Here is a 72,089-nt window from a genome sequence, read left to right on the forward strand (position 1 = left end):
TCTTACAATAGATAGATAGATAGATATGTAGACAGAAAGTGTCCCCCAGAAGCAGTCCTTACAGCTGTCAGTGCTAATCATGATATACTGATATACTGACGGGATGAAGGTAAATGGAGTCACAATAATTCTTCTGCTGAGGATAAATTTTTGGGATTACACTTAGATGACGGGCTCTGAAACTAACATCATTACTGAACTTGGGCATATTTCTTCTATAGGCAGCCGTCGCAAATGCATCTTTCACGTTCTTAGTAAGGAAGTGGGGGGTAAGGCTATATCTCTTATCTCCGTCGTTTATTGCTCCTACAATATTATAAGCTAACAAAATCTAACGTAACCTAACCTGCCAGAGTAACTGGCTGGGTGAGACAGAATAATATAATTGTAAAGGTGAATAACAGCGCGAGAGCGTATGTCAGAGTTTGTGGGTTGTTATTTTCAATCCAGTGACTTGTTTTTCTGTTTAATAGGTTTTCACCAGGCAGTTTTATTCAGGTTAAGTGGTGTCTTGTAATGAAGGTGTTAATGAAGTTAAATCTTACCTCACCAGCTAAAAGAGTATCTCGTAGGCTAAATTATATAGTCTGGAGGTGGCAAAAATAAAGACATCGATGAAGTAATTGTATTAAAGACATTTGAGAACAGAAAAATGGAAGGAAACAATGTTCGTTCAGTCAAGTCCCAGTAACCTCTTTAAGACACGTTTTCATGTGTCATATACTCTGTTCGAAATCCTGGGGGGAGGGGATTGGGGTCCGACCCCCTCAAATACACTTAAGACATATGGAAATACAGTTATGTAGGATCCATCGTGGGTCTTGAAAAGATCCCCCCAAATTAGATTGGTTCATTATTACGAAGAATATATTTATCTTGCATATGGCCATTAAAAAAGTGAACGAAACAGTAACTTTATTTCCATTTTCAAGATAGTGACTGAGACAGCTAGTTGCCTGTAACCCGTAAACTATCACTGAAAACACTGGTCAACAAAGATTTTGTCCCATGGACAAACACGGCTGTTTTCGTTGTTTGAGAAGTGCAATAGCTTCTTTTTGAACGCACAAGCCTAGATAAATGAGTCACCAGTGGTTTTCAGATACACGACTGGACATGTTGGGACATTTAAACAGTCTTACTCTTGAGCAGCAGTTCTCTCAGTTGCAGTTCTCTGTCAATTAAGATTTTGTTGACCGGTGAAATCACCAAGCTATTATATTAGTAATACTGTTCCAGAATTTCTCACATGAATTTTAGCCACTCTAGTTTCAATATGTGGTGTTCCCTACCATTAACAAAATCCGTGAACCATGGCGGCTTTAACAGCGATTTTTTACAACCTCATTTGCAAGAAAATCTAGAAAATCTTCATCGCTAAGGCTTATGATTCAGGGGAGAGTTTGAAGGTGACATGAGTTGTATAATATATGGTTAAAACTATACCACTCATATGGTTAAAACTATACCACTCTCTCACTACTACTACTGCTGCTACGTATAATGATAATGATAATCATCATCATCATCATCATCATCCGGACCTCCTTTCCTCCTCCTCCTCCTCCTCCTCATTATCATCATCATCATCATCATCATCATCATCATCATCATCATCATCCGGACCTCCTTTCGCACACTAGGGTACTGTGAGGAGTTGCAACGTCCAGACAGCCCAAGTGTGCCCAGTTCAATGGGCCACGCGTCCATTCACTCATCATTCAAGCCCCCGGAATCCTGGCTCTATCTGATACGCCAAAAACATTAACCACATTGTGTACTTCACATGAACTTATCCAATAGAGTCAGTCTGAACGCTGCCACGTTGAAAAGGGGTGTCAAATCCCTGATCATGCACTTCTCCTCACAACATTCATCCAGCCAGCTCGATCTCTTGTCAGTCCCCTAGCCTTATTGACTTCCATACCTTTCTTCCTCACACACTCATCCACCATATCTCTCCACCTTCTCCTTGGCCACCCTCGCCTCCTCCCTCCTTCAAATTCGCTCAGATACAGTATACCTTTTTCACCACTCAATTGCTATCCATTCTCCCCATATGATCATACCATCTTAGTGCACGCTCTTCGATTCTGGTGACCACAGACTTCCTCACTCCGCATCTTTCACGAATCACATTACTTGGTATCCTATCCACTCTCTGTAATTCACATACATTCCTCAGCCAAATGGGTCCCTGTACCCAGGAAACCATTTACTACGCTGGGTGGTAACCATATAACCAGGGTTTTTGGCGGGGTTAAGAGTGTTCCAGATTTCCCTATCTAGAATCACTTAATCATGGCAAATGTTTCGAATAATAATAATAATAATGATAATAATAATAATAATAATAATAATAATAATAATAACAATAATAATAATAATGATAATAATAATAATAATAATAATAATAATAATAATAATAACAATAATAATAATAATGGTAACAATAATAATAAAATTTATCCATGATACTGTGAATACTGCATCCTGAACCTTGGAATATGTCCTGATATCAATTATCCAGTGCATCATCATCGTCATCATAGTCACCGCGAGTCAGTCCATTGCAGGACAAAAGCTTCTCCCAGTCTTTTCCCATGACTACTGACTGTTAGCTTGTTCCATCCGGTCCTAGTTCATCTCCTAATCTCATCTCACCATCTCGTCCTCTGTTTGCCTCTTCCTCTCTCTGCATCTCTGGGCTGCCACTCAGTTACCCTGGCTGTACATCTACGAAGGACGTGACCTGCCCAGATCCATTTTTTTTTTTTTTTTAATATTGTAGTGATTATATCCTCTACTTTCGTCTGTTCTCATCCTCAAAGCTCTTTTTTTTTTTTTCCCCTCTTTCCTTATGACCCTTAACATAATCCTTTCCACTCCTTTCTGAGCACTCCTAAGTTTACGTTTTAAGATTTTTTTTTTAGGCTTCACGTTTCCGATGTGTAAGTTAGCACAAGAAAGACACATTGATTATATAACATTCACTTTTGGCATAATTGTAATCTCTTGTCCTTCATGTAGTTACTTAGTTTGGCAAAAGCCCTCCGTCTCATTCCTATTCTTAGTTTGATTTCATTGTCAAGGACTGGGTCTGCCTGAACTGCCTACCCTTGGTATATGTATTCCTCGGCACATTCTAGTTCTTCACCTATTTTTACTGGACGGGTACAAACGTGTCTTAAATATACTCGTAACTTTCTTCTTCATATTTTCAACCCTACCTTCTCCCTCCCTGTTCAGGTCACCCACCGTATGTAGTTCCTCCCGTGATTCACTGAAAAGGACTATGTCATCTGCAAATGTAAGATTGTTCGGTCGTTCACCATTTATGTTAATTCTTTTTTCATCCCAATCTGAATTTCTGAAAACATTCACTAGGCACGCAGTGAGTAATTTCAGTGCAACTTTGCCGTCTTGTCTAACACCCTTCGTTATTGGTATTTTATGGCAGTCCTTGTGGAGTCTTATGTTGGCCGTGCTTGCTTATAAATATCCTCTAGTACTTTAACATGGCAAATCTTTGAATTGCTCTCATCACTGCAGCTGTTTCAGGTAACTCAAACGTTTCCTCATAATGAACAATATCGTGCACAAAGATTTTTTATGTTCTGAAGTTTTCTCGATCACGTGGTAGATAACTTTAATATGGTCTGTTGTCGAGTGACCACTACAGAATTCTACCTGTTCTGTTTGTCTGGTTTGCATCTAAGGTAGAACTAATGTGATTTGTTAGGCTTTTGTGAAAAGTTTGTACACAACGGGTACAACACTAACTGGACAGGAGTTCTTTAGGTTTTTGATGTCACCTTTGAAGTGAAGCAGAATATAAGACGAGTTTTTCCTAGATTTGGGAACAGCTCTGACTTCTAAAAAATTTGTAAATAGCTTTGTCAGTTCATTTTATGCAAAACCCCTTGTATCCCTAATAAGAACAGCAGAGACACCATCATCACCTGCTGCTTCACCCCTCTTTACTGCTCTCAAAACGTCCTTTACTTCATCTAATGTATCGCTGGGGATGACTGTGTCCGCTACTTCTTTATCATGAAATTACTCTTTGACCATGGTACTGCTGATGTAAAGTTTTGTTTAAAATTCTTCTGCTATTTTGACCGCTTAACCCTTTAACTCCGAGGGTTCCTGTGATAGAGATTTTGCTGGAATAGTACTAAGCGTATTGCCCTCCGCTCAGAGTCGCAAAGCTCATAGGTCCCAACCCCGGGGTTCCTGCCTTTATTAACTTCTGAAAATGCCCAGTTCCGTCCTATATTGAGGACGCTGGGCACAAGTGGATTAAGTTCTCTTGATCTCAACTATTCCATTAGTCAAAGAAAACGTAAGCCTCTGCTTCGTTGCCTTAAGGATTCTTCCATTCCATAAATTTTGTTCAGATCATCATGTTAATCTTTCGAATATCTTCATTTCTTTCCTTGTTGATAGTTTTCCTTGGTTCAGCTGCTTCAGTGTGGTCTTTTCTTGTTCTTACAATAACGTTTTTCTCTCGAGAAGTTCCTTGTACCCCCTGAGAATTTTCTTTTGTCTCGTGGTTATCTGCTACCTGTTTCCAAAGCTGCTTCGTTTGTGATTCCCGTGAAGTGTTTGTTAATTTGTTCTGTTTACGTCATCCATCAATTGCAAGTATGTATTATGAATATGCAAGCTAGACTGCCGCCTTCTCCCTCACTGCGGGTGCGTCGAAATACCGAATCGGCTGTCATTTGCCCAATCGGCATTTTCAATTGGAAAATATTATAATTTTCATCACCATATAGGTTTATACGCACCTAATTATCTGAAATTCGGTCAAAAATTGGTTTTTAATATAACTGCTGTATTAACAAAAAATCAGAATTCAGAGCCAAAATTCGCTGAAGTTAGCGGGTGTCTGCCACAGGCTCGACTCGAAACTCGTCTTAACAGACTTATGTTTTGTATAAATACTGATTTACAATTCCAGTACATTTATTTGTACATTAAATCAGTTCCAATACATTTATTTGTACTTTAAATCAATACTTATCCACATTAGAAGTCTGTAAGGCGTACTGACGTTGAAGGGGAAATACCTGTTAACTTTAGCACGTTTTAGCTCTGAAACCTGATTTTTTATTAATAGTCATATGAAGCACAATATGTTTAACGGATTTCAGATAATTAGGTGTGTATGAACATATTAGGTAATAAAGATTATAATATATTCAATTAAAAGTGAGGATTCGGTGCCGAACCTGTAAATGATGGCCGATTCGATAATTCGTCGCACCGCCTCACTGCAACAAGGCTTGGCTGTTTCCAGCAGATTAGGCTCTCTCTTTTTCTTTTGAGATCTAATACTATGTGGCTTCTAGCAGGGATGGCCCGACCGGGGGAGGGGGGGATTACCCCCAGTGTTTGTTTCTGAGTTGATCAAACAATTACGAGTTGATCAGAAGTGGAGAGTGGAAACTTTTTTTTTTTTTTTTTTTTTAACAAAATAAGAGGTCTCCGAGAGGATATTTTTTTAACATAAGTTTTTTGTGTATATATCTGAAGGACAAAATACAAAATACCCTAGTTTTCCTTCTGTCAGGAAAACAGTCTAAGCAAATATCAAGTACTTTAGTAATCAAGGACCTTCACCCATAGAACGGTGGCGAGGGGGGGGGGAGGGTCGGGGCAAATTCGTATGCACTCCTGCTACTGGTCTGTTCATAAATAACTCCAAATGTCATGACTTGGTCAGTTAGTTTAATCAGACTACTAATTTACATGGTATCTATTTTCTTGTCAGCAGTAATTCAGGCTTTGGCCTAAGTTCAGGTGGCTTTACTTTAGTACAAGTAACCATAAAACTCACTTTGTCATAAATTTGGTTTGTTCATGATACGTATTTAGTTGGTCAAACCGTAACGCCGAACGGATCATGGTCAAAATTGTCCTTCCCCCTCCCCCCATGACATATTCCTTGGGGCATCGTTGCCTTCTCATATTTTGTGATCGCCTCCTGCATTTACTCTGGGCCAAGACTGAGAGACCTACAGTTTAATTCGCGCGCATCCAGCTGGGGCTGTGATGATGTCACAGAGCCCCCTCGCCTCGGCCAGTCTGTTGAGTTTGTATGAATGACTCTTGATAAGAACTATTTCACTGTATGCGGTATGACTTTCGTGTTTTTTGCACTGTTCTACAAAGTCTCAATGATATAAAAACAAATCCGAAAATACAACTTGAAATGCTAGGTGAAAAAGGCCCGACTTCTCGGTCCTAGAACACCTAACGTGTCGCGGGGTCCTCTTTCGAGACCGGGGCTTAGTGCAATAAAGAGAGGCAGGACACAAAAACTCCAGGCAATAACCTTTACACGTACTGTATATTACCACAGTCAGACACAGGACAAAACAGAAGATATTACAGCACAGTATATGGTAGAGAAATAAAACCTTAACTAGGATATTATTATCTCGCAGGATACTGGCTTAACTGAAACTGATGCCAACACAGTAATTCTAGTGCACTGGTGTACAGGGAATACAGGTGCGCGTGGGAGCGCGGGGAGTGAGTCTCACACGGGGAGGACGGGGGAGTGACTAGCGGCGGGTCAGAACAGAGTTATAGTAATATTGGGAAAGAGTAAGAATTATTAATTCAAACTTAGTATTTTCTAATAGCAAAGGGGTTTTGACAATTGATCCTATTCCTCGTTTACGTTCACGCTAGCTGTAATATTATTGGCTTATATTTTACTTATAGTACCGGAAATACAATATTATTACTCTTAAATCTATTAGTAATATATTGTTATTTATTTAAAACACTTATACTTATGTTGCCAACTGAAAGCTCCTGTAACATTATTGGAACAAAATAGACTCTCTTGGAGACTGCCCACCAGCCGACTTTTATTGTGGCCTTTCTGTTATTTTCGTGTTCCTGCTGTATTTACGGACAATTATTGCACTAGCTGCTGGGAGGAGATTTTTAAAGTGAGAGTGGAGGACACTGGGAATTCACTGTGTTTACGGTGATACAAGCGGGAGAATATTATTAACACTTTCTCTACTGTTTTCTTGCAACAAAGGACATTGTTGTATTTTCCTACAGAGGATTTCTTGGGGGAGTAGTCTTACTGGTTTTCTGCAAGGGCATCACTCGTGAGTCTGATTCACCAGAACTTAGTTTCTGCACTCGTCCTTACTCATCCACCCGTGATTTCACTCGCCCCGATATTCAACATACATTAAGTCACTGTATCACTGTTACACTAATTCTGGGGCAACGTCACACTTAGCATAAGTCACTTAACTAATTCTGGGGTAACACCACACTTAACATGATTCACTCATATAGTGGGGGCGGCAGGGAGACACACCGGCGACAACTCTGCCGGGATAGGGGCACCGCCAAGGGAGGGCGTGCCGAGAGGGCACGGGACGACTCGCAGGGGCGTCCTCTCTCGTCCAGGGCTGCATGTAGCGAAGGGGCTCGTAGTCTCCAGGCTAGGTTCAGGAGTGTGGCCCTCAGGGCTGGGGCCGAACAGGTCCAGGAATCTCTGGTTCAGGTCTCGGCTGGAGGTGGAGGTCTTATGCCGCCTTGTGGGCGTGGAGAGATCATGCCTGGGCGTCCTGGGGAGGGTCTGGAGTGACTGAGGGCTGCGGTCCCCAGAGTCGAGGGGCGCCATCAGGGAAGGGCTGCGGCACCGACCTGAACTAGGGTCCATCAGGTGGGTCTTCTCCAGGGCCAGGCATAGGAAGCGGAGGCCAGGGGAAGCCATAAGGCCTCACTGGGGTTCTCCGATGCTGGAGGTCCGGGCTCTTGTCTCACGCTGAGGCGATGACACTGTCGACACCTCACTCTGGCCGTGGGGCCCGGCAATCAGCCGTGGCTGCCCAAGGGTGCAACTATGAGGCGCCAAGGCCTGGCTATTGGCCGTGGCCTGATTAGGGGAATCAACGGGCCTCTGGACACCTTCGGAACGGCAATCGGCCGTCTGACGAAGGCGGGAGCGGCAGTAGGCCGTCTCCTTCTGCCGGAGGGAGGAGCAGCAATGGGCCGACTCGGGGGCAGCACCTTCGGAGCGGCAATCGGCCGTCTGACGAAGGCAGGAGCAGCAGTAGGCCGTCTCCAGAGGGGTGCTGTCTGGAGCTGAATAAGCAGCTCCATCCTGATCTGATCTGGCAGTCCCACTCCCTGAAGGTAGTGTCATGTTCCTGCTAGGGCAACGGTGCGACGGCTGGGTGCTGTAGGGGCGCACGGCCCGGGCTAACTCATGCTGTTGTCGCACTGCATCCCGTGGTTTGGCTGAAGCTACTCCGTGGGATCCGGGCGGGGATGTCGGTGCATTTCCGGGTGCACTATGCTGTACACCACGCATTTCGTTTCCGGGGGCACTATGCTGTACACCACGCATTTCACCACTCTCCCCCTGGAAAAAGTCACGTCCCCATGGCTGGAGGTGGTATACGTGAGTGTTGTGTGTGGCGTACGCAGGCTGGAGGTGTTGTAGTAGGGCCTGCCAGGCAGCGGTGTAGGGTTTTTTTTCCTGCTCCGCGTCGCAGGTGAGTAAGAGCGTGGAGGTGGTGAGGGCGGAATGGAGGAGGGTCAGCAGGTGGTGTGGTCCACAGAGCCGGCGGTTTTTGCCGAGGGTAGGCGCTCATATGGCCCGTCGCACTTTCACCTTGCTCAGTGTTGCTGCTGGTGTGGTAGGGAGTTGTATGCTGGACACCGAGGGTCGGGGTCGGGTTTTGTGCTGGGGTAATGCGGCGTCGAGTCTCTGGGGAGTGTAAGTGGAGGGGATTTGGGCTTGGTGCATCATGACAGTTTGAAGTTGCAGGGAGGTGGGTGGCGTAGGAGTATGGGTGTATCAGGCGGGTGGGCGTGAGAGATGGCCTGAGCGGGTGGTGGTGGTTCTGAGGGTGGGAGTGGGTGGGGAAGTGGGTGTGCGGGGTGGGCAGGGTAGGGTAGTACGGGCTGCTGTGCATGTTGGGGGTGTGGTGGGGGGTGAGGCCATCAGAGTGGGCGTACGCAAGGGTGGTGGGCGGAGGGCAGTGGTAGTGAGGGTGTGGTGGCGTGGGCAGGACACGTGAGATTAGGCGGTGAGGGTGGGGCAGCGGAGGGAAGGGGTGAGAGAGAGTGAGGGGAGGTTGGTGTGGCGGGGGAGATGTCAGGTGTGGTGCGGGGAGTGGTGGCGGTCGGGGAGGCTGAGGCGGTAGGGGGGATGGAGGGGGAGGGCGAGGAGGAAATGTAGCACTTGTATGTGGAAGTGGAGGGCAGCGCGGGAGCAGGGGGAGGTTGGGGGTGTGGGGTCGGGGTGGCAGAGGTGGGCATGCAGAAAGGACGCACATGGCGGTTTCGGAGGGTGCGCGGGGTGCCATGATAATCTACGACAACCTGGTAGGGGTTGGGGACGTGGGTGATTGTGTGGGGCCCCGTGAAGCGGGGGGAGAGTTTGTGGGGGGTGGGAAGTTGGGCGATGATGACGGTGTCGCCCGGGCTGAAGGGGTTGGAGGCTGTGTTGGGGCCGAGGTCTAGAGTTTTTTGTAGGTGGTGCAGTCGGCCCTTCAGAAGGTGCAACGGGTCTGTAGTGGGAGCAGAGGCGGGTGGTTGCAGGTGTTGGGGCAGTGGTAGCAGAAGGGGTGCATCGCCGAATATCCTTTCATGTGGGGAAACCCCGTCCTCTCGGGGGCAGGAATTCATGCTCCACTGAACGATCTTCACATGAGCCGGCCAGTCGTCGTTTTTCATAGCCTTGATGCGTATATGTTATTGATTCATGAGAGTACGATGGCTACGTTCACATACTGCATTCCCCTGTGGCCAGTAAGGAGAGAAGTGGGAGATTTTATACCCAAAGGTTCTGGCGAGTTCCTCCCAGATTTTTCTGGAAAATTCAGGGGCATTGTCAGAATGGATGGCTTGAGGGATGCCAAAATAAGGGAACACGTGTCGGAGAAGGGCATCGGTGATGGCGACGGCATGATGCTCTTTCACCAGACAGGCTACTACAAATTTTGAATACATGGCCACAAAAGTGATCAAATATTTGTATCCAGATTTGGGAGGGAGGGGGCCTACTACATCTATCGCCAGGAGTTGCCAGGGCTTGTGGGCGGTGATATGGCCCTAGGGTCTGGTGGTCCGGGTGACATCTTTTCCCAATGCACAGGCGCGGCAAGTTTGAATGATTTCCTTAGCGAGGGTGGAGGGGTTTGGCACCCAGTAAGTGTCGTTGAACATTTGTAATAATTTCTTAGAGCCCAGGTGGATGCCGTTATGGGCATGCAGGTGGCGCAGGGTGTCACGCGCCGTATCGGGGGTAAGGAGGATATGCCTGGATGGGGTTAGGAAGTGGTCACCCTGTCGGTATAGATTGGTGAACAGGTGGGTGGGAATCCAGGGGGGCCGTTCTTTGCGGTGCCATAGTTGTAGGAGGTCCAGATCTGGCTGTACCATGTGGATGGGGAGGCGGGAGAGGGCATCTGCATTGGTGTGGAGCTTTCCGGGCCTGTAGGAGATTTCATACTGAAAATCCTCCAGGGTTTCGTGCCACCTGACAAGTTGGGCATTATGTGAGTCAGACTGGCATAACCACTGGAGTGACTGGTGGTCGGTGATGATCGTGACCTGGATCCCGGAAAGGTAAGCCCAAAAATGTTGGAGGGCCCAAATTATGCCGAGGCATTCTTGCTTGGTCGCGGCATAATTCTTCTCGGCTGGATTCAAGGTGCGACTGGCACAGGCAATGATGTGCTCCCAACCGGCTTGTACCTGGGCTAGTACGGCGCCTGTGGCAGTGAGGGAAACATCGGTGTAGAGGCAAAAAGGGAGGGCATAATCGGGAAAGGCCACCATGGGGGCAGAGATGAGCTTGTCTTTTAGCTGTTGGAAGGCAGTTTGCCTTTCTTCAGTCCAGATGAACGGCTCCCCCTTTCTGGTCAGATCATGAAGAGGCTTTGCAATTTGTGCGAACCCCTTCACGAAGCGACGATAGTAGGACGTGAGTCCTAGGAAGGCACTGACGCCATGGACGTCCTGTGGTGGTGGTATGTCCGCTATGGCACGGAGCTTGTCGGGGTCCGGGGAGATTCCTGCCTGGGAGATAATATGTCCCAGAAACGAGACAGTCCTGGCGGCCAGGACACACTTAGAGGGATGGAGCTTGAGGCCTGCCTGGCGAATCCTAGTGAAGACTCGGCAGAGGCACTGCAAGTGGTCAGCCCAGGTCTGGCTAAAAACGATGACATCATCCAAATAGGCCAGACATATCTCCCAAGTGAGGCCACTCAGGACAGATTCCATTAGCCTGGAGAAAGTGGCAGGGGCATTGCAGAGGCCGAACGGCAGGACATTGAATTCGTAATGTTTGCCGTTGCTCGTGGAAAAGGCTGTCTTGCCTCAGTGTTCTGGATGTACAGGAACCTGCCAGTACCTGGACTGGAGGTCGAGTGTGGAAAACCAAGACGCCCCGTAAAGATAATCTAAGGAATCGTCAATTCATGGGAGGGGAGTGGCATCTTTGATGGTGACGTCATTCAGACGGCGGTAATCGATGCAAAATCGCATCGTGCCCTCCTTCTTCTTTACTAAAACAACAGGGGAGGACCAAGGGCTGGTGGAGGGGGAAATGATGCCGGCCTCTATCATTTCATGTACCTGGTGGTCCTCTTCCTCCCTTTGTCGGGGGTTCTTCCGTCGGGAAGGCTGTCTAATGCGTGGGCCTGTCATGAGAATTTCATGGGACAGGTACGTGGTGTGCCCTATGTCTGCTGGTCCTGTTGCAAACAGGTCCTGGAAAACCAGGAGGAGGCGACGTAGGGTGTCTGACTGCTGGACGGAGAGATGGTCGGGAATGGGGGGTAGGGGGGGCAGGGAAATGGGAGGAGGATGGGGCACAGGGCTCATCTTCCTCCATCTCTCCGATAACGAGCCCTTTGGGGAGGGTAAGGGGGGAAGGGGCGAGGTTGGCTATGCGGACGGCGGTGTGGTGAGGAGGGAGAAAAGTGGGAGATAAAAGGCAGGCAGAAAGGGCTCCCAGCGGGAGGAGGGGGGAGAACAAAATAGAGGGACCGGAGGGCCGGTTAAGGGGTACCCAAGCCTCGTGGTGGGAGGGAATGGTAATAGCGGCAGAGACAGTGGCGGAGGGGGCACTGGAGGAGGAGGAGAGAGGGTGGAGGGAGGGGAGGAGGAGGGGGGGAGGGGGCGAATCTTCCGGCCAGGGCAATGGCGTACAGGTGCAAACGGCCTGGGTGGGGCGGGGTTGGGGACGGAACTGGAGCTGTTGGTAGCGGCAGTCAATTGTAGCTCCAAGTTTTTGGAGCAAGTCCAGTCCTAAATACCCGTCGTAGCTCTGGCAGGAGGAGTCGAAAATAATGAATTGATGTTGGCTGGACAGTGGCTGGTGGGTGTTGACCCGTAGGGCCCAAGTCTCCCCACGGATGGGCAGGTGGCCATCCCCCGCGTCCACAAGGTGGGTGACAGTGGGGCGGAGTGGGCCAAAATTCAATCTGTGGCGAAAGAAATAGTGGCTGTAAAGGCAGGACCTGGCTGCACCTGTATCGACTAGCAGTCTGGCCTTCACGCTGTTTAATTTCATCTTGTGGTACACTGGGGGGCGATACTTAGGGGTAATGGCCCCCGCTACTGTGGATTGGTGTGGGGGCAGGCCTAAAAATCCAGCTGTCTGGGGCTTTCATTCTCCTGTACCTGCTCCTGTTCTCCCGGATGGGGCTCGTCCATGGGTGCCAGTTCGTCCTCTGGGGCCTCATTTTCTAAAAAGGACACCGGGGCTGTGGTTCTGCGGCGGGCAGCTTTAAGCTGGTCCCGTATGTCATGTAGGGGACAGCGGGAGCTGCAGGCTGTGAATTCCCATGGATTCACTAGGATCAGATTCGGATTTTCCCACGGGGCGGGACGCCGGCGGGAGGGGTGTGCCCTAGGCGGACTGGGCGCAGGGGTAGGGCTGGTATGAGGCAAGGGCGGTCATGGCATGGTTGGAGGAGCCGGGGGTTGAGTGGGAAATTTCTTTACCAAAATAATTTGCTGGGGAGTAGGGCAGGCGGTCAGGAGGCACCGTATGAGCTGGACATCTCTATCCATGTCTCCAGTTGGGTCATGGATAGTGAAGTGTTGTCTGGCAACACTCGGAAGCACTCTGAGCAGAGTGTTAAATGTGTGCTGATCCCGGGTTTCCTCATCTGCCTCCGGGTAGGCAGCAGTAACTAGGCGTCTTGCCTGTATCAGGGTATTATCTAAATCCCCGTCAAATGAACAACTATCCAACTGGGATAGAGCCACCACTCTCCCTAATGCTGGGGTGATGGCTTGAACAGCGAACTTCGTAAAGTTCTGCCAGGTGAGCTCCGGGACGATTTTCGGTGCTATGTTCGCCGCCGCTTTGCCCAATAGTGGGAGTGTGACTGCAATTTTCTGCTGGTCATTATCAAAGCCAATATCCAGTAAGGGTTTGATTATTGCCAGATACGTGTGTATATCGTACTGGTCAGGGTCAAACTTTGGTAACTGTACGTGCGGTTTAGTTGCCATTTTGCCAAATATTTCCTCACTACCTCTCTTCTACGCCCGGGTCAAGAACCACCGCTGGTCACCAGTGTAATGCTAGGTGAAAAAGGCCCGACTTCTCGGTCCTAGAACACCTAACGTGTCGTGGGGTCCTCTTTCGAGACCGGGGCTTAGTGCAATAAAAAGAGGTAGGACAAAAACTCCAGGCAATAACCTTTACACGTATATTACCACAGTCAAACACAGGACAAAACAGCAGATATTACAACACAGTATATGGTAGAGAAATAAAACCTTAACTAGGATATTAGTATCTCGCAGGATACTGGCTTAACTGATACTGATGCCAACACAGTGATTCTAGTGCACAGGTGTACAGGGCTGCGTTTCAACAGCTGGAGCGCCACGGAACGTGACGGCGCTTTCGAGAGCGAAAGTGTGGGGGGTGAAGGGGGGGTTGTTGCGGCCTACGTCGCGGTTGGAACTATTTGGAGAGGTGGGTCTCTGTGGCGACATCTGACAGCTGTAAATTGTTTAGATCACAGTCGTGTAAAGGATAACAGAACTCTCAATGCCAGGGTATTAGTCTGTGTAATTTGGGAGAGTGAACGGATTTTGAATACTAACATGTCATAAATGAAAAGATTTGTTACAATACCCTCTTCATTTTCAATTAAGTATTGATTTTCGGCTTAATGAAAGTAAAGGCTATGCGGATCTAAAGAGTACGGACTGAGGGTTTGTTTTCATCATTCCCGCGAAAATCATACTTCCATGAAGTACCTCCTCACCTCTGTACAATGATCATATCTTCCAAAGTCATCTTGTTCCACTGTAGTCTTGCACTGCTGGGTTCATTTCGTCTTCAAAATCGGAGGAAATTACAAGAGGAAGCAGCTGTGGCGAAGGCAGGATTTGTTATGGTTCTTCATTACGGCTTAAATATTTCCAAAGTATTTCGGCAATATGCATTTACAATTATATTTTGCTGACAAATATTCATGTAACATTAATACTGTTGTTAGTAATGATCAAATATACATAACTGCTAAGTATTCTGAAAGAAGGATATCTAGAGCAAAAGCGAATTCGCGCTCCAAGTATTTGGTGGTTTCACTGCTACCCCCACTACCCCCGGACCGCTCTGGGGCGCTAAGGCCTGTTGAAGCGCAGCCCAGGGAATACAGGTGCGCGTGGGAGCGCAGGGAGTGAGTCTCACACGGGGGGGGGGGGCGAGGGGAGTGACTCTCGGCGGGTCAGAACAAGAGTTATAGTAATATTGGGAGAGAGTATTATTAATTCAAACTTAGTATTTTCTGATAGCAAAGGGGTTTTGACAATTGATTCTATTCCTCGTTTACGTTCACGCTAGCTGCTGGGAAGAGATTCTTAAAGAAAGAGTGGAGGACACTGGGAATTCACAGTGTTTACGGTGATACAAGCGGGAGAATATTATTAACACTTTCTCTACTGTTTTCTTGCAACAAAGGACATTGTTGTATTTTACTACAGAGGATTTCTCGGGGGAGTAGTCTTACTGGTTTTCTGCAAGGGCATCACTCGTGAGTCTGATTCACCAGAACTTAGTTTCTGCACTCGTCCTTACTCATCCACCCATGATTTCACTCGCCCCGATATTCAACATACATTAAGTCACTGTATCACTGTTACACTAATTCTGGTGCAACGTCACACTTAGCATAAGGCACTTAACTAATTCTGGGGCAACATCACACTTAACATTATTCACTCATATAGTGGGGGCGGCAGGGAGACACGCCGGCGACAACTCTGCCGGGATAGGGGCACCGCAAAGGGAGGGCGTGCCGAGAGGGCACGAGACGACTCGCAGGGGCGTCCTCTCTCGTCCAGGGCTGCAGGTGGCGAAGGGGCTCGTAGTCCTCGGGCTAGGTTCAGGAGTGTGGCGCTCAGGACTGGGGCTGAACAGGTCCAGGAATCTCTGGCTCAGGTCTCGGCCGGAGGTGGAGGTCTTACGCCACCTTGTGGGCGTGGAGAGATCACGCCCGGGCGTCCTGGGGAGGGTCTGGCGTGACTGAGGGCTGCGGTCCCCAGAGTCGATGGGCGCCATCAGGGAAGGGCTGCGGCACCGACCTGAACTAGGGTCCGTCAGGTGGGTCTTCTCCAGGGCCAGGCGTAGGGAGTGGAGGCCAGGGGAAGCCGTAAGGCCTCACCGGGGTTCTCCGATGCTGGAGGTCCGGGCTCTTGTCTCACACTGGGGCGATGACACTGTCGACACCTCTCTCTGGCCGTGGGGCCCGGCAATCGGCCGTGGCTGCCCAAGGGCGCAACTATGAGGCACCAAGGCCCGGCTATTGGCCGTGGCCTGATTGAGGGAATCAGCGTGCCTCTGGACACCTTCGGAGCGGCAATCGGCCGTCTGACGAAGGCGGGAGCGGCAGTAGGCCATCTCCTTCTGCTGGAGGGAGGAGCGGCAGTAGGCCGACTCAGGGGCAGCACCTTCGGAGCGGCAATCGGCCATCTGACGAAGGCGGGAGCGGCAGTAGGCCGTCTCCTTCTGCTGGAGGGAGGAGCGACAATAGGCCGACTCGGGAGAAGCACCTTTGGAGCGGCATCGGCCGTTTGACGAAGGCGGGAGCGGTAGTAGGCCATCTCCAGAGGGGCGCTGTCTGGAGCTGAATAAGCAGCTCCACCCCGATCTGATCTGGCAGTCCCTGCTAGGACGACGACGGTGCAACGGCTGGGTGCTGTAGGAGCGCACGGTCCGGGCTAACTTATGCCGTTGTCGCACGGCATCCCGTGGTTCGGCTGCAGCTACTCCGTGGGGTCCGGGTGGGGGTGCCGGTGCGTTTCCGGGGGCACTATGCTGTACACCACGCATTTCACAACTATTTCGTGATTGAAAGATGAAAATATAGGAGACAAATCGTGTGAGGATGGATTCTTAAGCCCTCTTTCAAATTATAATCGCCGAAACTCTTATTTTATGCAATATCAATTTCTCTTTTCGTTTATCATATTCTACAAAGTCTCCCCTTTATAATGGCATAGGAACAGCTCTGAAAAATACAAATATTTTATGGTGAAATATGATCAGGAAAGTACAAGACTCAAGTGCACTTATCTGCTCTTTCAATTCTTACTCGTCAGAATTATTTTATGGAATATCTCATTCAATTTTACTTTATGGGATATCAGTAAACAATCAATAGCATACATGACACCTAATACACATGACACCACATAAAATACTGATCAAGAAGATTGATCAGTATTTATGTGAAAATGCATACCTATGCAGTAATAACAGTTCTTATTCTAAAGACTTACTATACTGCATACAATGGGATTACACTAATGTCAAGAGTAAGCAATATACATTCTCATGAAATATGAACAGCAAATGTAAGGTTGTAGTATTATGCCATTTTTCATCACCTGTAGTTTCAGATTATTTTATATAAAATGTGCATTGGTTATCAGTTTACTCTAGCGACAGAGCAATGAAGTGTTCAGTAAATCAGCTTTAAAACTTTAAAGTTGAAAGCCAGAGACAATGAAGTTCTTGCAACGTGAAGTGTAATACTGTATATTTTCTGAAATAACTTGCCTTTACTAACAAAATGCATCTCATAGCAATCTGTTCTTTTTGCTAAACAGTAAACCAATTTCAGTAGGCTACAGGTACAGTATCAACATTCACTCAGCTCACCTCTCGCACTCATGAAGAATACATTGCTTCTCCTTTAACCCCTTCACCACAGTAGCATTATATTCTGTTGCATTTATGTAGTCGTTCATATGAGAGATTTTTCAGACTTGAAGGATTAGTTACAGTCTTCAGTAACCCCTTCATTAAGAGCAGAGCTTCCCCCAAGCTAAGGAGAACAATTGGTAGTACTCAGGTTAACGAAAAAAAAGAAAAAAAAAATAATGCCACTGCACTGCCCATCAACAGTACCTTACTTTAGTATTTTTCCCACCAATATTGTCTTCATACCACAATATATTCTTATGAATCTTGCACTGGTACTGTAGGCTAACTAATATAATGTTAGGCTACCTAAATGTAGACAAATACACCGGTAGGCTAACTAACAAAACAAAGTCAGGGACATCAAGCAGGCTTACCGTGATCTGACAGGCTAGCAGAAGGGTTGGAACTGCATCATCCTTTAACCTTACACGGCATTTTGGTAGTGGAAGGCCGAGCAGCTCATACTGAATATTTATCAGAAATTCAGAATATTTGAAGTGTAGACTGTATATCCGTGCCGTGCTTGGATCAGTTCTGTTGCCTCTCGCGGAGATTTTTTTTTTTTTTATGCGAGGAAGAAGGAACCAAAGGCCTTGTGCCCGCAATAACAGTTCCCTCCAAGAGAAAAACAAAATACAAGAGAGAACCAAATTCAAGATCCGATCATTTCGAGATGCCTGGACACACTGCGTTTGAAAGACTGGAGATCATAGGAAGCAGGAAATACAGACAGAGGGAGACAGTTCCAGAACTGACCTGTTGCATGAATCAAGGACTGGGAGTAACGGTTAACTCTTGCATTAGAGAGTTGGACAGAAAAGGGATGAGAGTTTGCTGCTAGACGGGTGCTACGCGCCCGTCGTGGAGGTGGAGGAATGCATGCAGACAGTTCAGAGGAGCAGTGACCATTGACGTATCGATAGAAAAGAGATAGAGATGCAACAGTGCGACGAAGAGACAGAGGTTGAAGGGAGTCAGTAAGAGGAGGAGAGTTATTGAGACAAAAAGCCTTTGACTCCACCTTATTGAGAAGAGCTGTATGTTGAGAGCCTCCCCACACATGAGAGTTGTACTCCACTCAGGGGCAGATAAATCCCCTGTATAGAGTCAACAATTGTGCAGGGGTAAAGAAGGATCGGAGTCGGCTTAACACAATCTCTTGAAAGCAGATTTTACAAGAGATGTAATATGATCTTTCCAAGATAAGTCCCGAGTAAATGAAACCCCAAGCATGTTCAAGGAAGAAGCAGGATTAAACTGAATATTATTAAACATTAGTGGGTATACCTGTGGAAGATTTTGTTGGGTTGATAGGTGTAAGACCTGAGTCTTAGATGAATTAAAAACAACCAGATTATTTTTACGTCAGTCAGAAATACGAGCCAAGTCAGACATTAGGTGTGTCATAGCCTCATCCCTTGTCTCTTGAAGTAACTGCTGAGATGGGCGTTGCGGGAACCGAATGGAAAGGTGAAGGGTGGAGTCATCAGCGTATGAGTGGACAGGGTTAGATGCACAGCTTAGAAGGTCATTGATGAATAAAAGGAAGAGAGTTGGTGATAGGACAGAGCCGTCAGGAACATCACTGTTGATAGATCTAGGAGAAGAACGATGGCCGTCTACATCAGTGGCTATAGAACGACCAGAAAGGAAGCTAGCGATGAAGGCACAGATAGAAGGATAGAAACCGTAAGGGGGAAGTTTGGAAATTAAAGATTTATGCCAGACTCGATCGAAAACCTTTGAGATGTCAAGTGCAATGGCAAAGCTTTTGCCAAAGTCCCGAAAGGAGGATGACCAGGAGTCTGAAAGGTAGGTGAGAAGATCGCCAATGGAGCATCCCTGATGGAACCCGTACTAACGATCAGAAAGAAGGTTGTAATAGGAAAGATGCCTTAAAATTTTTCTATTAAGAATTGACTCGAAAACTTTTGAAATACAGGATGTTAAAGCAACCAGACGATAGTTAGAGAGTTGGGAATGGTTACCCTTCTTTGGGACTGGCTGAATGAGAGCAAGCATCCAGCAAGGAAAGGTACAAGTTGATAGACAAAGGCAAAAGAGTTTACCTAGGCAGGGTGTAAACACTGAAGCACAGTTCTTGAGAACAACAGGAGGGACTCCATCACGCCCATATGCCTTGTTAGTATTCAGGCCAGTGATGGCAGAAAATGCATCAGCTGCAGAAATTTTAATGTCAGCCATGAGGAAATCAGAGGCGGGAAGTGATGGAGGAACAGCACCGGAATTGTCTAAGGTGGAATTAGAGGAGAAAGTCTGAGTGAAGAGATCTGCTTTATCAGTAGAAGAAATAGCTACAGAACCATCAGAGTAGAAAAGAGGAGGGAAGGATGATGAGATAAAGTTGTTAGAAAGGTTTTTGGCAAGGTGTCAGAAGGAGCAGGAAGAATTCGAGTTGGAGAGTTGAGAGCATTTGGCACGGATGAAATTATTTTTAGCAGTGCGAAGAACAGACTTAGCACGATTCCGGGCAGAAACGTAAAGATGATGTGATTCAGGGGTGGGTTGGCTCCGGTACCTTTTGTAGGCCCTCTCCTTGTTGCGGACAGCATTAGAACAAGCGTGATTAAACCAAGGCTTTTTTGTGTTAGACAAAGGATACGGGAAAGAAGTGTATGCTTCCATGCCTGAAAGAATAACCTCCATAATGCGTAAGGCATGCTCAGATGGCTCCCGGCCATGGAAGCAATAATCACTGCAGGGAACATTAAAGAACTGCCTGAGGGTCTCTCAATCTGCAGCTCCAAAGTGCCACAGACAACGTTTCTTTGGAGGGTCCACAGGCTGTACCAGAGTGATAGGAAAGGATAAGGTGATAAAGTTGTGATCGGAGGAGTCCAACGGAGAGAAAAGATTAACAGTGTAAGCAGAAGGATTAGTTGTAAGGAAGAGGTCAAGTATGTTGGAGCTCTCTCCAAGGCAGTCTGGGATATGGGTAGGGTGCTGTACAAGCTGCTCTAGGTCATTAAGGATAGAAAAGATGTAGGCTTGTTCACCAGGTGGATCAGTGAAAGAGAGGAGAGCCAAAGGTGGTGGTGAACATTAAAATCTCCTAAAATGGAAATTTCAGACGTAGAAGTAAGACAGTCAAAGAATTTTTGATAGTCAGCAGAATTAGGGAATAAATAAACAGCACAGATATATTTACTCAGAGAATGACAGGAAAGCCGAAACCAGAGTGTAGAGAATTCAGAGGAATCGAGTTCCGTAACACGAAAGCAAGATAAGTCATTGCGTATATACAGTATACTCTGTAATGCTAGGTGTTTTAAGGTCGGCCTCCCGTCCCTAGAGCACCTAGTGAGTAACTGGGTTCTCTTTCACGACCGGAGCTTAGACAAATAAGAGATAGGCAGGACACAAAAATTCAAGGCAACACCTTACATGTGTATTACTAAATCTTACACAGGAATGAGCAGATGTCACAAATACAAACAGGCTGGACAATTATAATCTTTGGGGTTCAGATGTGGAATAATAGTATCATGCAGGATACTGTACAGGACCAGATTGGTCAGGGGGAACAACACTTGAGCTAGACACTTACATTGGTGGGGGAGTTTAGTTTTCCTAGGCCAGTGGTGGTGGTTGTCTCGATTTCCCAGGGTAGCGTTCATATTTTACACTGGAACTAAGCATGACCTGATAAGACATGCCATCACTGTCGCATAGAATGTTCACTATACCTTGGCCTGTAGATCACTTTTACATTACTTTACTATGTACCCGGGTGGAGTTGGCGGTATTGGAACTTCAACTCAGGGGCCTGTGTATGATCTTCATTGTCTTACAGCAGCACTGTACACTATGGTAGGCCCGTCCTTCACTGTCTTACTATTGCACTATCTTTTCCACCACTTTCTTTTATACTCTAATCACCAGCCCACTTTACACTGTCACTCCTACACTGTCTGTATGCTGCGTGTGTTCACTTTCCCTCATTGTTAGGTCGGACGTGTCACAGTCAGGTGCAGGGGTGGCGGCAGAGTCTCAGCCTCCCTACTGACGGGGCTGGGATCCACCAGGGGTGGCTAGGTCCCCAGGGGCAGGGGACATCATGTAGGAGCGTCCTCTCTCGTCCGGGGCTGCTGGGGGTGTAGGGGCCCGGGGCTTCTGGGCTCAGGATGGGAGTCCGGCCCTCTGGGCTGGGGCCGAACAGTCGTCTGAACTTCTGAGTTAGGCGCCTGATGGAGGATAAGGATCTCCGGTGTCTGGGTGCAGGGAGGTCCCACCCGGGAGTCTGAGGGGTGGTTAAGAGGCTGTAGTCCTCACAGGTTGGGGATGCCATCAGAAGTGAGCTGCGGCGTCGGCCGGCATCGGGGTCCATCAGGGGTGTCTCCACTGGCTGTAGGGAGAAGAGCCCGGTGGTGGTCACAGGGCTTGTCCAACACTCCTCCAGGCTGGGGGCTCCTCCAAGTCGTGGGTAGGTGGACCGGGCTCAGCACCTGATGAAGGAGCAGCTTCAGGCCATCTCTGGCGGTAGGGCCCGGCTACTGGCCGTGGCTGTCTCGGGACACCTTCGGAGCGGCTACCGGCCGCCTCCTGCAGGAAGGTAGAGCAGCTACAGGCCGACTCTCCGGGGGCACCTTCAGAGCGGCTTCTGGCCGTCTCTTGATTGACCTCTGGAGTAGGCTTGAGGCCGTCTCCTGTAGGAGGGTGAGTGGTTACCAGCCGTCTCTCCAGGGGCACCTTCAGAGCAGCTTCCAGCCATCTCCTGACAAAGGCGGGAGCAGCTACTGGCCGTCTCCTGATTGGCCTCCAGAGCTGCTTCAGGCCGTCTCCTATAGGAGAGTGAGCAGCTGCAGGCAGTCTCTCCGAGGGGCACCTTCCGAGCGGCTTCGGGCCATCTCCTAGTTTCCTCCAGAGCAGTTTCCGGCCGTCTCCTGTAGGAGGGTGAGTGGCTATTGGCAGTCTCAGGGGTGCTGTTAGGAACTGGAGAAACAGTCCACCCCGGTCTGGTCTGTGGGCAGCTCGCCCGGAAGGTCGTCTTGTATTCCTGCTATGGTGGTGGCGGGCGAGTTCTGTGTCATAGGGGCCCGCGGCCTGGGTGGACTTAAGCCGTTTCCACCCGGAGCTCATTTGCACCGTGTACACTCCTCCGTGGGCTCCTTCTGGTGGCTTGTTGTGGTCTGTTTTGATGTCCTGCTGCATTTTACCACCGTCAGCTGGGAAAAAGTCACGGCCTCGTGACTGGAGGTGATAAACTCTTGTATCGTAGGTGGCATAGACTGGCCGGAGGTGTTGGAGGAGGGTGTGCCAGGCTGTGTTAGCAGGATTTTCTTCGTGCTGTTTTTTGCCAATGATGAACAGGGTGGATTGGTCAGTGGAGGAGCAGAGGAGGCATAGGAGGTGACGAGGTCCTCAGACACGCCGTTTGTGCCCGAAGGGCAGTGCCCATACGGCTCGGGGATCTTCATGGTAGGTGTCGTCTTGGGTGTTGGGCTGTGCTGAATGCTGGAGATGGAAGGCAAGTGTGGAGTTTTATGCTGGGGTAATGTGGCGTGGAGTCTCTGGGGAGTATAGGTGGTCGGGATCTGAACTTCGTGTTTTATGTATGTGAGAGGGCTTAAGGTAGGGGTCGGCGTGTGAATTTGCGGCTAGGTGGGTGGAGTAAGAGAGTGGGCGTATCAGGCAGGTGGGCAGGAGAGGCGGCCGGAATGGGTAGTGGTGGTTCTGAGGGTGGGTGTGGGCAGTGATGGGGGCGTGCAGCATCGGCCCGCTTGTGATGGGCGCGGGGCACGGGCAGTTGGTTTGGGGGTGGTCGGAGGGTGGATAGTGCAAGGCAGGGAGCAGAGGGTGGGTGTTGGGGTTGGTGGTGGGGCAGGCGTGTGGGCGGTTCTGGTGGATGCAGGGATGGGAACTGGGGTGGGTGAGACCGAGGGGGTGTGGGCGGGCAGCAGTTGGTGGTTTTGGTTGTCAGAGGGGGGCGGAGGTTGAGGCGGGAGTGTGGTGGGCAGCGAGGGTGCGGGGGCGTGGGTGGGACACTTGGTGTCGGGTGTGGTGGCCCGGGTTCTAGGTGGTGATGGGGTGGGGGAGGTGTGGGGGCTCAGTGGTGTTGGTGAGCTGTCCGGTGAGGTGCTGGACGTGGCGGGGGGTGAGGTGGGGGCGGCGGGGGAGGGAAAGGGAGAGAGAGAAGGGGAGGGGGAGATATAGCAGTCGTAGGAGGTAGAGGAAGGTGGCACGGGGTGGGGGGTGGGATGGGGAGCAGGGCCGGAGCCGGGGAAGTGGGGGCGTGGACATGCCGGTTTCTGAGGGTGCGGGATGTGCCGTGGTATTCTACGGTCACCTGGTAGGGGTTAGGGACGTGAGTGATGGTGTGTGGCCCCGTAAAGTGCGGGGCAAGCTTGTGGGGGGTGGGGAGCTGTGCGATCATCACGGTATAGCCTGGCTTGTAGGGGTTGGAGGCGGTGTTGGGGCGGAGGTCCAGGTTGTTTTGGAGGTGCGTCAGTCGTCGTTTGAGGTGGTGTAAGGGGTCAGAGGTGGGGGTGGAAGCAGGGGGTTGCAAGTGCTGCCGAAGGGGCAGGAGGAGGGGTGTTTCTCCGAACACTTGCTCGTAGGGTGAGATGTCGTCCTCTCAGGGGCATGAATTAATGCCCCATTGCACAATTTTTTTCGGTGGCTTCTATCCGGGTGTGGAGTTGATTCATTAGGGTATGACGGCTGCTTTTGCACACGGCATTTCCTTGGGGCCAGTAAGGGGACGAGTGGGAGATGCTATAGCCGAAAAGATGGGCGAGTTACTCCCAGATTTTGCTGGTGAATTCTGGCGCGTTGTCTGAATGGATGGCCTGTGGGATGCCAAAGTAAGGAAAAACATGTCAGACCAGGGCGTCAGCCACTGCGACAGCGTGGTGTTCTTTCGCTGAGCAGGCTTCGACGAACTTAGGGTACGTGTCGATGAATGTAATCACGTACCTATAGCCTTTCAGGGGCAAAGGTCCCACTACATTGAGTGCCAAGAGTTGCCAAGGTTTGTGGGCAATAATATGCCCAGCTGGGCCGGTGGTACAGATGATGTCCTTACCAAGGGCATATGCTGGGCAGGATTGGATAATCTCCTTGGCGAGGGTAGAAGGATTTGTCATCCAACAGGCGTCATTGAAAACCTGTATGAGCTTCTTCGTGCCCAGATGAATGCCATTGTAGGCATGCAGGTGTCATAGGGTGTCTAGGGCGGCACTGGGGGCCAGAATGATATGCCCAGATGGAGTTAGCAGATAGTCGCCTTGGCGGTACAATTTTTTGAAGAAGGGCTGAGGGATCCAGGGTGGCCTTTCCTTCCAATGCCATTGTTGGAGGAGGTTGGCTCCCAGCTGGGCGGCATTGATAGGGAGTCGGGAAAGGGCGTCTGCGTTGGTATGGAGTTTGCCGGGGCGGAACGAGATTTCATAGTTAAACTCCTCCAGAGTTTCGCGCCACCTGATGAGCTGTGCGTTGTGGGTGTCGGACTGTCACAACCACTGAAGGGACTGGTGATCAGTATTGATGGTAACCTGGGTCTCTGATAGGTACGCCCGGAAGTGCTCGAGTGCCCAGACAATACCCAGACACTCTCTCTTGGTGGCAGCATAATTCTTCTCTGCCGGATTTAAGGTACGACTGACGCAGGCGATGATGTAATCGTGGCCCTCTTGGACTTGCGCCAGCACGGCCTCGATTGCAATAAGGGAGACGTCTGTGTAGAGCCGAAATGGAAAGGTGTAGTTGGGGAAAGCAACGACAAGGGCGGATACGAGCTTATCCTTAAGCTGTTGGAAGGCGGCTTGTCTCGCGTCTGTCCAGATGAACGGCTCTCCCTTTTGGGTCAGGTCGTGGAGGAACTTGGCGATGTGCGCGAATCCCATCATGAAACGGCGGTAGTAGGAAGTCAGGCCAAGGAATGCTCGGATTCCATGGACATCGCTGGGTGGGGGATGTCCTTGATGGCACGGAGTTTTTCAGGGTCAGGAGATATGCCAGCCTGGGAGATGACATGCCCCAGGAATGAGACGATCCTGGCAGCCAGGACACATTTGGAGGGCCGGAGTTTGAGGCCTGCCTGTCGGATTCGGTAAACAACCCGGTGGAGGCACTGCAGGTGGTCGGCCTAGGTATGCCTGAACACGATGACGTCATCCAAGTACGCCAGACAGATCTCCCACGTAAGGCCGCTGAGGACGGATTCCATGAGTCTTGAAAAGGTGGCAGGGGCATTACAGAGGTTGAAAGGTAAAACATTAAATTCATATTATTTCCCATTGCTGGTGGAAAACGCAGTTTTGCCTCTGTCCTCCGGCCACACCGGAACCTGCCAGTACCCTGACTGGAGATCGAGGGTGGAGAACCAGGATGCGCCGTATAGGGAGTCTAGGGAATCGTCTATTCGCAGAAGCGGAGTGGCGTCCTTGGTAGTGACGCTATTGAGCTGGCGGTAATTGACGTAGAACTGCATCGTGCCATCCTTTTTGTCCACGAGGACGACAGGGGAGGACCAAGGGCTGGTAGAGGGGAAGATGACTCCAGCTTCAATCATCTCCTGCACCTGGCAGTCTTCCTCTTCCCCTTGCTTGGGGTTTTTCCGCCGGGATGGCTGTTGGATTGGTGGGCCCGTCATATGGATCTTGTGAGTAAGGTGGGTGGTATGTCCAATGTCGGCGGGTCCTGCCACAAATAGGTCCTGGAAGTCCAGGAGAAGGTCGTGGAGAGTGTCGGATTGGTGGGTGGAGAGATGGTCTGGGATAGGGGGCAGAGAGGCAGGGGAGTAGGATGGGGAAGGGGCACAGGGCTCGGCTTCTTCCATCTCTCTGATTACGAGCCCTTTTGGGAGGGTGAGGGGCGAGGGAGCAAGATTTGCAATCCGGACTGCTGAGTGATGAGGGGGAGGGAAGGTTAGGGGCAGGAGGCAGGCCGAGAGGGTTCTGGGCGGAAGGAGGAGGGAGAATAGAACAGAGGTACCTGAGGGCCGGTTAAGGGACACCCAAGCCTCGTGATGAGGGGGGATAGTGACAGCCGAGGAGGTGGCGGCGGGGAAGGAGGGGAGGGGGGGAGGGGTGTAGAGAGAAGGGGGGAAGGGGGGGCAGAGAGTCTTCCTGCCGGGGATATGGTGTGCAAGTGCAGACGGCCTTCATGGGAGGGGGGGGGGCCGGAGGGTTTCTGGAACTGGAGCTGTCTATTCTGGCAGTCGATGGTGGCGCCCAGCTTCTGCAGCAGGTCCAGTCCCAGATAGCCATTGTAGTTTCAGCAGGAAGAGTCGAATACAATAAATTTGTGCACTGTCAATGCTGGCTGATGGGTGTCAATGTGCAGGGCCCGTGTTTCCCCATGGATCGGCAGGCGGCCGTCAGGAGTAGCGGGCCAAAGGTCGACTTGTGATGGGAGAAGTAGTGGCTATATAGGCAAGATCTGGCTGCTTCCGTGTCGACCAGCTATCTGGCTTTTACCCCGTTCAGCTTCATCTTGTGGTAAACTGGGGGGGTGGTATTTGGGGGAAGTGGCCCACGCCACCGTGGGAAGGTGCGGGGGAGGTCCTAAAAATCCAACTGTCGGGGACCTCCTCCATCTTCCTCTGGCTCCTGCTCCCTGGGTTCGGCTTCCTCTACAGGGCAAGGTTCGTCATCCGGCTCCTCATTACGCCAGCCCGGGGTGGTGGTTTTTTGTCTGGCAGCCTTTAGCTGGTCCCTGATACCGTGCAGGGGGCATCAAGAGCTGCAGGCAGAGAACTCCCAGGGGTTGACTAGGATGAGGTTGGGGTTCTCCTTGTGACTGGGGCGTCGGTGGGGGGGGGTGTTCTAGGTAGGCTGACTGCCGGGGTGGGGCTGGTGTGGGGCATGGGTGGGCGTGGCTTCATTGGGGGAGCCAGAGCATTTGTGGGAAACTTCTTTACTACGTTGATTTGCTGGGGTGCAGGGCAGGTCAGGAGGCGGCATATCCGTTGGATATCCTTATCCATGTCTCCTGTGGTCATATTGTGAAATGATCCTTCACCATACTAGGGAGCACTCTCAGGAAAATTTTGAAGGTGTGTTGTTCCCAGGGGTCATCATCTGCCTCTGGGTAGGCAGCAGTGACCAGGTGTCTAGCCTGGATTAGGGTATCTTCCAAATTTCCATCGACAGTTAGGCTGTCCAGTTGGGACAGCGCTACTACTTTCCCTAGTGAGGGAGTGATAGCATGTATCACGAGTTTCGTGAAGTTTTGCCAAGTGAGCCCCGGAACGATTTTCAGTGCTATATTAGCTGCCGCTTTGCCTAGTAATGGGAGCGTGACTGCGATTTTTTGCTTATCGTCCTCGAATCGTATATCCAGCAAAGGTTTAATAATTGCCAGGTATGTGTGCACATCATACTATTCGGGGTTGAATTTTGGTAATTGCACATGCGGTTTAGTTGCCATTTTGATAGTATTTCCTGATCACCTCTCTCGTATGCCCAGGTCAAGAAATACCACCGTCCACCAGTGTAATGCTAAGTGTTTTAGGGTCGGCCTCCCATCCCTAGAGCACCTAGTGAGTAACTGGGTTCTCTTCCTAGACCGCAGCTTAGACAAATAAGAGAGGCAGGACACAAAAACTCAAGGCAACACCTTACATGTTCATTACTATATCTTACACGAGAACGAGCAGATGTCACACATACAAACAAGCAGGACAATTATAAACCTTGGGCTGCAGATATAGAATAATAGTATCACGCAGGATACTGTACAGGACCAGATTAGTTAGGGGGAACAACACTTGAGCTAGACACTTATGTTGGTGGGGAAGTTTAGATTTCCTAGGCTGGTGGTGGTGGTTGTCTCGATTTCCCAGGGTAGCGTTAATATTTTACACTGGGCCTAAGCGTGACTTTATCGAGATGTGCCGTCACTGTTGCATAGAATGTTCACTGTACCTTGGTCCATAGATCACTTTTACATTACTTTACTATGTACCCGGGTGGAGCTGGCAGAACTGGAACTTCAACTCAGGGGCCTATGTATGATCTTCACTGTCTTACGGCAGCACTGTACACTATGGTAGGCCCGTCCTTCACTGTCTTACTATTGCACTATTTTTTCCATCACTTTCTTTTATGCTCTAACCACCAGCCTACTTTACTGTCACTCCTACACTGTCTGTATGCTGCATGTGCTCACTTTCACTCACTGTCAGGTCGGACGTGTCACAGTCAGGTGCAGGGGTGGCGGCAGAGTCTCAGCCTCCCTACTGACGGGGCTGGGACCCGACAGGGGTGGCTAGGTCCCGGGGGTGGGTTACAGCACGTAGAGGCGTCCTCTCTTGTTCAGGGCTGCTGAAGGCATAGGTGCCTGAGGCTTCTGGGCTTGGGGTGGGAGTCCGGCCCTCTGGGCTGGGGCCGAACAGTCTCCTGAACTTCTGAGTCAGACGCCTGACAGAGGATGAGGATCTCCAGCGTCTGGTTGCAAGGAGGTCCCACCCGGGAGTCTGAGGAGTGGTCGGGAGGCTGTGGTCCCTGCAGGTCGGGGATGCCGTCAGGAGTGAACTGTGGCATCGGCCTGCGTCGGGGTCCATCAGGGGCGTCTCCACTGGCTGTATGGAGAAGAGCCCGGTGGTGGTTACAGGGCCTCTCCAATACTCCTCCAGGCTGGGGGCTCCCTCCAAGTCATGGGTATGTGGACCAGGCTCAGCACCTGATGAATGAGCAGCTTCAGGCCGCCTCTGGCAGTAGGGCCCGGCTACTGGCTGTGGCTATCTCGGGACACCTTCGGAGCGGCAACCAGCCGCCTCCTGCAGGAGGGTAGAGCGGCTACAGGCAGACTCTCCGGGGGCAGCTTCAGAGTGGCTTCGGGCCGTCACCTGATGAAGGCAGGAGCAGCTTCTGGCTGTGTCCTGACGAAGGTGGGAGCAGCTTCCAGCCATCTCCCGACTGACCTCCAAAGTGGCTTCAAGCCGTCTCCTGTAGGAGGGTGAGCAGCTACCGGCTGTCTTTCCAGGGGCACCTTCAGGGCGGCTTCCAGCCATCTCCTGATTGGCCTCCAGAGCGGCTTCAGGCCGTCTCCTGTAGGATGGTGAGCGGCTGCAGGCCGTCTCTCCGAGAGGCTCCTTCTGAGCGGCTTCGGGCCATCTCCTGACGAAGGCAGGAGCGGCTTCAGGCCGTCTCCTCTTTTCCTCCAGAGTGGCTTCAGGCCATTTCCTGTGGAGGGCGAGCAGCTGCAGGCCGTCTCTCTGAGGGGCACCTTCCAAACGGCTTCAGGCTGTCTACTGACGAAGGCGGGAGTGGCTTCAGGCTGTCTCCTAGTTTCCTCCAGAGCGGCTTCCGGCCGCCTCCTGTAGGAGGGTGAGTGGCTATTGGCTGTCTCAGGGGTGCTGTTAGAAACTGGAGAAACATCCACCTTGGTCTGGTCTGTGGGCAGCTTGCCCAGCAGGTCGTCTTGTATTCCTGCTATGGTGGTGACGGGCAAGTTCCGTGTCATAGGGGCGCGCGGCCTGGGTGGACTTAAGCCGTTTCCACCCGGAGCTCATTTGCACTGTGTACACTCCTCCGTGGGCTCCTTCTGGTGGCTCGTTGTGGTCTGTTTTGATGTCCTGCTGCATTTTATACATAACATCCACCTTTGGCTTTGAAATGAGTATAGAGAAAGTAGGAGGATACAGAAAAGGGTTTGCTGTCAGTTGCCTCAGACAGCTGAATCTCAGTTAGAAAGAGAAGGTGAGATTTAGAGGAGGAGAGGTGGTGCTCAACAGAGTGAAAGTTAGAGGAAAGGCTGCGAATGTTGCAGATATGAAGAAGAAGCGAGTCAGACAGTGGTTCCAGGCAGCTCAAGTCGTCACCGGGAGAGGGGCTTGCTTCTTATATCATCAATTTTAGGGAAATAGTGGAAAGTAATGGATCCTTTTCTTTTTTGTAACTGGAGTTACAGCCAAACACTGCACAATTACTCAGCGTACTTCATTGTAACTGCTCACAGTGGAGACCAAATCAAATGTTTATTAGAGTGATGATGAATTTCCCGCCTTAATCTGTGCAGTTCATGCGGGCGGAGGGGGCCCTGTGACGTCATGCGCATAAGTGGTTGCATTTTAGGCGTGAGGTGAGCTAACCTGTAGGTCTTGCAATCTTGCTCTGGGCAGTGCAGTTACGTTTTTCATTTTCCTGTGGTTTTGTCAATGAGGATTATTTTTTTTTTTACCATTTGGTCCTTTCCAACCCAATTTCCTACATTGCTTCTTTTGAAAGAACTTGTTCAACACTCTTAGACTATTCCTTTCAGCAAATTCCACAAACATTTCAACGCTTGTTGCCCTAAAGTGGTTAGATTTCATTTCCCCCCCGCCTCCTCCTAAAATCAGTTTAAAGCAATGCCATGCAACTGTTAAGGTTTGTTGCTTCACATACCTCTCCCCTCCCCGCCGCCACTGTCGAGGGTGATGGCCTGTCCAAATACACTGCCCTATTTCAAACCGTAAATACTTTTCGATACTCAAGACCTATTAAGCAAAAACAACACTAAATTTCTTCCTAATATAATGAAGTTGTGACTACCCCTGTCATTATTATTATTATTATTATTATTATCATTATTTTTAAAATGCAATATTGTGCCACAGAGGGCGACCTAACACCCCCAGAAGGAGCCCACTGAGGAGCACAGACAGCACGCCGGGACTCAGGACGACAACAACATAAGGCCGACCGGGCCGTGCACCCCTATGACCTGGAGCTCACCCACCGCCACCATAGCAGGAATACAAGACTACCTTCCAGGCGAGCCGTTTCCAACCAACTTTGGGGTGGAGCTGTAATTCCAGCTCCAGTCAGCACCCCTGAGAGGGCCAGTAGCCACTCAACCCTACTACAGGAGATGGCCTGCAGGTGCTCCAGAGGAAAACAGGAGACAGCCTGTAGCTGCTCCTGCCTTCATCAGGAGACGGCCTGTAGCCGCTCTGAAGGTGCCCCTAACGAGACAGCCTGTAGCCACTCAACCCTCCTGCAAGAGACAGCCTGTAGCTGCTCCAGAGGGAATCAGGAGATGGTCTGTAGCTGCTCCCACCTTCATCAGGAGACAGCATGTAGCCGCTCTGAAGGTGCCCCTAACAAGACAGCCTGTAGCTGCTCAACCCTCCTACAGGAGACGGCCTGCAGCCGCTCTGGAGGCAAACAGGAGACGGCCTGTAGCCGCTCCTGCCTTCATCAGGAGACGGCATGTAACCGCTCTGAAGGTGCCCCTCGAGAGACAGCCTGCAGCCAGTCAACCCTCCTGCAAGAAACAGCCTGTAGCCGCTCCAGAGGGAATCAGGAGACGACCTGTAACCGCTCCCACCTTCATCAGGAGGCGGCCTGTAGCCACTCTAAAGATGCCCCTGAGTCGGCCTGTAGGAGCTCCTTTCCCCAGGCCATGGCCAGTAGCCGGGCCTTAGCGATGGCCGACAGCCGCGCCCCCAGAAAGCCACGGCCAGTAGCCTGGCCCTACGGCAGGAGACGGCCGGTAGGCACTCATCTGTCAGGTGCTGACTCCTGTTCATCAACCTACAAACCAGAGGGGGCCCCCAGCCTGGAGGAGTACTGGAGAGGCAACGTGACTTCTACCGGGCTCTTCTCCCTGCAGCCGGATCCGGAGAGAACTTGCCTGATGGACCCCGACGTAGGCCGACGCCGCAGCCCCCTCCTGATGACATCTCCAAACACCGGGGACCACAGCCCTCGGGACTTGCAGACCGCCTCCAGGACCCCCGGGCGGGACCTCCCTACACCCAGACACTGGAGATCTTCGTCCTCCATCAGGCGCCTGAGCGAGAAATTCAGACAGTTATTCGGCCCCAGCCCCGAGGGCCGTACTCCCGCCCAGAGCCCCGAAAGCGTGGGACCCTTTGCCACCCGCAGCCCCGGACGAGAGAGGACGCCCCTACGCGTGATCCCGTGGCCCCTGAACACAGAGGCCCCCGGCGAAACCCAGCCTCGTCAGTAGTGAGGCTGGGTCACCTCCGCCGCCCTTGTACCTGACCGCCACGACGCCCAGACCTGAAAGGAGTGACAGTGAAAGCACAGTGTCTGTGACTTAGTGACGTGAAGGCAGAACAGTGAATTAACCATATAAAGAAAGTTAGTGAGAGAAACACCAGTAACAATATAAAAGTGCTGAGTGAATAAAAGTGACAGTGAAACCGTGAACACGGCCAAGCCGTGAAATACGAGTCTATTACAGTGAATACGCTACCATCTAGTAACGCAGCTGTCACGAATCAATTCGCGACATTTCCCTTTTGTGAGAAGCCACGAACTATTAGTGGAAAATCACTGTGTATCGCTCAGTTAACCGTTTCCCTCTCCATTTCGGGGTATACTTTTCAAAACATTCGTCACTGTTTTCAAAAGTGACCGATTTAATGCACGTCACTAAGTGCTGTACTGAGCGATACTATTGTTTCTTTATTGTTCGCCTCTGCTTGCCTTGACCGTTAAAAATGCGGCCTACTGCTCCCTTTTTCTTTCCCACGACTTAGTCGAGTGTTTGCTCTGACGGAGGAAGGACCTGTGCTCCAGCAGTGTGAGAGGTCAACCCAAGCTCCACAAGGCCACAGCTCCAAACTCCCACCCTTGGTGATACAAAGCATTCATCGTTCAGTATTTCCTTTTGTTTACTTAGTCTTAAGAGTTTAATTAAGGTATTTTTCTAGGCGTAAGGATTTAGATTTTGCGTGAGTGAGTGAGTGCGATCTCATTAATTTGATTTTGAATTGTAACGTTAAATTTATTTTTTTGTAATCAATTAATTTAACAGTTCTTTTTCTTGAGCTTAATGCAAAGTAAAATCTTGTTTCATTTCTCCAAATTAAGCTAATTTTCCCACATAGCTCCTAGCTTGCATAAACGTTTTACTATTCATAACTGGTACTTAGACCAGTCTTGTATTAACTTAAAATCCGTTGTGCCAGGAGTTAAGCATCGGCAAGAGCCTGATGTTAGTATTAGTTATTTATTGCCAGGGGTGAAGTAACTTTCTCCAGAGGCTAACAGTACAGTAATTCAGCAATTGTGAGTAATTAGTCTCTGCTGTGTACTGTTGAGAAAGTTTATAAATTCTCGTTCTTAGAATCGTTGCTTGATTTAGCAAGACATTCATTGTCCCTACTCTTTAATATTATTGAATATTATTATCAATTAAATAATACTTAGCATTTATTATAAAAAACACCGTGATATTATAAAAACCCCGTGACAGCAGCATCATACTAAAATCATACACAGACCCCAGTGTTAAGGTAATAATTACCAACAGTGAAACAGTATCACCCACTCCACAAATATACTGTATAACTTCGACTTCCCGCAATAATAGTATACAAACCTCTGCCCTAAGTGCTATTCACCTTACCCAACCGTGACCTGAATAGTATCCTGCGCGTTACTAATAACCTATATCTAGGCCTTAGAATTATAATTGTCCAGTGTATCTGTATTCGTGACATCTACCCGTTCCACTGTAGAATTTAGTAATACACATGTAAGGTTGTTGCCTTGAGTTTTTGTGTCCTGCCTCTCTCCTATTTGTCTAAGCTCCGGTCTAGAAAGAGAACCCAGTTACACACTAGGCGTTAGAGGGACGGGAAGCCGACCCCATAACACCTAGCATTACAGTTATTAATCATTATTCAGTACAAGCCCCAGTACTATAGGGATCTTTTTTTTTTTTTTTTTTTTTTTTTTTTCTTGAGGATCCCATAATTTGCTCGAGGGATGAGTTTCTTTAGGTACACTCTGGCCAAGAAGAAAACGATAGAAAAGACTCATGAAGAGGGATTACTACAGTAGTTCTCGGTCGAGGCAAAATTAGTGATGCCTTTCAGCCGGAGTATAAGTAATGGGAATAAAAACTAAGACAGTGATTAATACGGATTCGGATGGTGATGGTAATGATGCATTGTGCATGTGACGGACTGTCGAGATGTTTCATTTTGGTGTCAGATGGCGAATTGTATCATAAACAGTACTGGACGTGTCGTTGCTTCTGAAGTGTTCATGGTGAATACAAAGACAGTAAAAGGCACTTTACATCTCAAACTGGGTGGTAAATATTCTTCGTACACAACTTTAAAACATACACCTCTTCATGATAATTGCAAAAAGATATATATGACGTTTATCTCTATCTATCTATTGCCAGACGCCTCAATCCCGTTTGGGGTGGCCACAAACAAATCGCCTCCAAGTCGCCCTGTCCCCAGCCATTTCACTGCCCTGCTCCCAACTCACATCCCCCTCTCTCATATACCTCTCCACCCCATCCCTCCATCTCATCCTCGGCCTCCTCCTCCCTCTTCCCCCCTCCACCTCACTCACATACACTCTCTTCGTCAGTCTTTCACCCTCCATCCTCTCCACATGGCCAAACCACCTCAGTGTGTTCCTCATAACGCTTCCTATCACATCCACATCAACACCACAACGCTCCTTTATATCCTCATTCGTCAGCCTGTCTCTCCACGTGACTCCACAGGCTCCTCTTAAATAACTCATTTCCACTGCTCTCACTCTTGACTTGTGTCCTTCAAACAATGTCCAAGCTTCACTTCCGTACGTTAGAGTTGGTATCACAATACTGTCATATAGTAACTTTTTCACTTCCATGCTCACTTCCCTGTTTCTTATCACTGCTTTCAAAGAACCAGCAACCTTTCTTCCCTGCTGTACCCTTTCAAGCACTTCACCCTCCAAACCTCCATCCTTACTCATCACACTACCCAAGTACTTAAACGTACTCACATTTTCCAGTTCCTCACCATCCAACCTCGCTGTACATTCACTAACTTCACCTCTCACAAAGACCATCACTTTACTCTTCCCTACATTCACCTTTAGATTCCGTTTCTTACACACTCTCTTAGACTCATCCACCAAGCCTTGCAGCTCCCCTTTGTCGTCACTCAACAACACAGTATCATCTGCAAACAACAGTACAGGGAGTTTCCAAACACTATCCTCTCTCACCAGGGCCACTCCAACATCCACTACCCTACCTTGTACCTCTTTTATTACCCCATCCATGTACAGATTGAACAGCCATGGAGACATGACACATCCCTGTTTGAAACCAACTTTCAAAGAGAAAAATTCACTTAGTTCACCATCCACACGCACTGTAGCCTTTGCACCATCGTACATACTCTTCACAGCATTCAACAACTTCCCATCTACTCCATATATTCTTAACACTTTCCACAATCCTTGTCTATCCACCCTGTCAAATGCTTTCTCCAAATCCATGAAAGCCGCATACAACTTCTTTCCCTTCTCTAGAAACTTTTCCACTAAAGATCTAAGAATGAATATCTGATCTACACAACCTCTTCCCTTCCTAAAGCCTCCCTGTTCTTCTCCAACTAATTTCTCTGTTCTTTCTCTAACTCTGTCTATAAGTATCCTACCATACACTTTTCCTATTATACTAAGAAGACAAATGCCCTTATGATTACCACACACTTCTTTGTCCCTTTTTCCTTTGTACAAGGGAATAATTATACCTGACTTCCAATCCTCCGGGACTCTACCTTCCTCCCAGGCCAATCTGCACATCTTCCACATCCATTCTACTACTATCTCTCCCCCATGCTTCATCATTTCACCACACACTCCATCAATTCCTGGGGCTTTCCCCGATTTAACTTTCTTCATTGCTTCCACAACTTCTATCCTACTGATTTCTTCCTGTCTTCTCACCTCCCTCCTTCTCCCAGCCATTCCCCAGCCACTTATACTCGCATTACTTCCATCCTCTACGTTCAACAATTCCTTAAAGTGTTCTCTCCATCTGCTCACTTTTTCTCCCTTCTTCACTAGTAATCTACCATTTTTATCTTTCACTCCCCTGCTAACTTCACTTCCACCCTGTCTTACTCTTTTCACCTCTCTCCAGAACATTCTCTTACAGTCCCTCCACTTTACACTCAAATTCCTTCCAAATTCCTCATCCACTCTCTTCTTACTCTCTCTTACTAATCTTTTCACCTCTCTCTTTCTTTCCACATATAACTCTCTCTTCCGCCTCTCAACTTCTTCCACGCCCCTATTTCTCATCCATTCATTGTATGCTTTCCTCTTTTGTGCCACAGCCTGTTTCACCTCTTCAGTCCACCACGCTGTTCCTTGCACCCCCTCCGTCTTCTCTTCCTTCCACACACCACATCACATGCTGCACATATTTCTTCTGTAAATATCTTACACACATCTTCCACGTCTCCCATCTGCTCCAATTCATATTTGCCCAATCGTTCCTCCACTTCTCTCTTATACTCTGCCTTTTTCTCATCCTCTTGTAACCTTTCCACTCTCCTTGCAACTACTCCTTCCTCTCGTCTTTCCCTTCTTCTATTCCTCCATCTTACTTGCATTCTAATTCTGGCCACCACCAAGTAGTGGTCAGAAAGTCCACTCCCCCAACCTCTATACACTCTTGCATTCTTTACACATCTTCGCATCCTTTCATCCACACACACATAATCAATCATTGCCTTCCTTTCATTCAGTTCACCACCCACCCTTCTCATCACTCGCCATGTATACCTGTGGATCATTTTATGCCTGAAGAGGGTATTGGCTATCACCAACCCCCTCCCAGCACAAATGTCCACTAACGCACTCCCATTCTCATCTATCTCAGCAGGCACACCCCACTCACCAACTATTCCATCCACCTTCACATTCCCAACTTTACCATTCATATCACCAATCAAAAACACTCTCTCATTCCTTCCAAACTTTTCCATGCACACTTCTACATTTGTCCAGAACTCTTCTCTCACTCTTCTAGCACGATCTTGCGTTGGTGCATACACACACACAATCGCCCACATTTGTATTCCAACTTTCAACTTTACCCACACAATCCTTGACCCAACTGATCCATACTGTCTTGTGTTCCTCTTCCATCTTTTACTCACAACTATACATACTCCTTCCTTTGCCCTTTCATTCTCACCTACTCCTGCACATATACCCCATCCATACTCCCATTCTCTCACACTTTCTCCTCTCCATTTTGTTTCAGTTATTCCACATACATCCACTTTCGCATCCTCAAGCACCTGGACAATCTCTCTCTCTTTCGCCTCATCATTCGCTCCCCTTACATTCCAAGTTCCAATTACCATGTCCTTTGTCCGGTCCTTGGTCGTCATCGTTTGGTCAGTCCTTGTCCGAGGCTTATTGTTTGTTTTTTTAGTTAGTTGTTTTCCGGGGAGGGGCACTAACCCTCCGCCAACCCTTTTAGTCGCCTTTTACGACAAGCAGGGATACTGGAGGAATATCCTTGAAAAAAAAAAAAACCCTACCCCCAGGAGGTAATGATGAATTGGCACCTTTTGTAGGTCATGTAATTGTCACGGAACACACCTGGGTATGGATTTTTAAAATCACTATAGAAAATTAAGTATGCAGGCTTTTGTGGCGATGACCAACACACTGACGTGTGACTTCATAAACGATTTCCAATTTACATTGTACTCTTGCAAACCAGTCAGCAGGCTATCATAAGTAGGAACATAATATGCAATTCCTATTATATTCATGTCACACACGCAGCCACTGGGGGGGCAGAGGGGCCGTTTGCCCCCCTTGGGAAAATTTGGAGAAAATGCTGAAAGGGACTTTTGGCATAGTTTTTGTATGACAATACATTTTCCTAATTTTACCACTTGTATATTAAACAATATTTTCTGTTTCCACAAATATTTATTTAGGAGCAATAATTTCCTTTGAAACTGACACCTAGACTAAATAGTATAAAACCCTCGAGAAAAAATGAATAGTTGTAACTTAACAATTTCCCCTGTCACCTTAGATTATGTGGTTAATATTAGAGCTCTAATGATGTTTTGCACTTGAATCCTGATGAGGTGTAAAAATGGCCTTCCTGTCCCCTAAGCAACATCCTCTTACCCTGTAGCCAGTTGCAAACAAACACTGCAAAATTATTTACAAACAACTGAAACAAGTAGAATTTTTGATGACTGCATGAAACCATTTTGATCACCTCAGACTACATTTTAGATGGTAAGCAGATATAAATATGTGTGCCACGGGCCTCGTTTGGGTGGTAGACAAGGGGACGTGTCCCCCCCCCCCCACCTTTTTTGAGCCTAGGGGACAGAGTATCTTTTGTCCCCCCGACTTTTCTATGTAAAAATTTTCAGGATTAATAGCTTTACACCGTTTTTCTTTTTTTTTTTTTTTTTTCTTTAATGGAGAAATCCTTTCTATACAGTACAGTACAGTTCAGGAGATAGGAAAATCATTCCCTGCTAAGTGGGGCAGGTCGAGTGGTCGCCTAAGTCGAGCATTAAGAGAGGTTAATCCCACCAGATGTATTTACTTAGGTTAGTCTTGACGTATGCACCACCCCTGATGCCTGACCCAGTGAGAATCAGACTATAGTAGCCGCAGCAAGAAATGAACGCTGTGGTGGGGCAGCCGGGATGACCGGGGATTCCCCCACTGTAGCCATATCCACATGTCACCGACCATCGGCCACCGCTGCAGCCCCACTCCATGATCCTTACCCTGTGTCTCTGGCTTTCTCTTTCTCTCTCGGTTTCTATATAAACTGGTGTATTTCCGAAACTAATTATGAAATTATTATGACTTTTGTTCCACACCACCTTTGAGGTAAAAATCAAGGAGAGTTTTCTGTATAAAGGTTTCCCCCCCCCCTCCTAAATGTGGCATATGAGCGGGGGAGTGCGGCCTTGCCGATACCTCCGCCTGACCTATAATTATACACTCGCCAGAACTGACCTGCCCTCAGACAAGGGGGGGGAAACCTTTATACAGAAAACTCTCCTTGATTTTTACCTCAGTGGTGGTGTGGAACAAAAGTCATAATAATTTCATAATTAGTTTCGGAAATACAGCAGTTTATATAGAAACAGAGAGAGAAAGAGAAAGCCAGAGACACAGGGTAAGGATCATGGAGCGGGGCTGCAGCGGTGGCCGATGGTCGGTGACATCCTACCTCTATGGTCGGTGACATGTGGATATGGCTACAGTGGGGGAATCCCAGGTCATCCCGGCTGCCCCACCACAGCGTTCATTTCTCGCTGCGGCTACTATAAAATAATAAGTTGTGGAAAATAGATTTTCTATTGGCTACCACCACAGCAGCAGTACATACAAAACAGAATACCAGACTGGGGGTGGGTGCAGCAGAGAATTTTAATTTACACATATGTGTTAAGTGGAGAGAGAGAGAGAGAGAGAGAGAGAGAGAGAGATACAAAACCGCAAAGGAAAATAGAAAAAAGCGATAGTACCGCGGATGTGGGAAAGTGTGTGTGTCCGGGACACATGCCAGAGCCGTGATTTCGCGAGAAATAAGTCAAATACTCTGGTTGACTGACCAACTCGGCTGGCTTGATCTTTGGCGCATGATCGCCTGTACAACAAACTATCAGCTGATCATGTTCCCTTTTCCCTCTTGCTCACGAACAACAACAAATATGGTGACATAAATAATTAATAAACAATGTCTTCCAGTACTTGCAAAGCATAGAAACAATTGCATGACCCAATATTTACTCAGTACATGCAAAGACATTACAAATATTTTTGTCATCGTAACACCACCAACATTACATTCACAAGCTGACACTATCTTGTAGAAATTTTTGGCTTGTAAATCTTCGAACTTGTCTCACTTCACCACATTTATTTAGTAAAATGCGTGACTTACAACTTAGTGCCCCCGAGATGGAAACAGGGGAGGAATACCATAGTGCCCCCGACAACGAGGCGAGTGGTATACAGCCCAGTGTGCCCGGGAACATACCGACACCCCCACCCGGACCCTACGGAGTAGCCGCCACCAGTCGGAGGGACACACAGCAACAACGACATATGTCAGCCCGGGCCGTGCGCCCCTATGTCACTCAGCTGTCACGCCGTCACCATCGTAGGAGAAAGACATTACCTTCAGGGAGTGGAATTGCTGAATCAGCTAGGAGTGGAGTTGCTCTCATAATTCCAGACAGCGCCCCTCAGGAGACGGCCTACTGCCGCTCCCGCCCTCGCCAGACGGCCAATTGCCGCTCCGAAGGTGCCACTACAGAGACGGCCTACTGCCGCTCCTCCCTCCCGCAGAAGGAGACGGCCTACGCCACTCCCGCCTTCGCCAGACGGCCTACTGCCGCTCCGAAGGTGGTGCCCTAGAGACGGCCTACTGCTGCTCCTCCCTCCGGCAGAAGGAGACAGTCTGCTGCCGCTCCTGCCTTCGTCAGATGGCCAATTGCCGCCCTGAAGACATTGCCCCTGAGACAGCCTACTGCCGCTCTTCCCTCCTGCAGAAGGAGACGGCCTACTGCCGCTCCCGCCTTTGCCAGATGGCCCACTGCCGCTCCAAAGGTGCTGCCCCTGAGACGGCCAATTGCCACTCCTCCCTCCTGAAGCAGGAGACGGCCTACTGCCGCACCCGCCTTCGTCAGATGGCCTACTGCCACTCTGAAGGTGTACAAGGTGTACAGAGGTGCGCTGACTCCCTCACTCAGGCCACGGCCAATTGCCGGGCCCTGACACCTGATAGTCCTGCCCCTGGGCAGCCACGGCCAATTGCTGGGCCCCACGGACAAAAGGAGGCATTGAGTGAGTCATCGCCCTGGCAGGAGACAAGAGCCCGGACCTCCCGTACCAGAGCAGCCCAGCCAGGCCTCACAGCCTCCCCTGGCCTCTGCTCCCTACGCCTGGCTCTGGAGCAGACTCACCTGACGGACCCCAGTGTAAGCCAGTGCCACAGTCCTTCCCTGTCAGCGCCCCTGGACTCTGGGGACCGCAGTCCTCAGCCTCTCCAGACCCTCCCCAGGACGCCCGGGCGTGATCTCCCTATGCCCCCACGACGGCATAAGACTCCCAGCTCTGGCCGAGACTTACACCAGAGGTTTCTGGAGCTGTTTGGCCCCAGTCCTGAGGGCCACACCCCTGAGCCCAGCCCGGAGACCACGGGCCCCTTCGCCACCTGTAGCCCTGGACGCGAGAGGACGCCCCTACGAGTTGTCCCGTGCCCTCTCGGCACACCTCCCCTTGGCGGTGCCCCTACCCCGACAGAATTGACACCGGCGTGTTCCTCCCCTGCCCCCCCTACGACGAGTGACTCATGATAAGTGTGGTGATGCCCAAGAAATAGTGAAAGTGACTTAGGTTAAGTGCGACATTGCCGAACCTAGTGTAACAAAATACAGTGACTTAATATAATGAATATCGGGGCAAGTAAGATCTCAGTGAAGGAGTAAAGGACGAGTGTATAAACCAAGATCTGATGAACCAGACTCACGAGTGACGCCCCTTTGTATAAAACTAGTAAGACTGTGCCTCCTGAAAAACCCTCTGTAATAAGACCCTCCTACTACCGTAGGCCCTAAGGAAATAATAAGAGAAAGTGTTAGTAATATTCCCCCACTCATGTTACCCATAAATTCTCTGTCACTTCCCCGTCCCAATAATTAGTGTGAGCACAAACAAGAAATAGAATCAATTGCCAAAGCCCCTTTGCTATTGGAAAATATTTAATTCAAATTATTAATACTTACCCATCCCCAGTATTACCATAACTCTGTTCTGACCCGCCGCAAGTCACTCCCCTCGCCCCCCCCTTTCCCCCCTCTGTGAGACTCACTCCCCGCGCCACACGCGCGCTTATACTCACTGTACACTTAATACACTAGACTTAATTGTGTTGGCATTAGTATCAGTTAAGCCAGTATCCTGCGAGATACCAATATCCTAGTTAAGGTTTTATTTCTTTGCTACATATTGTGTTGTAATATCTGCTGACTTTTGTCCTGTGTCTGACTGTGGTAATATACATATAAAGGTTATTGCCTGAAGTTTTTGTGTCCTGCCTCTCTTTATTGCACTAAGCCCCGGTCTCGAAAGAGGACCCCGCTACACGTTAGGTGTTCTAGGACCGAGAAGTCGAGCCTATTTCACCTAGCATTACATTTAGAGTACGGTACTTTAATTTTGTGAAGATATTTGCACGTTTAACTTAATAATAACTACCATATAATTCTTATTTACTTAGTCATGGCTAAATATGAGGAAAAGTTGTGTGGAGAAGTACTGGGAATCAGCTGAGCGGTATTTATGTTTGCGATCCAACAGCAGCAGGTTGGAAGTGGGCAACACTGCTCCCAACCATTGTTGAGGCGAAGTCAACCTGAGCCGTGATTTCGCGAGAATTAAAAGTCAACCGAAGTTGATTTCTGTTGACTTTTTACGTCATAATGTTGACTTCGGCACCATTTTCTTGTCCAGGCGAGGACAAAATCCAACATTGTGACATCATCAAATTCCAACCAAGACCCTTCAAGTTTACTTCGACTCAGCAATGGTTGGGAGCAGTGTTGCCCCCTTGCAACCTCCCTCTGTTGGATCGCAAACGTAAACACAGTTCAGCTGATTCTCAGTACTTCTTCACATTCTTCCCACTTTTCCTCATATTTAACCATGGCTAAGTAAATAAGAATTATATGGTGATTATTATTAGTTAAACATGCAAAGATCTTCACAAAGTTACTCAAAATAAATGTGGTGAAGCCAGACAAGTTCGAAGAATTACAGGCTAAACATATTGATCATAGTGTCAGCTTGTAAATGTAGTGTGGCTGGTGTCACGATGACAAAAACGTTTGTAAAATGCCCGCCGCCGGACCACCCACCCCACCACCCCCCATCCCACCACCGGGCCACCACCACACCACCACCCCAGGAGGACACAATGGGGGGGCTAGTGACCCAGGTCAAGAGGGTCACCCATCCACTACTGACCTGAGCCCCTCTTCCCCGCAACTGCCCCGACACCAGGTGACTGAAGAATGACAACGACCTTGCAGGCTGGACAACCATCGTCAGGAGGGGATGGGACTGAACAGGGTTCAGTCCCAAGTAACGTCTTGGCGACGGCCATAGTTACACCCTCAAGGGCAGGAGGCCCAAGGCTACGACCTAACATGAGCACCAGGGCGTCAGTACCCTCAGCCACTTCAAGGGCAGGAGGCCCTAATGTGAGCACCAGGGCGTCAGTACCTTCAGCCACTTCAAGGGCAGGAGGCCCTAACGTGAGCACTGGGGCGTCAGTGCCCTCAGCCACTTCCAGGGTAGGAGGCCCTAATGTGTGCACCGGGGTGTCAGTGCCCTCAGCCACTTCCAGGGCAGGAGGCCCTAATGTGAGCACCAGGGCGTCAGTACCCTCAGCCACTTCAAGGGCAGGAGGCCCTAACGTGAGCACCGGGGCGTCAGTGCCCTCAGCCACTTCCAGGGTAGGAGGCCCTAATGTGTGCACTGGGGTGTCAGTGCCCTCAGCCACTTCCAGGGCAGGAGGCCCTAATGTGAGCACCAGGGCGTCAGTACCCTCAGCCACTTCAAGGGCAGGAGGCCCTAATGTGAGCACCAGGGCGTTAGTGCCTTTAGCCACTCCAGGGGCAGGAGGCCCTAGCAGACAGCTAGAAGTGGGTCCCAGGGTGAGAAGACCTGGAGCCACGGCTGTAACAGACCCAGGAGAGAGAGTCGCCTCTGTGCTTCCCTCCCTGTATATAGGAGAGGACACGGTCTCCATGGACACTCTGCCTATCTCGTTCCCCTGTGGGGACTGTTCGTCACCACCCGGGAGTGTTGCCCCGGAGGTGTCGCCAGAGTGGTGGCAAAGTCCGAGACCGGATCTGCCTCCCGCGCCTGGGAAATCTCTGTCCTTTACAGGCACCAAACGGAGATGAGGCCGCAGTCCAACCCTGATGGCGCGTCTCCCAGCAGACGATCACACCCCAAGGACCCCCAGGCGAGACCAGCGGACTACAGGCGAGGGCGACCCTGACTCCCTCACCCCGCAGAGCCGCAGACACCAGGCCCGCCTCCTCCAGCTGTTCGGCCCCAGTCCCAAAGGCCACCTCTCAGGTCGAGGCCCCCAGACAGGAGGGCCTCCCTACACCTCACCGATGGCCAGGTCAAGCCCCCAGACAGGAAGGCCTCCCTGCACCCCACCAACGAGGCCCCAAGGTAAGGGCCTCCCCTCAGTTCGAGGCCCCCAGACAGGAGGGCCTCCCTGCACCTCACCGGCGGCCAGGACCCGGGCAGTGACTACCCTGCGAGTAGTGTGTTGCCCATTGCAGGCAGAGTCCCCCTAAGGCCCTCTTCTCATGCCCCGACGACAGAGTGTATCAAACCCAGGAAACACGGGTAAATATGTGACGCCCCTGATACCGAGAATAAGCCAGGGGAAAAGAACAGTGAACAGTGACAGAGTGTGACTAATGTAAAACCAGTGACAATTATTATTAATCCAAAAGAATTGCATACCCGGCAGAATAGAAAAGTACTTAGACCGCCAATCATAGAAAGTAGAGTAATTACACCTGCCTCAGAATAAAAGAACTTTCCGTAATTATGAATGAAGACCAGGGTGCGCGGGAGAATCAAAAGCCTGTGTAAAGTGCCGCTGCGACCAGGTAACCGTGTCGAGTGTCGCGATCCACACCCTGTCTTCTTTATAGTAGTATTTCCCTCACGGACTCTTAACCTTGTTTATTCCCCTTGTTATCAAGTGCATATATGTTTTGGGTTTAAATGAAATACGGGTATCTCCATATATATAACTAAAGACATTGGTATACATGTATCATATCGTGTGTTAAGTGCAACTGTATTTTGTGATATCAAAGTCTAACTCTGTGTCCCTGTATCCTGTATCTTAAATATCACTCTGTGTTATATTGTAACGGTTTTAGAATTAAGGCAATAGATGTGTTAAGGTATACTGCCTAGTTTTTATGTCCTGTTCCTTTGTTGGTGCTTTACTTCCGGTCCGGAAAGAGGACCCCGCTCAGTCGCTAGTGTTTTTAGGACAAGGAGTCGACCTTAAAACACTCAGCATAGCAGTTTGTAATGTCATTACATATAATGAGTAGTAAATACTGAGTTATGCAGTTGCTTATATGCTTTCCACATACAGGTAGACATTTTTTATTAATTATTTATGTCGCCATATTAGCTGCTGTTGGAGAGCGAGCGAGAGGAGGAAGCGTGATCAGCTGATAGTTTGTTGTACAGGCGATCACTCGCCGAAGATCAACCCAGCCGAGTTGGTCAGTCAACCATTGACTTATATCTCGCGAAATCACGGCTCTGAAGGGTTCCGGTTGGAATCTGATGACGTCATAATGTTGGATTTTGTCCTCGCCTGAACAAGAAAATGGCACCCAAGTTACTATTGACGTCAAAAGTCAACCGAAGCCATCTTCGGTTGACTTTTAATTCTCGCGAAATCACGGCTCAGGTCTCAAGTTTTCATTGGCCCATCCACCCCGTCATTTTTCTCCCAGCAGCCAATCAAAATACAGGACTTATTTCCGAATGCAAACAGACAGGGTTGCCAGATTGGGCTACAAATCACAGATTGGGCTACTTTTTTGACTGCTAAATTTTCAATTCTGCTATCTGCTACTTTTTGGGCTACTTTTAATTACGTTTGGGCTACCATATTTTCATTTGGGCTACCTTCATACAATGATCTCAGCTTCAATGAATAGTAGTAGTAGTAGTAGTAATAATAATAATAATAATAATAATAATAATAATAATAGTAAAATAAAAATTTTACTGCGGAAATGAACGCGTTAGACGGTTATTCTCTACCCTGCTGACTCCTACCGTTAGGACGGACTGGACGGTACTTCTGTTTAAATTCAGTTGCCGTTTGTATGCCCGTAGAGTCGCATCACGTGTTGTAGTGCTCTGACGATTGGAAAGTGGTCAAAGTACGACAAAGTCTTTAAAAGTTCGTGGCTGGCAGATCCTTCATTTCAAAAGTGGCTTGAAGAACTAAAAAATGACAAGACAAAGGCATTGTGTAATGTATGTCAAACAGAAATACGAGCTCACAAAGGTGATTTGAAAAAACATGGAGAGTCAGCTAAGCACAAGCAAAATATGGCAAAAGTCAATCTATCTGTTTGAAACAGATAGCATGGACGCCACTGCCTTTCGTATGGTAGGTGCTGTGCTGATGTGTGGTATATTTCAACATAATTTCGCAGGTTATTACGCAAAACAGCTGCATTTCCTTGTATGTACAGAAAGATAAAGACAGCAGGTAACTGATGCACTAAGAATATAGTGTTGACTTTTTTTTTTTTTTTTTTCAGTACTAAAAGTGCACAAGAAATTTGCGGTACCGAGAAAAAAAAAAATGTTTTGAAGTAGAACGGACAGACGTTAGCACGCATATATCGATAATAATACCATGTACGAGAGTGACCATGATGACCAGTGATACTAGTGACAAGGATTTTAGGCACAATCAGTGTGTCAAGTGCAGGTGCAGAAAGATCATTCAGCAAACTCAAATTGATTAAGAGTTATCTCAGGTCTACCATCAGTGAGGAACGTTTGTCAGGCCTGGCCCTTATTAGTACTGAGAGATGAAGCTGAATCAATAGATTTTGAAGACGTGATCACTAGGTTCAGGAACTTGAAAGAGAAAGATTGTACTTTATTATCTTGTTATAAAAAAGAATGCAATGGAATCTATATAAATGTAATCTGTGTATTGTATGAATTGACTGAACATCAACACATTAAATGTACATGCTCTTTTCATTCTGTAAAGGTTATAAAATGTATAAGGTTATAAAACGTCAACATATTACAGTATAAAAACTTTGTCTTTAATTCGTGGATTTCTGTGGCCTATAAAAATTTCAGTAAACGTATCTAAAATGCCCGCCGTGCCCGCCGCAGGACCTCCCACCTCACCACCCCCCACACCACCACCGAGCCGCCACCCCACCACCACCCCGGGAGGACACACCGGTGAGGTTAGTGACCCCGGACAAGAGGGTCATCAGGGCATCACGGCCCTGAGCCCCTATTCCCCGCAAGTGCCCCAACCCCAGGTGATCAGGGGAACCGACTTACTGTGCGGGCGAGGTAGTGATCGTCAGACCAGGGGTGGGACTGAAAAGAATTCAGTTTCAGGTAACACCGTATTGACGGTCTTGTTACACCCTCTAGGGCAGGAGGCCCAAGGGCAGGAGGCCCAAGGCTACGGCCTAAAGAAAGAGAACGTGATAGACATAGGCTACGGCCTAACAGAGTGTGTAGAGGGGAAGGTGACCCCAGGCTCCGGCCTTAACACACTGAGGAGAGAGAGTTGCCTGTGTGCATCCCTCTCCAGTTGCCCTTTGGCTACGGCCAGAATACGGTCCAGGGTAGAGAGACCCTGCTACCGTACGTGTAGCGCTACCCAATTACGGAAGCGGCGTCCCGGGGTCGGTACCTTGCCGCAACAGACGGGCGAACCAGTTCACCCGTTAGTCGTCTTCCGTACGGGCAGACACTCGGCTCCGGCCGGGGCACGTACCAGGGTGGAGAATTCCCTGCAGGTAGGATCTGTCCGTATTGGAGAGAGTGTGGCCTCTGAGCCCCTCACTCCGGCTTGTCCCCTACTGCGGGAGGAACACCACGCCGGCGGTACCTTGCCACGGCGAAAGGGCGACCTCGATCACCCTATAGGTGTCCCCCGTACGCCGGGCAAGTTCACGGCTACAGCCAAGGTGCACAATAGGGGAAGGAGAGCCCCGGCTCAGGCCTATAGACACACTCAAGGGACCACGAAGAGCGTGAGTCTCCCTTTAGCCTCTTTCCCTTCGGGGAGCCCTTCGTCGCCAACCGGGCTTATAGGTCCGGAGGAGACACTAGAGTGGTGGCAAGGCCCAATAACGGACCTACCGCCCACACCCGGGAGTTCTTTGACCCTGCCGGAGCCCTGTAGGAGACGCTGCTGCAGCCCAGCCCTGACGGCGCCTCTCCCCCTGAGCACCCGCAGTCCCAGGACGCCCAGGCCCGCCGCCGCAGTCTACAACGAAGGAGATCCAGGCTCCCTCACTCCCCGGAGGCAGAGGAAGCAGGCCCGACTGCTCCGGCTGTTCGGCCCTAGTCCCGAGGGCCCCCGTTCAGGTCGAGGTCCCCAGACCACAGGGCCTCCCTGCACCCCACCGGCGCGGCCCTAATATAGGAGCCGCCCCTCAGATCGAGGCCCCAGACAGGTGAGCCTCCCTGACAGTAAGTGAAACAGTGATCTAACAACCCAGGAAACAAGGGTAAGACGGTGACAGTGACAGTGATCCAGAGTACAGTGACAGTGCTTACACGGAAAATATATTAAACAGTGGCCTAACAGAAACTCGTGCCATCAGGGTAAGAAGTGTATATTGATAAATAATTCAGTCCCTCCCCGCATCAAGGAACCAGGGAGTTTTCTGTGAATCTAGAGGTAGGTGCGCGGGCGAGTCGAAAGGCAAGTGTATGTGTCCCCGTGACCAGGTGACAGTGTCGAGTGTCGCTATCCGCACCCTACCTCTATTATGGTAATATCCTCGAAACAGACTCCCAATCTCAGTGATCTAAAGTGAACAGCCCCAGTTTATTATTATCTTGAAGTGACATAATAATTAATTCAAACGAACAACCCCAGTTGCATAATTTCCCTCCAGGTGACATTAAAGAATATCCGCGATCTCCCTGTGCCATAGTGTTAATATATATGTGATCATTCTGTGAAGCCGAGTGTAATCCTGTATCTCTGTTCCCCTATATGCTAAATATCATTGTATGTACACTGTAATGAGTAGGACCTAAGCAATAGATGTGATACGGTATACTGCCTATTTTTTATGCCATGTTCCTTTGTTAGTGCATTACATCCGGTCTAGTAAAAGGACCCCGTTCCAGTGCTCGTGTTTTTACGACGAGAAGTCGCCTTAAAAACACAGCATTACAGTATCCTTGTTTTTAGCATTTTCTCATTTTTTTTTTTTTTTTTTTTTGAGACATTGGAACAAATACGACAGTAATGATGTAAATTTATTTCTGATGACATAAAACATCAAATCTAGGAAAATTTGTGGTGACATATTTTGGGGAAGTATTCAAAGTGTTTGCCCCCCCCCCTGGCAAAAATCCTGAATTACTGCCTGTTATCAGTTTCTACTCAAGGTGGCTGTCTCCTACAGAGGCGTACCAACTTGTTCAAGTTAACCCTTTCAATAAGAGGATGTGCTGTTCCTTATTCCTTCTACCAGTTAGCACCTGACTGTTTTATTTAGCATTGAGGAAATTTTTCTCTGCAGAAAAGTCTGGTGGAGTTTGTCTCTACCCCTTCAATGCGAGAGGATTATATAAAAAAAAAGTAAACCTAACTATGGGATGGGAAAAGGAAACACTTTGGGAGGGCCCGGGGATATTCCCCTAGAAATTTGGTGACCAGGTTTACTATACGGCCATTCCTCTGGCTATGCCTCTGGTGATGGACTTCCCCAAAGTAAAAGTAAATGATTTGGAGAGGTGGAGAACATATGGGCTACTCGTGTGTGTGTGTGTGTGTGTGTGTGTGTGACGGGGAATTTGTGTAGACACTGATTTCATGAAATCCCTAGGGAATTCGTAAAATGAGTTTAAATCAGATGGGTTAATTAAGGCTGTGGTTTGGTTAGGCTGGGATAATCTACAATGAATTTAGTTTAGGTTAGGCAAGGGTAGGTTAAGTTAGGTTAATTCAGAAACAGATGAAAGCTAAGTTATATTGAGCATTTATCTAAATTAACCTAACCTAGTCTAACTCACCTGGGCTAACCTAACCTAAACTTCACCTAGTTTATAACAGCCTGACCAAACCACAGCCTAATTAACCTGACCTTAATTAACTTAAACGAATTCCCTAGGGATTTCATGAATACGCCGGTTACACAAGTTCCCAGTAATCTCTCTCTCTCTCTCTCTCTCTCTCTCTCTCTCTCTCTCTCTCTCTCTCTCTCTCAAGGCGTAATCAGACTAAAGTGCTTATTAAGATCACAATCGGGTGGTCATTTTCAAACTCGCCGTACCCTGTTGAAAAGTGGTAGGTGGTGACGACCATCATCCACTCACTTGTGGTGTTGCCTACTTTTTCCTTTACTTTCATAATTTTCCGTCTGCTCTCCTCTTTTTCTTACGTTTTGCTTTCCTTCGTGTTACTTTTTATTACTCTTGTTTCCACTTCAGGTGACTGTTCGGAGTGACAAGTTTTACGGTTTCTTGTAACCCAGGGAACTATTTACAACGCTGGTTGGTAACCATGAAACCAGATCATGGTATGGCGGACACTACCATGGTGCTCCTGTTGACTGGATGAAAAGACGAATGAGGGATATCCAGGAACCAAACCTCCACATTTTCCTCCGCTATTAACCGCAAGGGAACATCGGTTTACTGCAAAAGACGGCCCTTGAGGGGCAGTTGCTTGCCTGTGGTTGATGGCTTTACTCGGCCAGACAGAGTAGGGTTGATAAACAACATCTACTCGTGCGTAAAGATTGTTCTTGTGCTGTGTACAAAGTTGGGGATAAAAGTTGGCCATATAATTCAATCTTCATCTCTCATATTTGTTACTTCGTCTGTTGGCTAATAGAAGCTGGGTATGTTTCGCTGTCTCTCTTTGATACGACGCGTCATGGAGTATAGTGATGGACATGCTGTAAGTGTGAAGTATACGCACTGGAATAGTAGGCTGACTTTTGTTGATCTGACGAGCCCGTGTCCTGTCGCGCCACTGGGGCCAAAAGTTTCGTGGCAACCTTTTCTTAGCGATATCTTAGGCACAGTTGTCTATACCTCAACGTTCTCGTGTATGATATTTACGTCGTTATAACTGCAACACACAATGGCATACGAGAGGATACAGAGGGGTAACATACAAAGTAAATTGCCGAGGAAGAGTTGCTACGAAACCTCCAATCCCACCTGAACTACGACCCTCAAACTTAGGACAAATACCCTGCCGTAGTTGTGATTTCTTTTTGCAGGAAGGATAAGGGGAGTACAGAATCTTACCAGGCCTCTTGCTCTTCCTGCAGTATCAAATCACAGCTACGAGAGAAAAATTACCATAAACTGCTTTAGTTTGCAAAAAAGACAAGAAAAGGAAACTATGTAACCTCCCTATGTTTTGCTCCTTATGGCAAAAGTACAAAACACACATACATACACACACACATGCTACGGCTCGTCACCCTTTTCATAACACATCCTTGCGTCTAGCACCATATTCTGGTGCTAATCTTTTGGTGTAACGCAACACTGAAGATGAAGATGTGGCAATTTTAGGCCAAGTTGAAGTGAAAAAGGGTATAGCTCCTCATCCTTACCGGGCTATATCTACAGATGTAAGTTTAGCCTTTTCAGTACTGTTTATGTTATTCATGCTAATTATATGTGATTCTGTTAAATTCAGGGGAGATTTTTTTCCCCTCATGGCAGACCTCTTTAGTATGAATAGTCTGCTAAACGAAGTAAAATCGTCTGGTGGGCGCAAGAATGAAATTTAAAAGATGTCACCGTACTTGAGGGATTAAAAAAAAAAAAAGTACTTGAAAAACACATAAGAACGAATTAAATAAAATTTGGTCATGACAGACTAGTAAAAATCCAAGCTCTTTAATATAATATAATATAACGAAATGTGTGTTTTATAAATGTGAAAAATAACATGTACATAAAAGGACGGGAGATTAACCTGAGAAAAGGAACACACACACACACACACACACACACACACACACACACACACACACACACACACGTGTGAAGAATCTCAAGAGTGGTGGGGAAAAGCGAGAATGTATCCCGTTTTCTTAGTGCTCGGTAGTGTGACGTCATGTGACCGGTCGTGACGTCATTGTCTGTGACGTTTGCAGTGACGTCACCAACTTGTTGGCCGCTCCCCAGGGCTGAGTACTGGAGTTTTTATGGCATTCTTGACCGGTTTCCGCGAATTTCTGGTTGGATAAGTGTTTTGCCATTCTCTCTCTCTCTCTCTCTCTCTCTCTCTCTCTGATTTTTTTTTTTTTTTTATGACGAACTAGTTTCAGTGGATCTTCGGCTGGCTAAGTGTTTTACAATTTAACAATTTTTTCTCCATTAATTCTGTCGTGTTGAAGGTGGCGTAACTGGAAGCAGGTAAGGCCAGCACCACGCATGACTCGTGCAGGATGCCCGGGTTGACCATTGCAACTGTAGGGCTGATATTTTGCACAAGTCACTCGTGCAACTAGGGAATTACCTCTTCATTTCCTTTTGCTGTTTCCTGACTATTTTATTCACCTTAGGATAGGCTTTTGGAGCTGGAAGGGTCAGAAAGAGAATTAATAAACTCCCTAGAATACGAGAGACCTAAAATCATCTGCTATACTCTTTTCACATTACCTTGGTCTATAGTAATCTCTTCATTTTAAATCATGTTGTAACAGCAGATTTTTCACAAAGATATGATGCTAGTCACGAGGTCCTATTGAAAGGATGTGGATCGGTGGTACAGTCTTTTTCTGCCACGGAAGTACGCAAAATAGTTTCAAAATAACCAAATTCTGTTCCAGGTTAAGGTGAATAAATTGTAGCAACAAGAATAAAGGTGACACCAACTGGATGCAAGAGTCGAGTATGACATAAAGTGATCTGTATTGATCTAAATCAGGCTGATGGCCATGATATGACCACAGAGGACCTGAAATGACTGAAATAGCCCAGACGATCTACCTGGGCGTGAGTATGACCGAAACAAGGTAGAATGAGCGGACTGGATCTAAGCTGACTTGAAGAGATATAGGTGGACCAGAACTGATCAGATATTAACCCAGCTGAATGGGAACGTTCTGAATGGCCGGATCTGAACTGGCAATGATGAACTTATATCAAATAATCCCGACTGGACATAACCTGTCTTGACTGGCCCTCATTGCATCTGAAGTAGTATGGCCTGGTGAGGTATTACTTGTGCCACAGAAGACTTCGGTGCACTTCTGCTTACCACATTATATTACACGTTAGATCTCGGTATCCTCTTGTTATATTACTGGCGCGAATACTTAAAGCAATGTAGATAACATACAGTATAAGATAATATTCAGATGATATTTATATTCAAATTACTAGATGCTATATCACTTAGAATAGGGATCTTCGGCGGGTTATGAAGGACCAGATTAAATATCAAATGGCCAGCATGGCCTCACTTGCCCTGAACTGACATGAATGAAACAATATTGATCTGACAGGACCGGAATTACAAAATGGACCTTGATTCCTCTGGGTCTGAACGTGGCTCATAAGGCCAAAGAAATAGATGTAACTATATTTTTTTCAACTTAGCACGGCCGAGTCGTCGCACCCAAGTTAAAGAGAGCCTTGGTCACACCGATATTGGTGCGACGCATTACCGAATCGGCGGTCATTTACCGCATCGGCATCGGATCAGCACCGAATCGGCACATTTTAATTAGAAAATATAATTTTTATCTCCATATAGATTCAGCCACACCTAATTATCTAATATCTGGTCAAAATTTTGTGTTAATTATCAATAAAAAATCAGGATTCAGAGCGAAAACAAGCGGGTGTTTCACCTTTAGCTTACCAATTCACCTTGACAGACTTCTGTTTTGCGTAAATATATTGATTTAAAATGCAAATACATTTATCTGCACTTTAAATCAATATTTATGCAAATTAGAAGTCTGTCAAAGCGTGTTGGCGATCTGGAGGGGAAACAACCACCAACTTCGCACATTTTCGCTCTGCGTGATTTTTTTTAGTTATTATTATTATTTTTTTTTTTGACTGGATTTCAGGCAACTGGGTGTGTGTGAATCTATATGGTGAATAAAAAAAATCCTATTAAAAGTGCCAATTCGGTAAATGACTGTCGATTCGGTAATTTGTTACGTTAATTATATTCATGACCCTTGCTACTGATGGATAATGTGAATCGCGTAAAAGTGTGGACAGTTGTGCATGTGAGATAGGATTCCGGGGTTTGAATGTTGAATGAATGAGAGTGTGGCCCATCTCGCCTCGTAGTGAAGGAGATAACGAAACGGGCTTTATTGCCTGATTGTAATATTTATTGTTAAAGGCACACACAGTACATGTACAACAAAAGAAGGTGGTGGGCAGGTTCCCAGGTCGTGCCATAAATGACATTTTTTTGCCAGAAATCGCGTTTCCCGAAAAACTGCCATTTTTTTATGGGACAAAATAATTGATGCCATAAAAATGCCATAATTTGTAGCCGGTTTGCCATTTTGTTCCAGAAATTGCCAGAGATATCCAAATTTATCTTGGGAGAATTAAATATTAAAATTAAAACTTAAAAACTCTCCACTGATCATTATTTATGTTTGTTAGATAATATAGGTAAGCATTCGTCAGCCACTGAGAGCGGCGACTCTTGTTGAAGTGTGTGACACGTCTGGCTGTACTGTAGATGTGAGGCTCGGCATTATGTTATCATGTCCAGCTGCCTGCCCGCTCACTCAGTGACGGTGCCTCAGCTTCTCTCTAACTGAGCAGTCAGACTCAGTTTCCGTCGACTCTCGTTTACTTGAGACTTTGAGCTGCAGTAAAACATGTGAAATGTATGGTTAATCATCAGTTCTATTTTCATTTTTGTAAATTTCAAAAAGACTGCCATTTTATTTTATTTTCTTGAATAAAGTATATCAAATATGTGGTTCATGTTCAGTTTTCTATTATAACTTTGTAATTGCCATAAAGACTGCCATTTTTCAAAACTAGTTCGCCAGAAAATGCCATAAATCACACTCATAGATGCCACATGAGTACTGCAACACCTGGCAACCCTAGTGGTGGGCTTTACCATACACCATCTTTAGCAAAATATAGTTATAAACAGTCACTGGTTACAAATTCGTGCATGTGGGAAAAAATAAAATAAAAAGTTACCCAGTCCATACTGTTAAAGAAAATAGTAGCTCATATGCTTATTACAGAAAATGTATTTTGCTTTAACACAGACAAATATATTTAGGTATTTCTGTTATGTCTCTGGTTAACCTTTATAATCTAGAATATGTTCACCTTTGTTCCTGATGTCATTAGCCCTTGCCTCCATGAAATAGACACTAAATGCTCTACTAGTCCTTACCATCCCCTGTTGCCTATGTACTGCCATGGGTACCCATTTACCAGTGTACTGTATTATTGGTCTGTCAAGTGTACAGCATTCTCCCGGATATTGCCAGTTTATAATATAGCCATATTCTACCCATTCCTGCTTGGCCTTCAGCGATATTGTCCCTCAGTGTCAGAGTATGTAATAAGCGGTAACTGTGTGTGTGTGTGTGTGTGTGTGTATGTGTGTGTATCTGAAAATGTAATATACGAAGGTATCTAGTATTTTCATTTTTCCTGTGCGTGTGTTGCTGATCCATTATCAAGGAAGCTATCAATCAGTTCACACGTGAGGTTCAGCAAACACTATGTATGCTGCAGCACCATGTCAAAAGTAAATATTATTGGATGGAATGATACAACCACTTAGACCAACATTAACTGTATGTAGGAAATATTCATAAACGACATTAACCAGTTTATGGTGAGATGTATACACAGCAGTTACTTGTAATAAGGAAAGAAAAATTAATTTGTTATTGTACTTTTTAATACCCAGTGTGCAGTAGTTTGGTAATATTGTTTTGTGTTGATAATAGTATAGATAAGCAATGTTATGTCTTAAGCTGAGGAAACCATATATTTACGACTCCAGGACAATCATCAGTGTTATCCTACGAAGTGGTGCTTATCACGCAATGGGAATTACGTCGTTACTGCCTGTATGAGATAAATGGTAATGACAGCAGTAGGCTAATACAGTCAGAGGCTGATATGGGGTGGGGGGGGGAGGGCGTGGGAACTTCGTCGTCCCAAATCATAAAATTAATGAAAATAATAATGATAACAATAATGCAAAATGTGACTAGTGGCACTAGTAGTTTTCCATCTTTCACGGAATAAAAAAAAAAAAAAAAAAAAAAAAGTCTGGCATACGAGTACAAAGAAAACTGATTCCCCCCTCCTTCAAAAAAAAAAAAAAAAAAAAACTCGACTCGCCTCAGCATGCTGTAAGAGACAATACCTATAGACTAATACAGTCACAGACTTGTAATAACATTAATGCAGTTAGGCTGGTAATAACAAGAGATTTATGCTGCAATACTCTGACGGTAACGATGGACTAATTCAATACTGACTACAAATATGACTTACATAATAACAGACAAATAATAAGAATAGCCTAAAACAAATAGGGATAATGAATACCGTACTACCCTCTCAGCCGGGCTACGCCTGTATTATGATCAAGACTTCTCCAACACAAAAACTTTTCGAGAAGTGAATGGACGCCAGTCCCCGGACTTACGACGGAAATACCACACTTTTGGTACTATTGTTCAGCATTTACCGGAGATATTTGCCACACCATTACTACACCTAGTTACCATCGTGTTCACGAATCCTCTGGTAAGGCTCAGGCATAGCAGACTCTGGTAACTACTCTGGTAAACTAACTTCGCTGTTCCACAATGAGAAAAACGTCAGAACATTTTCGGCTTTGAACCAGTCATCGAAAATGTAAATAAACCTCATGGTCATTGCTGTAAATGGTTCGGGTTAATCCAGCATTAACTTCAGGCTTCATGATTAGGTTATGCCTTGGGTACACACGTTTTTCTGACGATAGCATTCATAGAGATGCGGCTAAATATGACACACTGACGTGATTTTGATTGTTTTATATAATGGAAGTAAGGGAACCCACAAGTGTGATATAAAAATATAATGAATATCTTAAACGTGTGTAAAAGTAGTAATAATGGAAGCAACTGCAATTAACTTCTACTAAGGCCGTCAGCAAGGAAACGTCACTGGATGGCATGTTTTGTCCCATTTACATGAATCAATACTTGATGCTCTGAACGACAAATGACGTAAAAAAGAAAAAATGTGGAGCAGATAGGAGCAATGCAGAACTCATGTCCTTATTTGTGGCCTGGTTATAAACATACCAGTTTATAACGCCTACCTGCTTTGTTTTGAAGAGAAAATAATCTAAACCACAGCCTAACGAAAGTTGATGTTAAAGGATTTGCGAAATGTATACAGGCAATAAATCTTGTAATACCCCGACACGCTGCAAACCAATGACAACACATGTATGGCTACATAATTCCACCCATTTAATAGTTACACCCCCGGTTAGGATTGTACTCACACTGAGCTGGGTGGCAGTGAAGTGCGTTACATACTGGATCTTGGAGGCGTCTGTCACAGGGAAAACAACGGGTGTGATACCAGGGAGCAGAAACAGCTCATGGAGCTAGAGAGATCAGTGGACTGGTTGTTATATACCTGTACACCGCATAGCTGTACTGAGACAGAACAGCCGGTTAATAGAATGACAGACAGCTAGGTAGATAGACATACAGCTGGACAGATAGACATATAGATAAATTCATTACTGAGAGACAGAGCCGCCAAGAGATAGAATGACAGGAAAAACAGACAGATAAATTCCAGAATTCACTAATCGTCAACATCTGACTCTTTCTTCGACTATCTTCGAAATCCCTCACGACTACTAATGACATGCATTGAGTGTGACATTTTATTTAAATGTGTCCGACTTTGGGCAAAGGCTTCAGGGCCTATCCCCTCTACACACCCCCACATATCACCACTTCGGCTCAAACACCTACCGTCCATATCGAATACATGCTAGGGCTGTCTCATACAGAACTAGAGTGCTGGTATTAGTGGGGGTATTTTTACGACATGTCGGCGGGTCTTCTGGTACATCAGTAAAGTCTGCTTGTATGAAATTCAAATCTTTAAACTGTTCCCTGCCCTAGCTGAGATTCGGTCCTGGGTCCATTAGGACTGCAGGCCGCCTATCTACCGATCCAGCCACGTGATGTTCAGTGGGTGTCGATCATAAGCAGGATTACGAGCCATTACTTGTTTGATGAAAGAGAGCGAGAGAGAGAGAGAGAGAGAGAGAGAGAGAGAGAGAGATAACATGTGTGTGTGTGTGTGTGTGTGTGTGTGTGTGTGTGTGTGTGTGTGTGTGTGTGTGTGCGTATTTGTGTGTGTATTTGTGTGTGTGTGTGTGTGTGTGTGTGCGTATTTGTGTGTGTATTTGTGTGTGTATTTGTGTGTGTGTGTGTGTGTGTGTGTGTGTGTGTGTGTGTGTATTTGTGTGTGGGTATGTCAGTGTGTGTGTGGGTATGTCAGTGTGTTTGTGTGGGTGTGGGTGGGTGTGCGTGCGTGTGTGTGCGTGCCTGTGTGTGTGTGTGTGTGTGTGTGTGTGTGTGTGTGAATGTTTGTGGGTGTATGTATGTGTGTGTGTTTGTATGTGTTTGTGGGTGTGTGTATGTGTGTTTGTGGGTGTATGTGTGTGTGTGTGTATGAGTGAGTGAGTGAGAAACATATTTAGCCATGACGCACCCAGTATTTGCTAAAGAGATATCATCGTCCTCGTCACACGTGTTGTGGTCTCGTCGCTCCGTTGCCACCACACAGCTGATACCGTACTGCTGAGGCTGTTGCTGGCGGTAGTAATCTGGATACCCTTCACAGCTCCAAAGTCACGTTCAGTCTCCTACGCGCAGTTTTATATCTGTCTGTCCATCTCTCTCTCTCTCTCTCTCTCTCTCTCTCTCTCTCTCTCTCTCTCTCTCTCTCTTATTTTTGGTTCCGAATGTTTCCAGAATGATTTTTTAGTTCGAAGTAATAATAAAAAAAAAAAAACTTCAATACGCAAAATTCATCAACCTGTTTTTATTTAATGCCTTGGTGGTGGAGAGGGACGCCTTCAGGTGGTGGCACCGATATAGCCGCTCTGTGGAGCTGCCCGGTACTAAACGTCCCTGTCTCCTCCCTGTCCCCGGAAAATTTGGTGGTAGACGGTGAACGACGGGCAGTTTTGGCCTACAGTCCACCGGATTCACACTAAATAAGCTTCGGTTGCAACTACTACTACTACTACTATTACTACCACTACTACTACTACTATAAAACCAGGGGTTGCTCACCTTATTTCGTAAAAAGTCGTTGGATTCACCATTAGAGTAATTAATAACGAAAAACTTCTAGCGACTCTACTGGCATAAAAATCACTAAAATGTGAAGACAAAACTTCTGTAAATGTGGCTTAAAAGCAAAATTAGACACAGGAAGTGTCTACTTCACGTGAAAATAACGAATTTGGCTTCCCCGGCTACTGCGTGACTAGAGGGTTAATGTGATGGGCACCTGCATATGTACAGTACCTGCTATTTAATCATTTGTTTCTTGGCGCTGGTAACTAGGATATAACCAGGCCGCTAAGGAGGACAAATAGCAGGGTCGTGTGGAAAAGTGCTGAGGGGGAAATGACATCCTGAAATACTTCATGGTTTGTCGATTGCCTGTAGAAAACGTCTTTTTCGGATTAATAAATGGCGTAGTGGTAGTAGTAGTAGCAGTAGCAATAGCAAAAGTAGTTCATCCATTCACCCATCATACTGTCTTATTGCTCCATCAGGAGGGAAGGGGTCCGGGGCTAGGGTGCTCAGTTCAGGCACTGAAGGCGACGGTCACCAGATTCTTTTCCGTGAGCGGCGTCATTTGAGCAATTGACCGCAACCATCCCAAGCCTTAGACCTGTAAAGGCCACATTTAGCTGAAGCACCTTAACTCACTGGACCACAAGGCGTCTATTTGTTGGGTTATATGGTTACCATCCAACGTAGTAATCGATTTCTTGAATTTCATACAACTCTATGGCTTGTCACTCACTGTAGTCTTATGAAGGTAACACATTTCATACAGATTCATATCATATTTAAAGAAATCAAATATATATATATATATATATATATATATATATATATATATATATATATATATATATTTGTATGTGTGTGTGTGTGTGTGTGTGTGTGTGTGTGTGTGTGTGTGTATTGTACCTGTACATATCATCATAATCATAACATACTGACCTTGTTTGCACATATCATACTTATGCATATCAAACTAGTAAAGATCATAGTGATATACATGTATTTTATACTTATACATATCAGACTTTAACTGATAAAATTTCTACATATACATATAAAACTTGTACAAATAATACTAACACTTAGTATCAGACTTGGACAGATAATACTTACATATCACATATCATACTCAAACCCCTCAAACTTGTACAGGTCATACTTATACGAATCATGCTAATAAGGTACCGTAGTACATTGAGTTCTATAATTTGTCCAGTCACATACCTTGTACAGCCATATAGCCTTGTTATACAAATCATGCCCACTTCTGTCCCCAGTAACAGTTTCTTTTAACCCATTTTTACTCTCTCTCTCTCTCTCTCTCTCTCTCTCTCTCTCTCTCTCTCTCTCTCTCTCTCTCTCTCTCTCTCTCTCTCTCTCTCTCTCTCTTTTAAGGCTGGCAGGCCAGAAACAATGCCATTAACCCCTTAATTACTAGACGCCTTTTGTATTTTATTCTTTGTACAATTATACCCCATTCAGCTTTACTTGGTCCAGCTTTTCATTCCTTTACAGCTTATATTATGTAGCTCAGTAAGAGAAAAAGACAGTCTTGCTACTCTGCATCCTTTCTATAGCATTTCTCCGTGCCTAGTATCATATTCTGGGAAAATTGTATTGTTTCAGCTCAGTATTCAAGATGTAGAGGCGGCAACTCTGGGCCAAGTTAGAGTAAAAAGGGTATAGGTTATTTCACTCAGGTTGGGTGAGAAGTCTGGCAATGAAGGGGTTAACGCTTTTCCAGAAAGGGACGCCCTTCGAAATTTTACTGTGACTACCACCCACCAACTTTATTTAGAAAAGGGAAATCTCAGAATTTTTCTCCATGTTTAGCTGCATGAAAAAATTCTTCATGCCTATAGTTCTTTTACCTTAACTTGTCCCAGATCTTTGTTATTTTGCAGCTCATTTTACGCAGCTCTCTGGCTAATACTACAGCCCTGCATCTTTTTCATATCTCTTATTTGTGGCTGGCATCACAGTCCAGTGAATCATTTGTTTATAATTCAGCATTTAGGATGGAGAGATGGTAATTTTGGGCCAAGTTAAAGCGAAAAGAATATATCACTATAGTGTGATATTAATCTATTGGTACAGCTCAGCATTCGAGATGGAGCCTTTTTTTTTTTTTTTTTAGCCCATGTTAAAGTGAGAAGAGCATAGCACACAATACATTGTTAATTTCTTGTTATATAGGATAAAGTTCTGTGTTTATTATTACGATGATGACTTAATCCTCTCACGGCTGGGATAGCTCTAGTAATCTGATCCAATTAAAACCAAAGGACTATATTCAGCTGGGTGCGTACAGGAGCCTGGGAGTGTTAATACTGTACCATTAACACCTGTGATGGAGGAAACCTAGTGTTGTGTTCCTGCTAGTGTCGGACGATTTTATTCACCTGAAATCGAGTCATACGAGGTGGACAGTGTTGACAGTGGTATTGGTCAATGTAATTGCTGTAATGTTTAGTAAATAATAAGTCAATATATCACGTGGACTGGACGGTGGTCGTTGTTGTAGAGGTGGTGATGAGTAATGGGTGCTGACCACTGCGCGCACACACACACACACACACACACACACACACACATACACACACCATACATTAATACTGATAAAACGTCACATCCCTAGTTAAATTTCAGCTGACCAATATGATGTTTCTCAGATGGCACAATACTGAATATCAACTTGCCGTTTGTAGAGTTCAGTCGGCCTTTGTATTATAATAACAATTCAACACTGCTATCAAAGTAGTATGCATTTCCACTCCTTTTTATTGACAATTATTTTCAAGGCAGGTTAACAGGTCTTCTACTCTTAAATGCTGTGATCGACGGAATCTTACCCGCGGACACTTACACTTTGATCGGGGTAATATTAAACTGACTTCTGCCGTTTTCTTGATATCGTGAAGTTAAGATATTGTGGACATGTTTAAAGTGGCTGGAATTCTAGTTTATCTATATCTTTCCTATCGACGCTTCCTCTTAGGGGTAGTCTCGTCAAAAGGACCTCTTCGTTTCTGTTCCAACTCAGCAGCGACCCTCCTTTCCATGACACACCACCCTCCCTAATATTCCTTCGTACCTTGTGTCTTTACCTCGTTCACGGTCTTCCTCTCCCATTCCTCTCACCTAACTTACTTGCATACCATCTAGTCAGTTTCTCCATAACGCCAAAACCTTTTTTTTTTTTTTTTTTTTTTTTTTTTTTTTTTCTCCACATCGTCAGCTTCTACACCAACACCTTCACGATTTCATTCATCTGTCATTTACCTTTCCATGGCACTACACAGGCACTTCTGAGGTTACAAATTTCCAGCTCTCTTGATCTACAGGCATGCAACATCATCCGCTTTTCACTCCAGCATGACACTCAAGTTACATACTGGCTTGCCTTGAAAACAACTCCGCTAACACCAACACACTAGTCCTGAACGAGGCAGTTTCAGCGCGTGTTCAGTATGCTTGATATTGGTGCCCAGGAGGTGACATGAGCAGGTGTGTGATGCCTTCGTTGCTATAAAGAAATCTACCGGGTCTCAGAGGACCGATTATGTCTATGGCCATTGTAGGATAGGTAGAGAAATACAAAATGGTTTCTTTATTTCGAGGCTTACAGTGGTATGTATATATTACTCGTTAATTTTATGCATCAGTTTTCTTGACGACAGAGAGCTGTATGGTATTGTTTCTACACTGTGTCCAGGTATATGGGTAGCAATTACATACATGCATACATACTTAGATACATACATACATACATACATACATATATTCATACATACATACACATATTCATACATACATACACATATTCATACATACATACATATATTCATACATACACACATACATACATACATACATACATACATACATACAAATATACACTGGATAGATGGATAGACAGATAATGATAGATAGATATAGGCAGATAAATAGATAGAGAATGCAAGAGAGAGAGAGAGAGAGGGAGAGAGAGAGGGAGGACGTTTAGAGGACGAGTGGATTATTGGAAAATGATTTATTTGAGGGTTTGTGGCGCCTGGGTGGAGGTGGAGGCAGGAGTGGAGGTGGTGGAGGAAAGAGGGAGAGAAGTGGAGGAAAGTGGGGGGAGGGGAAAGGAGGAGAGGGGGAGGGAGGGAGGGAGGGAGGGTGTTGGAGGGAAAAGTGAGTGCTGTAGAGGAGAAAGAGGGTGACTGTAAAGTGGACTGATGTAGGAAATGGAAGAGGAATACAGGAAGAAAATTAAAGAGGAAGAGAAAGAGTAGCGAAGTGTGGAGGTAACGATAGGCTAGAGAAGAGGGTGAGAAAGAGGGGCTGTGTGGAAACTGAAATGAAGTGGAAGTGAAGGGATAATAGTCAGACAAAAGAAGGAAATGAGGAAGAGCAGGGGAAAGGGAGGGGGGGCAGCTGAGGTGAAAGGGAAGAAAGAAGGATGGTTAGAAGTGGAGGTGAAGGGGAAATGATGGGAAAATGGTTGGGAAGAAGAAGGTAATGTGAAAGAGATGAGGGTGGGGGATGGGGGAACTGGCTGAGGGATGAGGGTTATAAGTGGAGGGGGAGAGGGCTGGTAACAAGGATGACGGTGGTTGAGAGTGGGGATAAATGACGAGAGAGAGAGAGAGAGAGAGAGAGAGAGAGAGAGAGAGAGAGAGAGAGAATTTAGAAAGTGTGAATGTACAGTTGCTTGCAAATGTTCCGCTTCTCCTCCTGCCCTTCAGTTGCTCGTATTAGTGTGGGTTGTCAAAAGTAACTGTTAATCAGTAGTTACTGTTTAACTAACCAACCAAATTAAACTGACTTTATACAAAACTTTCACAAGGAACTGTACATGAAAGTAAAGAACTGTAGAAGAAAACTTTAAATTGTGAGAAGGAACAGGAAGAAAATTTTTAGACAGAAAAGAAAGAGAAGATGAAAAACAGCGAAATAAGGGCAGACGTGGAGAAGATAAATAAATTCAGCACGGAAAAGGAAAAAAAAAAAAAGACATTGAAAAGGAAGAATAGTGATGGCTGAGTGAGAAATAAGTAAAAAAAAAAAAATCTTATTAACCAGATTTTAATGCCTGAATGAGACATATATAGTGAACGTGTGATTGGGTTGCTCCTGAAGGGTAAAAAATGATAGTGACAATAACAGAAACCTATATGGAGAGGAATGGAAGAGAAGAAAACTACAGAAGAAGGAATGAGGTGGAAGATTTGCTGTATGTGAATGAAGAATGTCAATGCAATATATCTCCCCAATGCTAAACAAAAAAAAAAAAAAGACACTTGCAATAATGAATACAAATAACGTATCTTAAACGTGGCTCTCTTTTATCTTGTTTTTGTTTTTACTTGGAGGGAAAAATTTTGCTGGCTCCTGGCCTTTGTTTCCTTTTTTCTTGCATTAAAGAAAAACTAAGACATCGTAATAAAAGTGTGCAGTGAGGTGGATAAAAAAAATCGTCAATCTTTTCACTCCGATAGCATATTTTTTTGCTTATTTCTCCCATTACCAGTCGATTTTATTTAATTTTATGGGATCCCTCTCACAATGAAAGGGTTAATGAAAGCCTTATATCCTCAAGCAGGGACAGTCTTTCCTAATCTACATTAATACGTCTAGTGGAAGCGGAATTAAAGCACAAAATGGCAAATTCATCAGACGTCAGTAACATCACTGGAATGGATTGGAATGGAAAGTAGGTTATATGCAGCCAAAGGATTATGTTATATTTTCTTGTCCTACGTCTTTGTGTCCTTACTTTTTGCTACAGTCACACACAGTAATTTTAGATGAAGAAGAAAGACAGAGTGTGAGTGACAGTGACTGATGATGAATGTGAGTGAGAGTGAGTGAGTGATTGCTGGTGAGAGTATGAAATAGTGAAGGGAAGAGCGAACCAGTGAGAGTGAGTGATAGTGAATGAATGGTGAGAGTGAGTAATACTGAGGATGATGGTGAGCATGGGTAATGATGAGTGATGGTGAGAGTGAGTGGTGGTGAGAATGAGTGGTGGTGAGAGTGAGTGGTGGTGAGAGTGAGTGATGGTGAGAGTGAGTGATGGTGAGAGAGCGATTGTGAGTGAGTGATGATGAAGGTGAGAGTGAGTGATGATGAAGGTGAGAGTGAGTGATGGTGAGAGTGGGTGATGCCCAGCAAACACAATACGTCCTCACAACGTTGTGCGAAGGCTATGAGGTAGTCAGGTTGCATTTAAGGTTGTTACAACGTTGTCACAACGTCTTTTTATAACGTCATGTACTGGCCTTACAACGTTATGTGATGACGTTTTCTCAACGCTGTGTGTACCTTGTAAAAACAACGTTGCCTTGTTATGTTGTCAATACGTTGTGACAACATAGGAGATACTTTTCCGTTAAATTTGGATTTTTAATCATAAAATGCTAGTAATATTATTTTTTCTATATTTTTCCTATGAAAATTTAAAGTCTGAAAAATTTACAAATGAAATATATTAATATGCATTAATTAAGCTTTCAAATAATCAAGTACACAACTTAAACAATAAAAATGTAAAAAAATCAGTACATGCAGTTTGAATGCACTTTACAAATGTCATTAAATTCAACACATCAAGAATTTGCAGCTTTAATGCAACAAGGTAGCAGCTGCGATTTTACCTTAAGAAATTAAGAAATATTTACCCACAGATTTCTCATCAGTTTTCACATACCCTGTTATTTAAACTAAATATTAATTATTTTTACGAGGCTAAAATATCATAGGTTAAATTTTTTTTTGAACAATGTAATGGGGTGTATAAATGCCCGCGTTGGCTAGAGGTACGGTGGGACCCTCTGGTTGGCTCTGTGGTAATGTGCGTGCTATTGGAGTGCAAGGGACAGTGATCGACTCTTGGCCAGGACAGTGTGATTAATCTGATAAGTTTCAATTTGGATATTACATTGGTTGGCAGAGGTGTGGATTGTGAGGCGGGGCTTGGTTGGCAATTTGGTGTTGTTCCTTGGTTAGCTGGCAGCGTCCTTGTCCTTCAGTCCCGGTGATGAGCTGTTCGGTGTAGTCCTCAGCGTCCCCAGTGGTGGCCTCCAATGCTTCGCTACCGTGTGTTCGAAACTATCCAAATTTATCACCAAGGGGAGAAAAGAGGGGTGTAATGGGATATGCTTTGATATAAAATATTAAAATATTTATTTCGTATTTAATTCTTGAGGAAAATAAAAGACTCAAAATAAGGTTGTTAGGCAGTTATAAATTATAGAAAAAGTAAATTTGTTAGGTGGGTAGAAAGTGTAGAATAAGGTTATAACAAGGTTGTCAGGTGGTTACAACAACATTTTCTAACGTTGTGACAACCTATCTGGGAGTTCACAGAAATACGTTCTCACAACGTACTTTCACAACGTTGTGAGGACCAAAACGCAACGTTGTCACAACGTCATTGCAACATATTTTTGTTAGCTGGGTGGTGAGAGTGGGTGATGATGAGAGTGGGTGATGGTGAGAGTGGGTCATGATGAGAGAGGGTATTGGTGAGTGAGTGATGGTGAGAGTGGGTGATAATGAGAGTGGGTATTGGTGAGTGAGTGATGGTGAGAGTGGGTGATGATGAGAGTGGATGATGGTGAGTGTGTGATGGTGAGATTGAGTGATGGTGAGTGAGTGAGTGATGGCGAGTGGCTGACGGTGAGTGGGTGACGGTGAGTGGGTGACGGTGAGTGAGTGATGGTGAGAGTGAGTGATGAGTGAGTGATGGTGAGTGATGGTTAGAGAAAGTGATGCTGAGAGTGGGTGATAATGAGAGTGGATGATGGTGAGTGTGTGATGGTGAGATTGAATGATGGTGAGATTGAATGATGGTGAGTGGATGATGGTGAGTGAGTGATGGTGAGAGTGAGTGACGGTGAGAGAGAATGATGGTGAGAGTGGGCGATGGTGAGTGAGTGAGTGAGTGATGAGAGTGGATGATGGTGAGCGTCGGTGATGGAGTGTGATGGTGAGAGCGAGGCTGACCGAAGACAGCCAAAGATAATGTGTGAATGTGAGAGTAGGAGCAACAGAGAGAGTAGAAGTGAATGAGTGGGAAAGTGAGTGACGCTGAAAGTGCAAAGTAAGTGAAAATGAGTCTCTCTCTCTCTCTCTCTCTCTCTCTCTCTCTCTCTCTCTCTCTGCTACTTACCTGAGATTATACTTTGAGACGATAAATTTCAGCATGTATACTTTTTATGACCGACATATTTACCTGTATCAGTATAGTATCATCTTTGTAACCCTTTCTAAGTTATTATGCCTTTTTAATTTTATTCTTGCCATCGCCTACTGATTTTATTCAGTTTATATTATCTGCTTATTTGTTCCGTATATTACACTGCCACTTTTATGTAGCCACGATGCTACTATGAAATCAATCGCTGCTTCAGGGAATGTTTGTGTTGGTATGTATAAAACTCCATAGTGAATGAGAAAATGAAGAAAACGAAGAAAAAGAAAAGTACAAGGAGAAGGAAAAGAAGAAGGACGATAGTTAATTATTGTCTTCACGGTAAATATGTATTGGCCTAATATTTCTGCAGTAAGACAGTGAAAAAAAGTGGGAAGTGACACGTGTTTTTATGGGTTTTAAAGATACGGAAAACACATGACAGGCTGAAGAGAGAGGGATTATGGAAGGTGTTACATATTGTGTATAGCTGATGTGGAAGGAATATTGCTTAATGCTGTAAATGTTTCTGTGATAGTAGTTAAGTTTATGTAAGAGTAGAGTATGTTTGAGTGACTGGCTTATATCAGCGTTGTAGTGAGGCAGAATGTGTGCTGTCGCCATGGTGGGTCAGTATATATATATGGATGGCATTATGAGACGAGTAAAAGCAAGAGCTACAGGAAGGGGAGTGTATGAATTGTGAGGAAAGGAATATTTTAAGTTTTATTAAGCTATGTAGATACTGTTCCGTTGTTTGCTAGTAGTGAACGGAAGCTTTGTCGAATGGATCAGAGTTTTGCAAATGTGAGTGGCGAGGTCTGAGAGTCTATCTATCTATCTATATACCTAGGCTGCTTCCCCCAAGGAAAGGGAGGTAGCCGAGACAGGACGACTCACTCTCCATTTACTCATCCATTCAAACACATTCATTCGCATCTTAGCCCCAAAGGGGAGAACGGACAGATCCTCACCGCATCACACCGCACAAGGGTCAACTGCGCAATGCAAGCAGTGACATCCACAGCAGGGCCTGACAGCAGAACTGGTTTACCCCTGCCACATCATAACAGACCCATCCCCTTACCCGCACCTGACCTGACTAGCTGATCAGACCAAACGCGGGAGAATATCCCCTCAGGGCTGCGTCATCACTTATTCATTCACAATTTCTCTCCATTTATTTCTGTCACGCACAGCCACTCTTCCTTGCTCAACGGACATCCCTCTCGCATCCAGCGCTCTCTTCACACTGTCTGAGAGTACATTTAAATAAGGGGAATATGATAGCTAGTGAGAGGGAAAGTGACTCAGCGTGTTGTGTTAGTTAATGGAAAATGACAGAGAGTAATGGAGTTAAAGTACATAGGTGCAGTGAGAGAAAAGATTGTTAAACGTCTGAAACAAGTTGAATTAGAGAGTGTCAAGGAGGTAAGGCGACTGGTAGTAAGAAAACCTTTGTAGAGAAGAGATGTATGAGTGGAGGCTAGAAGTGCATGGTGGTGTATTAGTAACCAGAATGGCGGATGAGTGAGACTTTGGAATGGCCTGAGTATCAAATTAAGGAGATTGAGGGCAGTAGAAATGTGACTTAGGAAAAATATGCAAGCTGTGTCGGCTGGAGTGAATTTGCAAGAGATACGCAGGAGATGTGGAGCTGGAAAGTCTAATGATGAAAGGGAGGATAGTGTGCTTAAATGGTATGGTGACACAGAGAATATGGATGTAAATAGGGTCGCGAAAAGGATGTTATATGAGTGAGACAAATGGTACTTGGAGGCGTGGAGGGCCAAGAAGGTGGCTGGATAATGTAAGTGAATGTGTGAGTGAGGCAGGGAAGGTAAAGATGTAAAATTATTAAAGAAAGTGAAAAATAAATCGGTGAAGTATGTATGGGGATGCACATGACAAGGGCTGTATTTTTCTTTTATTTGACAGTGGTTTTATTCCATACACATTATGAAGTAGAGTTTTGTGTGGATCCTTTGGCCAAGACTATCGAAGGTTTTGATATTGAGTGGATGGATGTGCGGGCCATGTTTACTGGACATTCTCTTGGTAGTTCTACTTTGGTACACTCCTGTCACTGTTTCTGGTTTCCTTCCACCCGGTGTAAGCGGGGAAGAGGGTAGAGATTTTTCCTTCTTCTTCTTCATTTTTCTTTTTACTTTTTCTTCGTTTTCTTTTCTTCTTCTTCTTTTCTTCTTTTTTCTTCCTCTTCGTTTTCTTCTCCGTTTTCTTCGTTTTCTTCTTCGGTTTCTTCTTCTTCTTCCTCTTCTTCTTCTTCTTCTTCTTCTTCTTATTATTATTATTATTATTATTATTATTATTATTAATATTAATAATAATAATAATGATAAGAAGAAGAAGAAGAAAACGTAATAATAATAATATTATTATTATTATTATTATTATTTCATTGTTTTTTATCGGTCATTAACTAAAGCAGAATAAAGATATGAATAATCAGTACCTACTTAGTCAGAAGTCGGAAACACAAACCCCAGATAATTCCCACGTTGTAACTGTGTTTTGTATTGTCAGGAGGGCAAGGTGTGTGTAGTTTTATTCTCCCGTATCAAAGAGAGAGAGAGAGAGAGAGAGAGAGAGAGAGAGAGAGAGAGAGAGAGAGAAAGAAAAGATAAAGCAGCGGGAGGAAAATTATTATGAGTTTTATCCATCAGTCTATCTGTCTATCTATTGCATTTATTTATGGTATTTTTGGGGAGTATGGCAATGAAAGGAGAGTAAAGAAACTTCCCATGGTTCTTGCTCCTCATACCAACGAAAATCTGCATTATGATCATACACTCGCTTGTCAGTCCTGGCCCTGTGTAGGAGAGAATGACCAGCTACATGTTAGGAGAGGAAAACAAGAGGACGGAAAAATGTTCTAGTGTGATACTACTTAGAGAGGGGACTTACAGTAGTGAAAAGGCCAACCTGTTCAGTCCGATAGCATTGTTTTTATTATGTTTTTGCCACATTCAAGCGACAATATTTACATTAGGGAAACTTTTAAGGCTAGAGGGGGTAAGATATAGCCCACACTAACACCCTCGGTTCAAACATTCTATCCTAAGCCTAATAAAATCGTCTTGTACATTAATACCTTCAGTTCTAAAAGAAAATGAAGTTATTATACATGTCATCGGATTGCAAGCATTATATACCAACCCGTATTAACGTTTTCATTTTCATCATATTATATTTACTCTTTGCTTTCGCCAGACCATGTTATTTAATTTATGAAATTCATCGGCGCAATAGTCTGTAGAATTGGATCGTGACCCCAGATTTCACCAGTGAGTTAGTCCTCAGTGTAATGATAAAGTCAACATATTGCTAGGTATGTTTACCTCCAATTGCATTAGTAAAATAAATTAGCAACGCGCCTGTCACGGAGAGCAGTCAGGGACAAAAGTTGGCTTACTACCCCATTGCTCCTGCATGACACTCGGGCATGTTAATCACTCCTGTCTAACGCATTACATCAAAGAGAATAATGTACGGACAGAGAAACATGTCAAGCATCTTTCGAGGGAGGAAGCTTAGCCAACAGAGAAAAGTGAGAAACAGAAAAGTAATATTAGGAAGATTTTTAACCCCGACTGTCACTGTCCGGCCTCACTCTTTCTTCATCAACCGCAAAGACAACCAAATATATCGAACTCGCTGATAAACACGTGACTTCTCCTGGTTGCTGAAATGTCCCGTTTGGCGAAATCTCCGGTTTGGCGAAATCTCCCGTTTGCTGAGATTACTAAAGGCACCGATAACGAGATATGACCAACATGGCAGCAGATTCACTATGTTATTATTGTTGACCCCCACCTATTATCACTGGTGGAGACCTTTTTATGTCATTATTATTATTATTATTATTATTATTATTATATCGTCACTTCGTCTCCGAGTTTCATCATACTATTTGAGGATGTACAGCATCATGACCCCATTACACTGACCCAGCTTCAGTGACCTTGACCTACTTTTCAAGGTCTCAGGTCTAAATGTCCTAAAATCATGAATGTTCAAACTCACTTTACTCCAAAACTATTATTGGTACATGCACATGGAAGGAAATCCTGTGATAAAACACTATTTTCTAAATATTTGTATGGAAAAATTTTGGTCATTCATGCATGACATTACAATATTTGGAACACTCCACTTTTCGACAATTTTCAATTGCTCTTCCATATGGGGAAAACCAAAACATAAATGAGGCAGTTCTTGGCCCCAGAATATTTGTCTGGTCCTGGAGCAGGTGTGTGTACTTTTTGGTGGCAGTTTGACCACCGGTTTTTGAGATTTAAAAATTATATAAACGTGTATATATATATATATATATATATATATATATATATATATATATATATATATATTATGAATTATTGCTTTTGTTGCTATTGTTATTATTATTATTATTATTATTATTATTTGGCCTAAATTTGTTGTCTGTCTATCAATCTAATTCCAGTGCTAAATGCTAACTAGATACTGATATTGGATTATGATGCTGGTCACAAAGAAGTGCTATGGAAAGGACGTGGAGCCGTAGAATTATCATTTTGCTGCCACTAAGATACGTGAAATTAGCTCCCAAGACAAAAAAAGAAAAGGAAAAAAAAAACTGGGCCAAGTCAAAATGAAAAGAGTATAGTGGTGCTGAGTATTTTTTTTATTTTCCCAGGAGGGTGTGGCGCCCGTACAGTCACCTCTGTAGATTTGTAACGCCTGTTCCTTAC

Source organism: Coenobita brevimanus, chromosome 67 (genome assembly GCF_032717465.1).
Source record: "Coenobita brevimanus isolate Jiangsu-jjx chromosome 67, ASM3271746v2, whole genome shotgun sequence".
Taxonomy (NCBI): Eukaryota; Metazoa; Arthropoda; class Malacostraca; order Decapoda; family Coenobitidae; genus Coenobita; species Coenobita brevimanus.